At 43.0% G+C, this 72,089-nt stretch overlaps 1 protein-coding gene across 1 annotated transcript; it reads right to left on the bottom strand.

Annotated features, from left to right (window-relative positions):
- Nucleotides 1-20,591: 20,591 nt before the first annotated feature.
- Nucleotides 20,592-52,629, bottom strand: LOC147618044 (uncharacterized). Its single transcript, XM_086775280.1, has 8 exons — nucleotides 52,113-52,629; nucleotides 36,306-36,440; nucleotides 35,980-36,177; nucleotides 35,815-35,876; nucleotides 21,698-21,867; nucleotides 21,293-21,441; nucleotides 21,017-21,166; nucleotides 20,592-20,931 (listed from the first exon to the last, which is right to left on the bottom strand). Exons 1-8 carry the CDS (start codon nucleotides 52,512-52,514, stop codon nucleotides 20,737-20,739), a joined length of 1,461 nt encoding a protein of 486 aa, XP_086631406.1. The 5' UTR covers nucleotides 52,515-52,629; the 3' UTR covers nucleotides 20,592-20,736.
- Between the last annotated feature and the right edge of the window lie 19,460 nt (nucleotides 52,630-72,089).

Genomic DNA, 72,089 nt, shown 5'->3' with positions numbered 1-72,089 from the left:
CTCACAAAGTATGGGCCATGTGCAAACAAAATATGCTTCACATATAAAAAAAACATATTAATAATCATTTTATATCATATTAATTAGTCAATGTACGAATTACATGAAGTAAAAACTCTCACTAGGTAGAAGGTTATGTCCTTGTTCCCCCAGGCAACTACAATTGTTTCCACAAGCGTCTTGATTGCTATTTCAAACTGACTTGCGTAATCACCTTCAGTCGTTTTCTTACGTAAGAGTTTTATAAAATTATCAAGCTCTATCCATACCCTCATTCAAAGCTTTGTCATCCTTGGATCACTAGCTTGGTTAGTTGTGTGCTCACATATAGATTTCTAACATTCCCATGCTGCTGTAACTTGTTTGTTTTCATAGTTTGACAAGAACCTCCTAGCTTTGGCTCCTCCCATTGACACATCTACCAGAACATCACCAGTGATACCTGATTTCTTGTCATCCTTTTTAAGTTGCACATGTCCACCATGAAAGCCCATGTTAAAGAGTAAAATCTCACATTGCTCTAAACATGCATCCGATAACTCTGATAGCAAAATGGAATTAGCATAGTCAGGATGAAGCTTTAATAGCTTATCCAATATTTTAATTTCTGCATGTAAACTACAAATGTGAACTCTCTCTAGCTTTGTAGGAAGTATGGGATCGCAATTGAAATCCTCAGGCACAATACATGGTTCACTCTTGAATTTGGCTATTTTTGTTGAGTTTGCCTTGTTCTTAGTCTTTGATTTCCCTTTAGCCTTGATCTGGTCTTTATCACCAGTTACTTGCTTTTTGTCGTCTTTGGATGGAGGCTTTGCACAATCCATTATAGGGTTGTACCAATCCGAACTTTCAATCCCGCCATGCAATAGAGGCATGGGTTTGTACATCTAGGACCACCACACACCCCATACATGCACTTCAATGCTTTCTAATCGACACTCATGTGCCACTCAATTGTAAAGTTTCCTACCCCATTCACCACAAGCATCTCTTCTTTATTATGAGCATCAATGATGCTTGGAATTTCTATGTGCCAAAACAACCATTTGAGAGTATCATGACTCTTATCTGGCACTGCAAACTACCCCTATGTACCATAGTTCCATCTCTAACTGTGTGCTATGTAATGGTTGGTCTTCCTTACCTTGGGCATAATTTAAAGCTTTGTTCATCAACCCTATATTGATTCTTTCCATTTTTTTATATTTGAGAATTTGTGCCTCATCAAGCTTGATAACAAAAATAAGATTACCCTCACAGTGTTCTATTCTGCACTGATAGAACTTTACCATGGTTGATTGGACCCTTCTAACATCTGTAAATATGTTACTATACATGTCGTAGTTAAATATTGATTTCTTTTCTTTTCTTCTTCTTTATAGTCATTAAATCATCAATGTGTTTGTATTCACCTATGACCCTTGGAATAGCCAAATTTTGTTGGTGTCGTGTCATTGCTACGATATATGGTCGGTATAAGCCAAACACGCAAAGACGATGAGGAGTAGCTTTGATATGGCTCTGTATCCCTTTCTACTTATTGAAACCTTCACATGCCTCCACCACCTCATCAGGCTTGACCAAGTCACGAAAGTCATTGCAAACTTCCTTGACTACCTTCCTTCAAAGCCCTGCACACTGCGAGAGCTTGAGCATTTCAATCATGTCATTGTTTTTAATAGAAGATTTGATCATAGAAATTATATCTAGAGGATTATCCAAGAAAAAACCTCCCACACTATTCATGTAGCTTCGAGCAAGCCTCATCCATTTCTTCTTAGCACCCCCATGTGCGGCTAGGCATGTAACACTTTTAAACTATCTAGATCTCACTCTTAATCCGAAAGGAGTGCTTTTTAGTTCGGTTTTTTGGAGTGCATGTTCTTCTAATTTTTGGTTGGTTTTTCTAAGCTTTGTTACCTCTTCCTGAGATGACTAAAGTAGTCTTTCCAACTCATTTACACGTTGAGTTTGTGAGATCATGATATCTTCTAGTCCTTTAACAGATTGCTTGTACACACCAAGCATAGTTTGCTTGAAAATAGTAACTTGATTATTCAATTTTGAGTAATATCTAAATAAGCCTTTTTTATTACCATCCCCAATGAATCAAACAAGATCATGCAAGGTGCTAAATGATGGAGGCTTACCAGTTGATGGGTTAAGCGGGTATAGGTCTCCTTAAACCCACAAATCTACATGTTTCTTTCCTTCTACACATAGCCTTTGAGCTTCAGTCTCATCATGTAGAGCTTTGTGAGGATGAATACTTCTCCAGGTGCAATATTCTTTATGGAGTACTAAGTTGATATGGTGTCTTTTCTTTAAGTGTGGATCAACTCTTGGAGTCTCCATAGCAATAAAAATGATCCAAAGAGAAAACAAGAGATGGCGGAGAGAGAAAAAAGAGAGTAGAAAGAAAAGAGAGGAAAAAACTCACGTCATGCTCTATGGAAGTGAGAAGTATGTTATGTATTCAAATATTTGAAATTAGCTTATTTTAGAAAACGTGTCCTGGAATAGGTAAGAGGACCGCCAAAAGGATAGGTGAATTGAAGACAATAGATACGTGATGGATGGCATATTAAAGACACTCTCTTCTAAATATAGGTAAAAGAGGCGCATTAAATATAGCTATTTTCTAAATATACGTGATGGATGGCATATTAAAGACACTCTCTTCTAAATATAGGTAAAAGAGGCGCATTAAATATAGCTATTTTCTCTACTACTTTAGTTAAATCACTTTGATTAAGAAAATTAATCCAATTCTTACATGGCCCTTTTTTTTCATTTTTGGTCCTAATGCTCAGCACTTTCGGCCTCTTGGTGACAAAGTTTACAATACTAGAGGCTACAGAAAAAATGTTTCTCACCCAATCCAGCTTTCCCACATCTTCTATTATCAAATCAAGGCTATGTGCAGCAGCACAAGGTGTCCATACAATCTTGGGGAACTCTTCTTCAAGCATCCTTCCCATGGAAACACAATTCAACCCATTGTCTGTTATCATCTACACAATGTTTTCAGGATCAATCTCCTCTGTAGCCTGGCGTATATGCCTGAAGATGAACTCCCCTATCACCACTGTCCCCGCCACAGAGACATCAATGGCATGAATAAACATAGTGCCTTTGCATGAGGAGACCAGAATGTTATAAACACTCTTCTTCACATCAAACCAACCCTTACACATCAAGATTCAAAGTACACCCATACTTTACCCAAGTAGCCTTTGAGTTTCAGTCTCATCATGTAGAGCTTTGTGAGGATGAATACTTCTCCAGGTGCAATATTCTTTATGGAGTACTAAGTTGATATGGTGTCTTTTCTTTAAGTGTGGATCAACTCTTGGAGTCTCCATAGCAATAAAAATGATCCAAAGAGAAAACAAGAGATGGCGGAGAGAGAAAAAAGAGAGTAGAAAGAAAAGAGAGGAAAAAACTCACATCATGCTCTATGGAAGTGAGAAGTATGTTATGTATTCAAATATTTGAAATTAGCTTATTTTAGAAAACGTGTCCTGGAATAGGTAAGAGGACCGATTGAAGACAATAGATACGTGATGGATGGCATATTAAAGACACTCTCTTCTAAATATAGGTAAAAGAGGCGCATTAAATATTAAAAGAGGCGCATTAAAAGAGGCGCATTAAATATAGCTATTTTCTCTACTACTTTAGTTAAATCACTTTGATTAAGAAAATTAATCCAATTCTTACATGGCCCTTTTTTTTTCATTTTTGGTCCTAATGCTCAGCACTTTCGGCCTTTTGGTGATAAAGTTTACTATACTAGAGGCTGCAGAAAAAATGTTTCTCACCCAATCCAGCTTTCCCACATCTTCTATTATCAAATCAAGGCTGTGCAGCAGCACAAGGTGTCCATACAATCTTGGGGAACTCTTCTTCAAGCATCCTTCCCATGGAAACACAATTCAACCCATTGTCTGTTATCATCTACACGATGTTTTCAGGATCAATCTCCTCTATAGCTTGGCGTATATGCCTGAAGATGAACTCCCCTATCACCATTGTCCCCACCACAGAGACATCAATGGTACGAATAAACATAGTGCCTTTGCATGAGGAGACCAGAATGTTATAAACACTCTTCTTCACATCAAACCAACCCTTACACATCAAGATTCAAAGTACACCCATACTTTACCCAAGTAGCCTTAAGAGGCTCCATCTGTGTCTCAACTGCTAACTTCTCTCTCCGAAGCTCTGTAGTACACAAGGCCTTATATGAGGGACCATCCCACTCACAACCTATGCGTGAGATTGCTCTAATTGTTGTCCTCCATCAAGAAGTTCACAAAATATTGAAGGACAATGCACACTACACAAAAAGCTTGTTTATCTCCCTTGTTGTCTCCTTCATGGCAGCCTTTTGAGACCCTACCTTCACATGCCCTTTCTTCAACAAAGGTATACATGTTCTCTTTGCTCGAGGTTGTGAGCTAGAGCTAACCCCAACAGTAAAAGTCCCATGATGTTGACTTTGCATGTTACCTACTATAGAATCTTGCTCTTCCGCAATCATGGCAGGCTCTCTTAAATGCTCAGGATCCACAATCTTCTCAACAGGAGGGCCTAGTTCCTTAACCTTCCAAGCCTTAAGGCTTTCATAAATGTGGCCTTACAAGGTCCCACCCCATGTCCCTTTGTATGTGTGAAATGTGCCTTCAACCGTGTAATGCTGTCAAGATGCACTTTTGCACAAAAATTGCACCTCCATTTTCTTGAGCCTAAGCCTACATACTTGCTCTCCCATGTGACATTTGCTCCACAAGGGATCCTATGTTCGAGGCATCTTGCAAAGTTGCAAGCAATAAGAGAAATACCTTGTAACCTATTGCCTGCATAGGTTATGGGATAAATCCCCATTTTAGTTGTGGGAAAAAATCATGATATAGGCTACAGGCAGCAGACTAGAGCAGCCAGTATAGTTAATAGTATAGAAACATAAAACACCTAGGCTTACCTTGACTCTTGAGACTTGGCAACAGGCTTGGAGTCTGGACAGCAGTCATGACTCGTGAAGGTGGGTGGCAGACAGGTCACAGCAGTCGGCCACCAGTCGTGTGAAGGTGAACACATCACAATAGTCGGCCACAGGCTCTACAGCAGTCGTCCACGGGCTCCACAGTAGTCATGAACAATAAGGCGGACAGGTCACAGCAGTCGGGACTCGCCCAACAGTCGAGTGGAACCATACAGAGGCGATGGCAGCGGGAGTCGGGAGATATGAGATGTCATATCATGATATGGTCACCATCTTCATTGATGAGAATCATTATCTCAGAGAGCTTGTGGATGCCAGAGTTAAAGCAGACAAGGCCTTTATATCAAAAATGTAAGCCAAGGGAAAACCAAGCATAACGAAAAAATGCCATTATTGCAAAAAGCTTGGACACTCCAAAGATAGATTCTTTAAGTTGGCCAAGGAGCAAGCTAAAGATAACGCAACTCAAGTAGCAGAAGAAGAAGACAAAGATGAAGATGTAGCAGAGACATCCATGAACCAAAAAAATCCCTCATAGAGATGAAAAATCTCTCTTGATGAGAAAAATTACGATTGGACTTTCCAAGTATTTTTGTATGAGAAAGGTTCTCTACCCCCTAAAATCTGATAAATGATCTTGCGCATGTTTTTAACCCTTGTAAGCCTTGTTTTTCATAAAATGCTCCTTCTTTTTAACATATCCCTACTTAGGTTCAAGGGAGATTGCTTTGGGGAACTAATGTAGGCACATTCGTGAGTGCTTAAGCTCTTATATTAGGCGTGACAAGAGAGTCTCAAGTGTTGCCACACTATGATCTTTTGTATCACGTGTTACAGTTTAGAGTGCAAAAAATCGTCGTGGCTAATGAAGGTTATCTCATGCATCTTTACCTTCACTCTAAAGGAGTCTGCTGGATATTCATACTTGTATGTGTGAACACGTGTGGGTAGGTTAAGTGTGTGTAAACCCACTCTTAAGAGTAGTTATGGATATTATGCATGTCTGACATGAGCAATGATGTCGTTCAAATGAGCCTCTAAGGCCATAAAAGCATTATACTTGGTGAAGCTTTATATCAATCATATCAAATCATTGAGTCGTGCAATCTTTTGAGCATTATCATAACTCTCTCTGTCACTCTCACTCTCTTTCTCTCTAACCATGGACTTCTTACATCCTCTATACACTAGCCACCTCTCTGACCATAATCCTAAAGCAACAAAGATGTTATTTGTATGGCTCTACCTTTGTTGTCTATGTGGATAACTCGCCTCTAAAATACTTTTGCAACTCTCCAAAGTTGTATGTTTATGAACACTTACTTATGTGTGTGGGGTGAGTAAGTGCATGTGATTCCACTCTTACGAGTCGTTAGGATAATATCTAGATATTATACATGTCTCACATAAGTAGTGAGATGTCATTTAGATGAGCCTCTAAGGCTATAAAAGCATTGTACTTGGTGAAGCTTTGTATCAATCATATCAAATCATTGAATTATAAAATCATTGTCTTCTCTTTTGAGCATTATTCTCTCTCTCTCTCTCTCTCTAACCATGAACTTCTTACATCCTCCATAGACTAGTCTCCTCTCTCTAACCCTAACCCTAAACCAACAAAGACATTATTTATATGGCTCTAATTTTGTTGTCTGTGTGGATAACTCACATATAAAATACTTTTGCAACTCTCAAGAGTTAAGGGGGCGAGATAGGGTTATTCGGATTACGCACGAGTTTGAATTTGAGATCCGTTATCCGAAAGGATCTACTAATAAGGTGTCAGATGCTTTGAGCAATATTAGCCATGTGAATCAACTTTTGTTTATTAAGATTCAATTTGATCTATTTAACTCTCTTAAGGGCATCCAAGAGACACATTCTTTCGTAGAATCTAGCATTTGTCCAGGTTGGGACGACCCCCTATTTCTACTAGTTTAGAGAGCATTCTATTCAAAATGATTATGGACCTTATATGATCTTGAAAAAGATAAATGAGGTTGCTTACAGATTGTGTCTCCCGAATGGTACGTGTGCATCCTCTCTTTCATATGAGTAGATTGAAAGAGGTATTGGGTGTAGAAGATAACTTGGTTTTCAACCATGAGCTTGTGAGACTTGAGGATCTATCTGTCTATGTCTCCCATCAGAAAATGGCTATTGTGGATCATAAGAAAAGCACCTTAGAAGCATGTCACTTTTTGAGTGGTTGATTAGATGGAGAGATGTGTGCAAAAAATGTTGCTTCATACAGACACCACTATCTACATTTTGTCTCCCAATCTTCCTCCCATTAGTAAGGGGAGAATGTTACGTTCAGTACTCGGACATAACGAGGCTAGTGATTAGAGACTGATCGAGAATAGTGTGAGTTATTGGGCTATATAGTAGAGAATGTCCCTCATTTATGCGAGTACGAGAGTTCATACATGGAAATCTAACCCTCCTTGAAACACATCCAACAAGAGATTACCTGGTGAACCGCAACTGTCGTGAGGATCTTTCCAATAGCCGAGCTCGTAACCCTCAAGGTCTCCTAACTCTACAACTCCTTGAGAAACAATTCCACCACATCTCCCGCAAGCGTTGTCACACTATCGCATTGCACTACGTGTATCGTCTCTTCTCTCACCTCACATCACTCACACTCACTAGCATGCATTAGAGAAAGATTAGCAAGAAGATTAGCAAGAGCAAGACTCTATTGCACAATGAAAGAGTATCCTTGTATTACGAGAGATATTCACTTATATACATGGCCATAAGTGTTTACACTCACTAAAACTGTGGCCAATCGAACACTTGAGACTAATAAGAGACTAATGCTATTACAATGACTACTTGGGACTTCATCCTAACTTGCTACCACACGATCTTCAAGCGAGAATCACCTAAAGTATTCCATCGGACCATTACAAGCGTCCGTCCAAGTTGTAGATTTAGACACCATTACTTCATATCTTGAATGTATGACCTTTTGGTGTGTCTACCTTGACTCCTTGATGTAAGATTATAAAGGTAGCTCTTGTTAACCCTAGTAATGGATTAACAACCTCCGAAATAATCCATCCCAAAGGACCCGGCTTGTGATTAACCCACTCATTAATCATATAAGTGATAGTTAGGGATGTGCATAGTTACAAAAAAAACTCATTTTTTTAAATAAAAACATGTACATTTCAAAACGTCTCAATTTTATATATATGTTTTTTTATAACAATTTTTTAATTAAAAATTATAATAAATTTTGAAAAATATTTTTACCTTTTTTTACGAACGTAATTTTTTAAAAAAAAACAAGAATGCTGAATATTGAATGGTCATTGGTAAATCAATATTAAAGTTAACATTGCTGCCACCAGTTTCATGGAGACTTGGGACCATGTGAATGTATTATCATTATGATTTAATGAATTATGATAGCAATTGGCTTCCAATTGTTCACTCTAGTTTTTATGCACAAGTTTAACTTTTGTAAATGAAATTTGTGGTTCCTAGGATTAAAAACTATATATATATACCATAATTATAGCTAAAAATTTAATGAATATAAAGCTTTCCCAAAAATAAAAAAACATTTTTAAAAGTATAAAACTCATATAATACTTCCCGTGTTAAAAACATCTGGCAACTATGGGGGTGTGGTATGGGACGTGCATATCCTTGAGAGTACATGGTTGGCATGGTGTACTATCTAAACTGAGTATCAATCATAACCATCCTACAAAAAGTGAAGACGACAATAATAGACAATTGGATAGTACCCAACACCCAAATAACAGCCTTATCAAAGCCTCTGTGATTGCAAAATCCTCACAAGCATAGCTTGAAGTATCAATGATCTCTAAAATGCCTCACATGTGATAGTTTGAAGATACAACGAGACATGCCTCATACCTTGTAATAGAAACAGCATCAAAATAAGTAGTGCTCCCCGAGTTTCTGCACATCCATGCTTGTTAAGCCTTTGAGCCATGAATGTTGAGCCTCTGAGCCTTTTGACCTAAGCTCATTGGCCTGTGAACCACGCTTGCTAACCTCTAGGTCTGTAGCAAGGAACATGTCTTAGATGGAGCATTAGAGTGTAGTGTTAAGCCCAAATTACAATGGCTATTGAAGGCCTATCTCGTGACACCTCCACCTTCGCTCCGAAGGGAAGGGGAGTTTGTCGGGTATTCAGAACTTCACGCATATGTGACCGTCTCGCATGTGTAAATGTTTGTCTCCACCTGTTTACCCACTTGTGCCCGTGTGCATAACGCCCCCAAAGGGTCAGATGTTTGTGTATCTACTTTATGTGTGTAACATTATTCATCTATATGCATGTGAATCCTAGGTGTGAACACCCCTTATATCTAGACAAGATAAGTGTGCCATGTGTCCTGTGTATGTTTGTGTGTGACTTGATATGGTCAAAAGATAAGGCTTGTACTCATGAAGGTTTTCAACAACTAATACAATCGTTAATTGAGTCATGCAACTCTCTCTCTCTCTTTGGCTTGTACTCATGAAGGTTTTAAACAACTAATACAATCGTTAATTGAGTCATGCAACTCTCTCTCTCTCTTTGGCCTTTTAAAGACGTTAATATAACATTTCATTTCTCTCTTGCTCTCCATCATGATCTTGACCACATTTATGAGGACCACCTCTCCCGCCACATTTCAGCTCTCAACTTATCCATCCCTATGTCCACCATTACATCCCAACTTTCCTCCATCATCCATAACTCCGCCCACGCTAGCTTCCCCTACACATGCTCCACAGCAAGTTTGCTAGTGGGATCCCAACCCCGGAATGTATGGTATGATGAAGAGTGCAAAACCACCAAGCTTCACCTCTTATGCAAGAGGGAACATGGGCTGATTTCAACACACAAGATGCAACGCATCTTCCGTACATTCACTCGCCAAAAGAAACGAGCATTTCTCACCACACAAGAATAAGAGTTATACAAGCTCTTTTTGAGCGAGGACAACTAAAAGGCCTAGCGCATTCTTGAGCACTTACACCTATATCACAAATCCTAGCCTTTGGGATGCCTATGCACGACAGTTGTATGATGTGCCAAACCAACCTATACCACAAATGTCACACATCCCTCGGCCTACATCATCTTATCTCTTTGATTCCCCCAATGTCACTAGGGCTCTTAAAAAACTGCATAATGGGAGAGCAAAAGATCGAGGATCTACGCGCGGAACATTTTGCCCACGGGCACCACGTATTGGCTCCCATTCTTTGGAGTCTTTTTCACACAGCACTGTGAAGGCTTCCCACCCTTCTGAACTACCAATACCATTGTCCCCATCCACAAAGCAAGAGACCCCAAGAACCTAGGTAACTACAGGACTATCATGATTGGTCACACAATGGCCAAAATCTATGGGGCAATACTAGAGGACATGATGAGCTCTATGGTAGAGAGGATGGGAAACAGAGCATCAGGCCAAGCAAGCTTCAAGAGAAACTTCTCCACACTGGACCATATCTTTACTTTACGGGCTATCAAGGTCTTCAAAGAGACGTGTGTATTGCTACTTTGTGGATTTCCACAAAGCCTTTGACTCCGTCCCTCGATCACGTCTCATAGGACGCTTGCAGGAGCTCCACTTCTCACATGAGATGATATGGGGTGTGATGGCACTATATGAGACAGTACTCGGCCAAGTACGTGCACCTAGTGGGACCTCGGGAGATATATGTAGCACTACTGGGGTTAAGCAAGGTTGCCCACTCGCACGTGCACTGTTTGGCCTATACATTGATGAGATCGCAGTATTTGTGGATAGTTTCGGAGGGAGAGATTCACCATTGGCTCAGATAGTAGTGCCCATATTACTATATGCTGATGACATTATCTTGATCCCAGATTCAACTGAGGGTTTACAGAAACACTTAAATGCATTGGACAGATTTTGCAAGGGGAGAGACCTTACGGTCAATTTGAAAACCAAGGTTATGGTCTTCAACACATCTTATGCAGTCACCTCACGATTTTCTTTCATATATAGAGATGCCCCATTGGAGATTGTGCAGAAGTATGTGTATCTAGGAGTCACTTTTACAGGCCCTTTATTTTGCACGACCACAGTTGCCACTGACCGACTTACGAGGGGGCATGCCTCCCTAGCCCGTATGTAGAGACAGTGTTTCCAAGCACATTTCCAAGAACCTCGCACTAAGTGCTGGCTCTTCAATACTCTAGTACGACCAACGGCTATGTATGGTGCAGCCTTTTGGGGGCCAAGCCTAGGTAAGGATCACTGGAGGAGCATAGAGAGGCTTCAGGTGATGAAGTTGATACGCATGATCAGGAGTAAGCCATCTGTACCACGACATTCTACATGCTGAGTTTGGGGTGTCCCCACTGGTTACAGATGCCCTTTTTCATACTGTCACATATATTCAACATGTATACACACTTGACAAAGATTGCCTCCCATGCCTAGCACTAGATTCCTCTATGTAATTATATTGCGAGAGCAAGAGGGAGCGATTGAGACGAGCTGGACTGCCCTCCTCAGCGACACGGCCACCACCGTTACCGACACATGCATGGTACTCTAAGGTAGTCGAGTGGTGTTGGGGTAAAGGCGTTATGCCCACCCTTATAGTGTGTACAAGCCCATAAGTTATAGTACATAGTACACTTAGTACTTTTAATGTACTAAGTGCACTATGTGTACTAGTGCAATATACATGTGTGATAGGGGAGTCACACTCATGCTATTGATGAGTTGACTTATCCCCACAACTCTCTCTCTCTCTCTCTCTCCCCCTTGCTTCTCTGTGTATGTCTCCCACATGACCTAACCCTAATTCTTCCTTCTCCCACACAACTGGTATCAGAGCATAGGTTGCTGCTTTGATCCTCTTCCTTCTCCCTAGAGCCGTCAATTTTTTGCTGCCCTGCACTGGAGGTGTGTGAAGCGAAGGCTACAGAGGTGAAACCTGCTGTTGGCTAACATTGGGCGTTGCAGGCAGCAAGTCGACTAGGGGTTGACGGGCAGAGCTAAGCGTAGCAAACCACAAGGCAGCTGGGAGCGATGGCGTAGAAGGTCGCAGGCAGGCGTGTAACGAAGGGGTGTCAGCGCTGAATGTTAGACGGCGTAGAGCTACCGATCGGAGGCGCCGTCAACGAGCGAACACGTACGAAGGCAAAACGCGTTGGTCGTCGGCTGACGGGCGGACCTTTACGCGTGTGGGTTTCGCTCCTCATCAGCGCACGGGGTGTAGACTACGCAGGCGAAGGCGGTGGCAACCATTAGGCGTTGGAGTGTTGCGAGCGAACCATTAGGCGGAGGCTGTGCTGGCGTTTCTGCTGACTGCGCCCTACCCTGCCCCCCTTACGCCGACGCCTGGTAGCCCGCTTGTACTGCCACAAGGCGTAACAAAGGTGGTCGTCGCATTGCATAATCGCTGAAGTCACTACTTCTCCAACAGTCCGCTGCTCCGACTCTCTCTGTACGACTCCTCTCCAACAGCCACGCTGGTCTGCCCAACCTCCTACTCTGCACAACTAGCCACGGGCGCCTCCTCCGTTTCAATATGACTGTAGAAGCCTGACGAGCAGCAGCATCAGACGTGCCCCCCCCCTTTCTCCTGCAACAACTGAAATTCAGCCTGCAGATCAGAGAAATTCAAAAATTAAGAGGTATTTGCCTTCAATTTTGAGAATTTCTTATCAATTCAATCAATTGAGCAGGTACAAGTGCCGAATTGCTCAATTTCTGAGCAAAATTGGCAAAATTGGGTGACATTGGTCACAATCAGGATCAATTTGCAGGAAATTGGTCACAATCAGGATTAATTTGCAGAAAATTTCATGTCGAAATTTGGGGCTTTTGATGTAATTGTGCAATTAAGCACTCATACATGCTGTATGATGTGAGAAATCGCACATTTGGGCAAAATTGCAGCAAATTGCAGTGCAAATCAAGGGGCTTTTGTGCCGATTTGGTTGATTTGCATGCAGGCGATCGCATTTGATGCTGTGGATAATGTGTTGATGCCTTACAAGCACTCAATGTGCCTGTAAATCAAGGGGCTTTCATTATTTGGATGTATATGTGGCCAGGGGGAAGCATCGTGAACACTCTGGATGCCTTCATGTGCGTCAATGTACCATGTATGATCAAAAATTGATCTTAAATCAAGGGGCTTTTCAAGTTCGTATGCTTGTTGAGCTTGGCAAAGCAGCAGGCAAGACTTTTATGCCTTGAATCCTCAAAAATCAACTTGCAGTCAAGGGGCTTTTGCCCAATTTCTGTTCGGGACTGTTGTATGCAGTATACAGGACTGTAAAAGTCTGATTTTCACTCATTTGGACAGCCAGGAGAGCATTTATTGCTACTGTACCTGCTGGTACAGATTTGGCACAGCTTTGTGCAAGTTTTGGCATGGCTGTACACTGTTTTGAGTGACCAAAAGGTTCAATTTCAGCTGCTGTACTTGACGGTACAGGTTTGGTACATCACAGGTGAGCACTTGGTACTGCTGTACAGTACTTTGGAAGGGCAACAGAGCACATTTAAGGTGCTGTCCAAAATCTGCAGCAACCAGATTTTGGTGTTTTCATCACATAAAGTGGGAGAAAAGTTGCATTTGTGCTTCCGCAGTGGGAGATAAACTTTGGGAGAAAAACTGTGAGCACTTTGTGTGCTTTTGGTGCAGTGTTTGCACATTTTGCAGGGAGTCAGGCATTGACAGGTTGCACTTTGCTATGGCAACCACAGGTGAGAGCTCTTCATTGCTTCACATCAAGAAGCTTGAAGGCTCGCATAATTATGATACTTAGCAAACCCAGTGCTACAATGTGTTGCTCCAGAAAAAGCAGCACAAGCCTATCAAAGAAAGGGGTGTAATGCCCGCTTCTCTTACTGCTGAAGAGTGGGAAGATATGGATGAGCTGGCAAGATCTACTATCATGTTGTCTGTGTCAGACTCATTCCTTTTCAGCATTCGTGAAGAGAAGACAGCTTGGGGAATGTGGCAGAGATTGCAGGACTTGTATGCCCAACAAAGTGCCTCAAGCAAAGTGTATTGGTTGAAGAAACTCATAGGTCTTCAAATGAAGGAAGGGGCGTCTATGGCAGCCCATCTAAATGAGTTTAATGGTATTGTCAGCCAGGTTATCAATCAAAAGTTGGCAATGGACGATGAGTTCAAAGCCACCTTTCTCTTATGCACTTTGCCAGAGAGTTGGGACACATTCAAGACAGCCACTAGCAATTCAAATGCTATGCTGTCATATGCAGATGTGGAGGGTGCTCTTCTTCAAGAAGAGATGAACAGGAAGAACAATTCTGTTGGAAAGTCCAATGCAATGAATGCACGTGGGAGATCCCAGTAAAGGGGTTAAAAACAAGAACGGGGAAGAAGCAAGTCCCGCTCCAAAAAAGGACTTGGAAGGCCATTATTGTGGCAAGAAGGGACATATCAAAAAGCAATGCTACAAATGGAAAAATGATCAAAAAGAAAAGGGAAAAGGCAAAGACAAAGAGAAAGATGAAGCCAAAGATGTAAAGCCAAAGGACAAAAGTGGAGTCAAAATTGAAGAAATCAATGTGTCACATGCAGGTGGCAGTGAGGATGAGGTAATCTTTACGTCTTCACTTGATGCCCATTCACTTCTTACAGGTGGTCATGGTATACACTCATGGATCATTGATTCAGGTGCCTCCTTTCATGTCACAGGTTGCAGAGACTTGTTTGTCAGGTACACTGCTGGCAATGAAGGAGTGGTTTATTTGGGTCATAACCATGCATGCAAGATTCTTGGCAGAGGTGATGTGAGGCTTGTGTTTTCAGATGGCTCATAGCTTATGCTCCATGATGTCAGGCATGTGCCTGAGATCAAGAAGAACCTGCTTTCTACTGGACAGCTTGATGATGCTGATTATGTTACCACATTTGGTCGTGGAAAGTGGAAGATTAGTAAGGGCTCACTGGTTGTTGCCAGAGGCTCTAAGGTGGACACTCTTTACTTTATGCATGCAAGTGTTTGTCACCATGCTAATGTAAATGCAACCAAGCTGCCGGAAATCTCTCTGTGGCATAGCCGGTTGGGACACATGAGTGTCAAAGGAATGGAGCAATTGTCTCGTTTGGGTTACTTGCCTTCTCTAAAGTTTTCAAGTTTTCAGTTTTGTGAGCATTGTATATATGGTAGGCAACTACAGTGCCCCCACAAGAAAGCTCTTGGACAGAAAGATGCTCAGTTAGAGCTTGTGCATACAAAAGTATGTGAGATGCCTCAGCTTTCTTTGGGAGGGGCAAAATATTTTGTGTCTTTTATTGATGATGCCACACGCAAGGTGTGGGTCTATCCTCTTCGTTTGAAGAGTGATACATTCTCAGTGTTTCAGAAGTTTGTTGCTCATGTTGAGAATCAAACTAGCAAAACACTGAAGGCTTTGCGTTCCGACAATGGTGGAGAGTATATGTCCAACCAGTTTCAGGACTTTTGTGATGCTAAAGGCATCAAGAGGGAGCTCTCTACTCCTTATGATCCTCCACAAAACGGGACAGCAGAGAGGATGAACAGGACCATACAGGAGAAGGTCCGTTCTATGTTGTCACATGCTGCATTACCTCATGGTTTTTGGGCTGAAGCTGTTATGACAGCCGTTCACCTTATAAATAGGTCACCTAACACGAGGCTTGGTGGGAAAGTGCCAGAGGAAGTATGGACAGGGAAGCCTCCGTCATACAAGCACTTGAGAGTGTTTGGTTGCGTTGCGTACGTGCACATACGTAGGGAAATGCGCACCAAACTTGATCCTAAGTCTCACAAATGCATATTCCTAGGATATGGTGACAGAGGTGAAATGGGGTATAGACTTTGGGATCCCGTGAATAGAAAGATTATACGGAGCAATGATGTCATTTTTGATGAAACATGCATGTATAAGGAGCCTGCAAGGCAACAGGAGCCTGGCAGAGTCATCTTTGATGATGATGGACATCATGGACAACAACCAAGGGCTGTAAATCAGCCATTACAGCAGGAAAACCAGCCCTTAAATGGTGCTGAAAATGGTCCAAATGGACAGCCAGACATGGCAGAAGATATCCCTATGGATATACCACAGTTGGAGGAGATACCGGGCATGATTTTTCAGCCTTATGGCATGGAACAGGAGCCACCAATGGGTGATATGCAGGCTGGACAGCAACCTGCAAATGATGGTCATTGGGTACGGAGGTCCACGAGACCCTCCAGAGCCCCTGACAGGTTTGTTCCAGGTGTTGACTACTTGATGCTCACTGACTGTGGGGAGCCCTCATGTTATAAGGAGGCTTTACAGAGGACAGACAAAGCTCTATGGGAGCGTGCCATGAAGTCAGAGATGGATTCTCTGCATAAAAATGGAACTTGGAAGTTGGTGCCTTTGCCTGCAGGCAAGAAGGTTTTGCCATGCAAGTGGGTATACAGGCTCAAAGTTGCACCAGATGCAAAGCCAAGATACAAAGCCAGGTTAGTGGCTAAGGGCTTCAAGCAGGAATATGGTGTGGACTTTGATGAGATCTTCTCTCCAGTGGTCAAAATGACCACACTTAGAGCTGTGTTAGCTTTGGTTGCACATGATGATCTGGACTTGATTCAGATGGATGTGAAGACTGCTTTTCTTCACGGTGATCTCCATGAGGAGATATATATGCAGCAGCCAGAGGGTTATGTAGTGAGTGGAAAAGAGAAGCTTGTATGCAAGCTGAAAAAGAGTCTTTATGGGCTCAAACGGGCACCAAGAGAATGGTATCATAAATTTGATACATTCATGAAATCTCAGAAATTCAGGAGAAGTGACATAGATCACTGCTTGTACACCAAGAAAGCTTTGGATGGCAGTCTATTGATCCTCATCTTGTATGTTGATGATATGTTGATTGCCGGGAAATCTCGTAAGGAGATGGATACCTTGAAGCAGAGGCTGCATCAAACCTTTGATATGAAGGATTTGGGTGATGCAAATCACATTTTGGGTATGCGGATACTTCGGGACAAAAATCAGCATGTGTTGTATTTGTCTCAGAAGGAATACATTGGCAAAGTCTTGCAGAGGTTCAATATGGACGGGGGGAAGAAGACTAGTACTCCTTTGCCTCCATATGTGAAACTCAGTGCTATGGACAGCCCACAGTCAGATAGAGACAGGGCTGATATGGCCAAGATTCCGTATGCTTCAGCTTGTGGCAGTCTCATGTATGCCATGGTTGCTACTTGGCCGGACATTGCATTTGCAGTGGGAGTGGTTTCTAGATACATGGCCAACCTTGGCAAGAAGCATTGGGAAGCAGTGAAAGGTGTCATGAGATACCTGAAGGGCACACAGGATTTGTGCATTTGCTTTGGCAAACAGGATGCATTAGTGCATGGTTACACGGATTCGGATTATGCCGGTCATCCAGATAACCGGAAGTCTACTACCGGTTATGTGTTTACATTCACAGGAGGTGCAGTGTCATGGATATCCAGGATGCAGAAGTGCACAGTCTTATCTACTACAGAGGCCGAGTATATTGCAGCCAAAGGAGGCATTATGGCTATCTCGGTTAGTGGTTGATTTGGGCTATACAGGGGATATTCCATTGTTGCATTGTGATAGTCAGAGTGCCATCCAGTTGGCAAAGAACCCTGTCTTTCATGCAAAGACAAAGCATGTGGATGTGAAGTATCACTTCATCAGAGAGGTGACAGAGAACAAGCAAATTCAGCTTGTTAAGATTCATACGGATGACAACCCGGCTGATCTGTTGACGAAGAGTTTGCCTCCGGAGCGGTTTGCTCATTGCAGACACTTGATGGGCATTGGATGAGGCCAGTTTCAGCCTTGATATGGCCTTGTATATTATCATGTACATGCTGATTTTTTTTCTTTTCCTTTACTTAAGGACACTTTGCCTTTAAGTGGGAGGTTGTTGGGGTAAAGGCGTTATGCCCACCCTTATAGTGTGTACAAGCCCATAAGTTATAGTACATAGTACACTTAGTACTTTTAATGTACTAAGTGCACTATGTGTACTAGTGCAATATACATGTGTGATAGGGGAGTCACACACTCATGCTATTGATGAGTTGACTTATCCCCACAACTCTCTCTCTCTCTCTCTCTCTCCCTTGCTTCTCTGTGTATGTCTCCCACATGACCTAACCCTAATTCTTCCTTCTCCCACACAAGTGGTTTCATGCACATGGCATACAAATGGACCGTCTCCCCCCGTTTCAGTATAGCCTGGATTCCCCCTACCTTGATCTCTCACGACATGAGATCAACCGGATCATCCAGTTACATCTACTCAGGCTACACATACACTAGACATGGGTGTCTGTCAAAGATTGGTAAGAACTGTGAGTTCTACAGAGATCACTTCTTTAGACTCTCCAAGGATGGATTCTTTAAGATACCGCGATACATACAAATACACATGTCACATGCTATGCGTATCACAATCGGCCAACTCGAGGTATCCTCCCACCGCCTCAGTGTAGAGACTGGTAGACTGAGGATATCCCACATGAGGAGAGGACATGCACAGTATGCATCACAGGAGCAGTAGAGGATGAGGCCCATTATATGTTCAGTTGCCCGGCTTACTATGAGATACGAGGGGAGATTCCACTGCCTCTTCCGAGAGGGATTCGGACCACTCGCACGGGTGATACAGTTTGAGGATCACAAGTGCTTGGGCATGTACTTGATGGAGCTCAGACGACACAGGGATGTAGTGTTGAGGCAGTATGCTGAGAGAGCCCCAGCTCCAACAACACACCTCACAGAGAGCCATCACAGATTTCTATGGTACACACATCCACATCGGAACCCACTGCCCACAACAGTTCCTCTACTACGACATCAGAGCCCACAACCCATACCCACGCTCTAGCTCCACGCCCCAGAGGAGTTCTTAGGGAGAGCTTGATCCATTCTGCGAGCCAGACATCCCCGACCCAGAGCATCAGGACCCGCCACCACACAGATGGATTCATGAGGTCCTCCACCGACATGGCACGCTCCCATCACAGAGGCCTGACATTCACTCCACCATCAGATCGGTTTTGGCCGAGGCGGGTATCATCATTAGTTGATCACAACATATCTCACTCTACACAAGATTATCTGTGAGATGTTTTCATTTTACTTTTTCTTTCAGTTTTCCATGGCTCAGTATATCCATGGTACCATTGTATTACTTTTGGTCTCATAGACCCTTGGGGTCTTCCGTAGACGTTAATATAACTTTCTTTCTTTCTTTCTACATGATGGAACAGTTCCAACCTCCGCATGGGCTGCCTAACCCTAACCCTAGAAGGCCTATGCTGGACCTACAACAAGCTAGGCCTCTCAATGATCACATCCTCAATGGCACAAAAAATGCTCTATAGAATTGGTGTTTTGTGATAAGCTCTCTTAGAGACAACCATGTTCGATCCGTGTGGAGCCGAGTCAGGTCTAGGCGGGTAATGCAATTGATCACTTACCACGAGAAAGCCAAAAGGGGAGCATCCAAGCTATACTCAAAGGCAAAGGAGGCAATTCATATGAAGGCCATGTGAATCAAACCATCTAGTGATGAGGGAATATCATGATCTACTATGTCCCTCCTATGCCAACTGTTTGGATGACTCACATCAACCATAGGACATGGCATGTGCCTATTGTAAACACCTGATGTATGTTAACTGATGGTCTAAGATGAAGAAGTTGGAGACAGAAGAGAGAAGTTGACAATACATAAGGCATCCTGACCCATACAATACCATTCCCACATGGATAACTCATGATTGCATCCCATACCACACTTGGAATCCACACAAGGGCCGGCAGACTGCAACGCTAGACTATATCCAACCTCACACCAACTCCATATACTCAATTGTGCTAATAGCCAAATGCTGACCCAAGTTGCACCTTACACCCTCTTTAACACATTGGGTCAGTCTATGCTAAGGTTGTAACACTTGGCTTTACAAAACCCCTCCTCTACTAGCACGAGAAGCCAGATGGGTTGACTTCTTGAACCCTACACGGGTTGAATCCAATTACGATAGGGTTTTCAACTTCTGTCTCATTGATCAACATAGAAACCCATCAATAAGATGTCATGCAGTGTGTGGTCCTCACACACCAATGATGAACACTTTCTTGAACATCGAAATGCTTAGAGGGAGGGAAGGAAAGCCATGGTAAACTTTGGCACACTAGTGATGTATTGTAAATGATGATACATCAATGAATCGATGCATGTGCAGTTCAGTTTTTTGCTCAAATCTTACTGCAAACTTTTCATGGAAGGAATTTTACGCGTGTGTTTTAGTCCGGGATATATCCAACAATATACATACCTAGATGAATCCAGGAACATGCCCAAATTCACCTTTTAGGAACGTGCATGTTATATACTCATGGTAGTCAACCCACAAGACTATATAACTATCAACTCCATTATGCATAGTATGGACTAGATACTACGACATCCCCACTAATGTCATCACTGCCCAATAGTGGGTGTAGAACTCTATATCAAGATATGCTATCACACACGCACTCCACACACACACACACACACACACAATATATATCCAACAATATATATTGATTCAACACGTCTTTGTATAAAACACTATACATTTTAAGTGCAGTCTTACCAGGCAAGCAACCCAGTCCTTCCATCGAAGGAAAGCATCAAGCGTAGTGCGGCTTCTTATATGATCAGAATCAATATGGCCCTAGATGAGGGCTGACAACTGAAAGGTGTCCAGAATCACCATTAAGAATGTAGGCCTCTGCAGGAATGTACTCAGTCTGTATGTCATGTTCTGATCCTCTAAATTGACAGGCAGGTTGAATAACACGGGAACCACTTTCACATTTGATGATTGACACCCGTGGCCCATCCCGTAGCTTCCAGACCTGTGGTGATGAGAAGTCAAGAAGGATACTGTCAATTAGTGCCACGACATCACAAGTCAACAAAAAGCACAATCAGAATTCCCACCTCCACTACTCCTCGCCGAGGAGCATGTATAGCAAGGCACAAGAGCAATTCTTGCTTGCTCTTGCTCTGGTAAGACCACCGACTTGATGTAGAGGCTGCACTGCTATCAACAGGTACTTCCAAAAAGAAGCAATGTGCATCACGGTAGCCCTATATCCATGCAATTGACCAGGATTTAGCAGTCTTCTCTGGAGTCCATCAAACCTCAATGACACCTTAATGAGATGAAAGCCCATAGCAAAAATAGAGTGCAGCTCTTAGCTCCATGATGCACACCTTCCATAACCTTATCACAACCAAAGCCTGTGTGTCGACTAAAAGGATCCGGCCAAGAGAATCTGTTATCGCTGCCATTGCACCGCTTGGAGACAAAGCAATCCTCTCCCCTTTCCTTGGGCGATCCTTCAACATAGTTATAAGGGATGCTACATGGATGACAAGGTGAGACCTTCAAAACACATCATCTCACAGGTCTAATGAAAAAGCTGGCTAAAAAGACATCTGTCTTCATGATCTTGCATATGCAAAAAGGTAACAGTCGCCTGCAAGTAACCATAACAGCATGATGCCCATATAGAAATTTGTGGGTACCACTCCACGAGTTCACGGGCCATGCCCTTTGGCATTCAAAAACAACAGTATCACCAATAGCCTTATGTGAAAGGTAGCTTCAACACTAACCTCTTCCAAAGTCTTGCGGTTTCACTTCCGGTGGTCTATAGTCAGTTGTTTTTTGATCATCAGTATTCCGCCATAGAATTTTTGCTAAAGCTGTGACTGTGGACACTGTGGCTGGCATGATCCTCTTCATGATGATGTTCGTGAAAGAGCTACTCCGGTCTTCAGACAACCTGGTAGAGGCAACTGCTTATGAAAAAAAAAAATAAGAGACAACCAAATACAGCATAAGTACACAACACTCCAGGTCAAACCTGTTGAGTGCATATAATTATACAAATACACACATGCATGTTTCTAAGGAGACGAGGGGCATTTTGAACGCCATTCAAGGTGGTTAGGTACATTAGGTACATGTTAGAAATTATAGTAATAGACAACAGGGAGAGCATGAGTGTAATTGGATGCACATGTGCAGGTCTGAAGTATGGTGTGTGACCGATGTCCAAAGGTTGGTTAGTTGGTGACATTGTAAAAGGTTAAGAAGAATGAAAAGGTAGAGGAAATCATGTGATCGAAAGAATTAATGGAAGATAGGAGTGATTAGATGGGCATAATCATGCACAGGAAAGTGGATCTAGACATGCTCCTTGAGAGCCATAAGTTGATGCATCCTCAAGCTCATTTGTGAGTGAACTTATGATAAGAATTAGACTCTTGTTTATGCTCATTGTTGTGTTCATCTAATTGTGATCAAAGTGTGGTTATGACAACTTCGCCAACAAGATCGTCATTTATGTGGCACTTGCTAGCTAAATCTCTTAACTGGAGTCAACATTGGTGCATCAGCAATCGCTTTGTGGCTGTTCCTACCTATAATTACAACGTATATTAGAAGAAGAGTGATCAACCAACCTTAGTGCTAGAATCACCTATACCTTAGTGGAAGCACATTATGCAAGAGATAAATTAACCTATGGTGAGTCCTTGGGATAGAGGGAGTGACTAGAGGCTTGCCACATCATGGGTGAAGTGCAATAAGCATGTGAAGCCATCTAGGTGTCATCTCAAATGGGGATAGCACATGGAGGAGGGTGTATGTGACATACCTACGAGTATGCAGGACAAAGCCAAACATCAGATAGCAACCGACGGGAAGAGTTGGACAGCGCAAGTGCCACATGGCAATGATGACGTGGAGATGGTGATGTGGCACTGATGACATCGCAGTCACGTTCAGCTAGCCAATAGCAATATACTAGCCAAATAGGAGCATGGGCACATACATACATATATACGTGGAGTAGCCACATTGTCATATTCATCTACTTTCCTCAATGATGTACATCACAGAGCCTTTCTCTAATAGGCAAAGTGCTAGCCAAGAGTGTACAGTAGGTCATAGGACTGTGATTTGACATCTTCATTCTCAGCCACATCTTGTACTTCTTTCTTGTACATAATACAGAGCAGTAATTTAGGACTCTTGTGTGTGTTGTATGTGTGATTCAGTTGCACTTGTACCATGTATGATCAGAAATTGATCTTGAATCAAGGGACTTTTCAAGATTTTATGCTTGTTGAGCTTGGCAAAGCAGCATGCAAGACTTTTATGCCTTGAATCCTCAGAAATCCACTTGCAGTCAAGGGGCTTTTGCCAAATTTCTGTTTGAGACTGTTGTATGCAGTGGCGGGGACTGTAAAAGTCTGATTTTCACTCATTTGGACAGCCAGGAGAGCATTTATTGCTACTATACTTGCTGGTACAGATTTGGTACAACTTTGTACAAGTTTTGGCATGGCTGTACATTGATTTGAGTGAGGAAAAGGCTCTTTTCCAGCTACTGTACTTGCCGGTACAGGTTTGGTACATCATTGGTGAGCACTTAGTACTGTTGTACAGTACTTTGGAAGGGGAACAGAGCACATTTAAGGTGCTGTCTTAAATCTGCAGCAACCAGATTTTGGTGATTTTATCACATACAGTGGGAGTAGAGTTGCATTCGTGCAACTTTGGGAGAACAACTGTGAGCACTTTGTGTGCTTTGGTGCAGTGTTTGCACATCTTGCAGGGAGTCAAGCATTGACAAAGGTTGCATATTGCTATGGCAACCACAGGTGAGAGCTCTTCATTGCTTCACATCAAGAAGCTTGAAGGCTCACATAATTATGACATTTGGCAAACCCAGTGCTATAATGTGTTGCTCCAGAAAAAGCAGCACAAGCCTATCAAAGAAAGGGGTGTAATGCCCGCTTCTCTTACCGCTGAAGAGTGGGAAGATATGGATGAGCTGGCAAGATCTACTATCATGTTGTCTGTGTCAGACTCTTTACTTTTCAGCATTCGTGAAGAGAAGACAGCTTGGGAAATGTGGCAAAGATTGCAGGACTTGTATGCCCAGCAAAGTGCCTCAAGCAAAGTGTATTGGTTGAAGAAACTCATAGGTCTTCAAATGAAGGAAGGGGCGTCTATGGCAGCCCATCTAAATGAGTTTAATGGTATTGTCAGCCAGGTTATCAATCAAAAGTTGGCAATGGACGATGAGTTCAAAGCCACCTTTCTCTTATGCACTTTGCCAGAGAGTTGGGACACATTCAAGACAGCCACTAGCAATTCAAATGCTATGCTGTCATATGCAGATGTGGAGGGTGCTCTTCTTCAAGAAGAGATGAACAGGAAGAACAATTCTGTTGGAAAGTCCAATGCAATGAATGCACGTGGGAGATCCCAGCAAAGGGGTAAAAGCCAAGAACGGGGAAGAAGCAAGTCCCGCTCCAAAAAAGGACTTGGAAGGCCATTATTGTGGCAAGAAGGGACATATCAAAAAGCAATGCTACAAATGGAAGAATGATCAAAAGGAGAAGGGCAAAGGAAAAGACAAAGACAAAGATGAAGCCAAAGATGCAAAGCCTAAGGACAAAAGTGGAGTCAAGAATGAAGAAGTCAATGTGTCACATGCAGGTGACAGTGAGGATGAAGTCCTATTCACGTCTTCACTTGATGCCCATTCACTTCTTGCAAGAGATGGTCATGGTATGCACTCATGGATCATTGATTCAGGTGCCTCCTTTCATGTCACAGGTTGCAGAGACTTGTTTGTCAGGTATACTGCTGGCAATGAAGGAGTAGTTTATTTGGGTGATAACCATGCATGCAAGATTCTTGGCAGAGGTGATGTGAGGCTTGTGTTTTCAGATGGCTCACAGCTTATGCTCCATGATGTCAGGCATGTGCCTGAGATCAAGAAGAACCTGCTTTCTACTGGACAGCTTGATGATGCTGATTATGTTACTACATTTGGTCGTGGAAAGTGGAAGATTAGTAAGGGCTCACTGGTTGTTGCCAGAGGCTCTAAGGTGGACACTCTTTACTTCATGCATGCAGGTGTTTGTCACCATGCTAATGTAAATGCAACCGAGCTGCCGGAAATCTCTCTGTGGCATAGCCGGTTGGGACACATGAGTGTCAAAGGAATGGAGCAATTGTCTCGTTTTGGTTACTTGCCTTCTCTAAAGTTTTCAAGTTTTCAGTTTTGTGAGCATTGTATATATGGCAGGCAACTCCAGTGCCCCCACAAGAAAGCTCTTGGACAGAAAGATGCTCAGTTAGAGCTTGTGCATACAGATGTATGTGAGATGCCTCAGCTTTCTTTGGGAGGGGCAAAATATTTTGTGTCCTTTATTGATGATGCCACACGCAAGGTGTGGGTTTATCCTCTTCGTTTGAAGAGTGATACATTCTCAGTGTTTGAGAAGTTTGTTGCTCTTGTTGAGAATCAAACTGGCAAAACACTGAAGGCTTTGCGTTCCGACAATGGTGGAGAGTATATGTCCAAACAGTTTCAGGACTTTTGTGATGCTAAAGGCATCAAGAGGGAGCTCTCTACTCCTTATGATCCTCCACAAAACGGGAGAGCAGAGAGGATGAACAGGACCATTCAGGAGAAGGTCCGTTCTATGTTGTCACATGCTGCATTACCTCATGGTTTTTGGGCTGAAGCTGTTATGACAGCCGTTCACCTTATAAATAGGTCACCTAACACGAGGCTTGGTGGGAAAGTGCCAGAGGAAGTATGGACAGGGAAGCCTCCGTCCTACAAGCACTTGAGAGTGTTTGGTTGCATTGCGTACGTGCACATACGCAGGGAAATGCGCACCAAACTTGATCCTAGGTCTCACAAATGCATATTCCTAGGATATGGTGACAGAGGTGAAATGGGATATAGACTTTGGGATCCAGTGAATAGAAAGATTATACGCAGCAATGATGTCATTTTTGATGAAACATGCATGTATAAGGAGCCTGCAAGGCAACAGGAGCCTGGCAGAGTCATCTTTGATGATGATGGACATCATGGACAACAACCAAGGGCTGTAAATCAGCCATTACAGCAACAAAACCAGCCCTTAAATGGTGCTGAAAATGGTCCAAATGGACAGCCAGAATTGGCAAAAGATATCCCTATGGATATACCACAGTTAGAGGAGATACCGGGCATGATCTTTCAACCATATGGCATGGAACAGGAGCCACCAATGGGTGATATGCAGGCTGGACAGCAACCTGCAAATGATGGTCATTGGGTACGGAGGTCCACAAGACCCTCCAGAGCCCCTGACAGGTTTGTTCCAGGGGTTGACTACTTGATGCTCACTGACTGTGGGGAGCCCTCATGTTATATGGAGGCTTTACAGAGGGCAGACAAGGCTCTTTGGGAGCGTGCTATGAAGTCAGAGATGGATTCTCTGTACAAAAATGGAACATGGAAGTTGGTGCATTTGCCTACAGGCAAGAAGGTTTTGCCTTGCAAGTGGGTTTACAGGCTCAAAGTTGCACCACATGCAAAGCCAAGATACAAAGCTAGGTTAGTGGCTCAGGGCTTCAAGGAGGAATATGGTGTGGACTTTGATGAGATCTTCTCTCCAGTGGTCAAAATGACCACACTTAGAGCTGTATTAGCTTTGGTTGCTCATGATGATCTGGACTTGATTCAGATGGATGTGAAGACTGCTTTTCTTCACGGTGATCTCCATGAGGAGATATATATGCAACAGCCAGAGGGTTATGCCTCGAATGGAAAGGAGAAGCTTGTATGCAAGCTGAAAAAGAGTCTTTATGGGCTCAAACAGGCACCAAGGGAATGGTATCATAAATTTGATACATTCATGAAATCCCAGGATTTCAGAAGAAGTGACATAGATCACTGCTTATACACCAAGAAAGCTTTGGATGGCAGTCTATTGATCCTCATCTTGTATGTTGATGATATGTTGATTGCCGGGAAATCTCGTAAAGAGATGGATGCCTTGAAAAAGAGGCTGCATCAAACCTTTGATATGAAGGATTTGGGTGATGCAAATCACATTTTGGGTATGCGGATACTTCGGGACAAAAATCAGCATGTGTTGTATTTGTCTCAGAAGGAATACATTGGCAAAGTTTTGCAGAGGTTCAATATGGATGGGGGGAAGAAGACTAGTACTCCTTTGCCTCCATATGTGAAACTCAGTGCTATGGACAGCCCACAGTCGGATAGTGACAGGGCTGATATGGCCAAGATTCCGTATGCTTCAGCTTGTGGCAGTCTCATGTATGCCATGGTTGCTACTAGGCCGGACATTGCATTTGCAGTGGGAGTGGTTTCTAGATACATGGCCAAACCTGGCAAGAAGAATTGGGAAGCAGTGAAAGGTGTCATGAGATACCTGAAGGGCACACAGGATATGTGCATTTGTTTTGGCAAACAGGATGCATTAGTGCATGGTTACACGGATTCGGATTATGCCAGTCATCCAGATAACCGGAAGTCTACTACCGGTTATGTGTTTACATTCACAGGAGGTGCTGTGTCATGGATATCCAGGATGCAAAAGTGCACAGCCTTATCTACTACAGAGGCCGAGTATATTGCAGCCACAGAGGCTTGCAAGGAGGCATGATGGCTATCTCGGTTAGTGGTTGATTTGGGTTATACAGGGGATATTCCATTGTTGCATTGTGACAGTCAGAGTGCCATCCAGTTAGCAAAGAACCCTGTCTTTCATGCAAAGACGAAGCATGTGGATGTGAAGTATCACTTCATCAGAGAGGTGATAGAGAACAAGCAAATTCAGCTTGTCAAGATTCATACGGATGACAACCCGGCTGATCTGTTGACAAAGAGTTTGCCTCCAGAGCGGTTTGCTCATTGCAGACACTTGATGGGCATTGGATGAAGCCAGTTTCAGCCTTGATATGGCCTTGTATATTATCATGTACATGCTGATTTTTTCTTTTCCTTCATTTAAGGGCACTTTGCCTTTAAGTGGGAGGTTGTTGGGGTAAAGGCATTATGCCCACCCTTATAGTGTGTACAAGCCCATAAGTTATAGTACATAGTACACTTAGTACTTTTAATGTACTAAGTGCACTATGTGTACTAGTGCAAATATACATGTGTGATAGGGGAGTCACACACTCATACATTGAGTTGACTTATCCCCACATATGTCTCTCTCTCTCTCTCTCCCTTCTTCTCTGTGTATGTCTCCCACATGAAACCCTAATTATTCTCCCTTCATCGAGAAAACTAGAACCTGTTCACATGAATCCAGAGACATGCTTTCCACACAAAACCAAAGACCTGTATCCGATAAACCAAAGACCTGTATCCATAAACCATACGCCTATATCCTCGATACCAAAGTCCTATTTCTTCTCGAAAACCAATGTCCTGTTTCCATGACAGATATACCATCCAAGCACGATGCCAAAAACCCAGAGACAGAAAGATAGAGGACGTGTCAAGCAATCCCTGAATACACATAGGTCCAAGGCGAAGAGCAACACACATCTCTTCCAAGAACATCATCCTGTGCATCTTAACTTGATCCTCTTCATCCCAATCTCGTAAACAAAGCCTGCTTGCGAAGAGAGAGAGAGAAAGAAAGAAAGAAAGAAAGAAAGATTTTATTAACGTCTTCCAAAAGACCAAACTCGGCCTATGAGACAAATCGGAGTACCTGTATGGGGTATCCTCTGTCATCCCAACAAAATGAAAAAGTAATGAACTAAAAAGCCGAATCTGGGTGTGCAATAAGTACAATGAGTGGTGAAGGGGATGGAGCTCTACTACTAGGAGAATGCAAAGCTATATGCATGGAGTATACAATCATGATATGCAACCTAGCTAGCTCCATCCTGTACCATACTGGGGGTATAAAATGGTATACATCAATGAAGGGGTTGTCCACAGCTCCGTGAAGAACATGCCTGGGTGTGCTCTGAAGCGAGCCAGTCGCTCCACACCCTCTCTATGAAACTGAGCTCTGATCTCTGTCATCTCTCTTTGGTATAGGCGTGGTGTCCGAAAGCCAGGTGTCCTCTGTATCCTGCGGGCTCTAAGTGTCTCTGCTCTCTGGAGAGTAATTCCCTGCCGTGTAGGGGCTGGGAGGGGGGTGGATCTCTGAAAAAATGTAGTAATGTGTCTGTCGTCCCCCCTCTGGAGCTGTCTGAGCCTGTAATGATGTCTCTCTGTGGCGCTGTATGTCTAGAATGAATCTCCCCAGTATGCGCTGGTCTGCTGCCTCAAAGATCTGGCGTAGGGAATGTGGCTCTCTGAATAAAATGGGATATCTCTCTCTAATGGCTGTATATGCTCTGCATCTGCATACATAATGCTCCTCACTCTCCACCTCCTCTCTGCACAATTTGCATACCCTCTCCTCTCGGGGGATCCGTGCTGCTCTGCCAGTCTCAATCTCCAATCGGTGTGATGAAACTCTAAGCTGACCAATAGCCACTCGAGAGCCGTGTGGTAAAAAACCCTCCATGTATCTAGGCCTCTCTATAAATCCATCATCAGTGATACTCATGAAGTGATCTCTATAGTATAGCATCTTCGGTGGAAGAGGCTGTGTAGGCGATATCCATGTCTCTCGTGTATAGAGCTGCCATAGATCCTGTCTCAGTACTCTGTTCCTCTCACTATGAGAGAGACGGATATGTGGTGCATCCCTGTCATACTGGAATGGTGGTAGATGATCCATGTCTAGGCCATGCTGTGAGAACCAATGTGTGACCTGTGCATACCATGATCCTCTGTCTCCTGCCTCAGCCAGCTGTCTAGATGCCTCAAAAGCTCTGTATGACAATCTGTCCTGTGGCATCTCTCTAAATCTGTCTAGCAGGCATATAGTCTGAAATATGGCCTCTACCATCATAGGAGGCGCAGCAAACTCTGCTCGGATAATCTCATGAGGTACTGACGCAGGACGCCAGGTGGAGGTGGTGACATCATACGTGTACCTAGGGGTTACCTTCTCTGCAGCAGCCACACGCTTCACCATGGGTTCAGCAGCCAGAGCAGGCCCATATGGTCGACGGCCCGTCCATGCTGTAGGCGGCGGATAGCTTCCTGTACCATCGAGTGGGTAAAGAAACTAGCTGTGGTAGGTTGAGGCTCCTGTGGCTGAGGTATAGGTGGCTGCTGTGGGGCGTGGTATAGGCCCTCTGCATATGTGTGCCATGTCTGTGGGTCTGCAATAGGTGTCGGTGTCCGGGGCTCTCTGAAGTGCCGCCATGAGACAGGGCTATCTCTACTCATGAAGAAATGAAAGATCTCTAGCTCCTGTATCTCTGCGAAGGCCCGCCTTTTGCAGCGAGTAAGTCTCCTCATCTCTCTCCTCGACTCCTGCTATGTGATGGCTCCCAAGGCACGATGTGGGAAGCTCTGTAATGCAGCCGTGTGTAGGAGTGATGCCAGCTGAGTAGGAGCCCATCCTCTACTTTGCCAGTGTGTATGTCTGCCATGTCATGTGTGAAGTAGATGGTAGTGTGTGGCGTCGGTATGTGGGGGGCTGGTGATACTGGTGATCCGGCTAGTGAAAATGCCAAGTATGTATGATCTGCCCCAATAGGACGAGGTGGAATGGAGAATGAGGTGACAAGCTGTGATGCCTCCAAAGACCCCATAATGTAGTCTACCACCGTGCCTCCGGTCCGTGTATGACCCCCATGTGGGAAGCATGTCAGCCCTCCTGATCCCGGCCACTGTAGCATCCCGTTATAAATAACGAGACGATGCCTGGCTCCCAACTCTAGTAAGTGGTCCCCATAACGTCCTCTGTCTGGTCCAGTGTCCTCTGATGCCCGACTATGAATAAATACCAAGACAAGTCCCTAGATGGCGGTGAGGCACTTGTTTCAGGTGTGGCAGATAAATGGGCGGTAGCCAGGTGTATGCCGGCCTTCAATGGTTGGCGCTGGCGGCACTGTTGGCTGCAAGCAGCGCTGGCAACACTACTGACTGGAACTACCGACAATGCAAGTCGCGCTACCGGCTAAGCAAGCAAAGCACACTGCACAAGCAGTTGAGATGTGCAGCGTAGTTAGCACAGCACTAGCTGAGCAGGCAACGTAGACTCGCCAAGCAATGGTGGCGCAGGAGCTGAGATGGGCACGGGCCGATAGCAAGTGGCAGACCAACGGCGACGCAAGCGGCAAAGGCTAGCGTAGGCCGACGCAGGCAGAGCCACAGCCTAGCAAACTTGGCGGGTGGAGAGGGAATGAGAATGAAGTCAATAATGAGGGGCTTCTTGCTCTTGAAGGTCTCCACACGCTTAATGATCTTCAAGAGGAACTCAAGGCCCTGCTTTTTGCCAAAAGCGGGCCAATCTTTTGCTTTTCACTTTTTTTACTTTGCTTTTGTCTTACTGACTTTTAATAATAAAAATATTACTCATCTTTAATCAAAGTTCTCGAGTTTTGCTTTTCTAACTTCAGGACCTTGCTTTTTCGCCCTAGAGCTGCTTTTTGGAAATGCGGCTTTTAGCTTTTAGATCCGGTTCAGTCTCCTCTTGCCAATGGTGCCTTGGCTCGCGGTCAACTCAATTTGACTTTTTTCCCTGCTTTTTAACCAAAACTGGTGTTTTTCCATGAACCAACTTCATGGTCCTTATTCCCATGCCTTCATCTACCTATCCAATGTCGGAGCACGGATTCCATCATGTGAAAAGAGCTAGGAGCGCCAAATAGTTACATCTGTTATGTGTATCTACAACCAGAGCTACTTGATGCTTTAAAAGACTCATGAATGAATGCAAAGAAATCATCTAAGCTTTGCTACTATATCAGCCATATCAACCCATAGTGTTGGGACACTTATGGAAAAGTAGCACCCATCCCAATAGTGTGCACGCCACTGCGCACTTAACCTCCACCACTCTAATTCCTCCCAAGCCACAAGAATTGGTGGAGGAGGGATGATAATGGCCCTAATCTTCTATTACTTATAGATGATCTCATTGGTTGGGACTCTATGCATGTGGGATGTAGGCAGCCAGGTCACGACCTTCCAACACCCTCCCTCGATAGACAAGACGTAGGGTACACAAGTGCTCTAATGATGCAAGCCTCAAAGGCTTCTCGCACTGTCAATGATGTCATAATTGGTACCCTTAGGATTTACCGCACAGCCTTTTTTTTGGCCTGTGATTACACCGGACATGTCAGCAAGCTTGTCCATCCGCTCATACACGCATTCGGCCTTCGTTCAACTCCACCGAGAAGAATTGGCAAGTCAACCAGCTCCACTAACAACATACCAACATGCCCTCCCTTGCTCTAATACCATGTTGGAAATTGGGGGCCACTTCCCGGGAGGTCAACCATCCCAGTAGTGTTCACGCCACTGCGCATTGAACCTCCTCCACTTCCAAGCCATGAAAATTCGCGGAGGAGAGATGATAATGACCCTAGTCTTCTATTACTTATAGATGATCCCATTGCTTGGGATTCTATGCATGTGGGATGTGGCGGCCAAGACACGACCTTCCAACAGCACGCATGATTTGGGTATTGAGAGCAATATGGAGACGTGAAGCAATTGAGAGTTGCATTTGTACTTTACTCGACAGAGCTTCTCCCATCTCTAAGAGGGTTGTACTAGACTTCCACAAATCATTCATGCTCATCCTCGAAAGATTGGGAAGTATGCTCGTGCACTTTTTGAGCATCGCCACCACTTACTTGACCATCCTAATGAGTCTACCCATGCTACCCTCCCTCTCTAGGATGGAGACTTTTGTATGACCTTAAAGGTCTCATAGATCAATATTTGGCCTCTTGTAGAGGATAAATCATCATCATCTCTCTCTCTCTCTCTCTCTCTCTCTCTCTCTCTCTCTCCCCCCCACGATCACCTCATCAGCTCTAGATCCAAGACATGCTCCACCGCCATCAAGCTACCTTTCCACGTGACATAGCTGAGGGAAACCTCTCGACCATACTCATTAGCCCCATGCTTGATATTTTGGAGAGTGGTATACCATCTACTCGGAGCTGATGTTGCTCTCATGTTTCTATGTTCTTAGTATTCCATGATGAATTTCCATGTACAGTTTTGTATCACCCCAGTGAGATAGCTATGTTTATGTTTTCTTTTTGTTTTATTTTCCATTCCATGATGAGATATGCCATGGACATTATTGTATCACTTTGGTCTCATAGGCCCATTGGGTCTTTAGTAGACGCTTAATATATCTTTCTTTATTTCTCTCTCATCTCCACTACATTATGCAATCGTCTCAAGAACCAAGGTGCTGAATATATGTAATCTTCTGCATGTTACAGATCATGGACATGGCTTGGGCATCCTTGGAGCCCCACCTAAGTTCTTCTTCAGTAGGAGTAGTAACCTCTGAAACTTCAACTACTAGCTGAGAAACAGATATTGATGTACAGATATTGACATCTTGCAATCAAGACAAATTCAAGAGGGAGGGATTGTATTTCTAGCCCCTTTCGTTGTGTGTGTGTGTGTGTGTGTGTGTGTGTGTGTGTGTGTGTGTGTGTGTATATTCTGGAATGGGATTGATCATTATTTTACTTATATAATGATTATTTGGAACATGCTCTAGTTTACGTGGCAACGATGCCAGATAGCCAACAAGATTTATATTTGGATGGCAACAATGCTGACCCATTGGACAAGCCTTTGTGCCAGATATCTTGGACTTCACAGTCCGGCGGTCATTGCAACCAGATAGCCCAGATGACTATTGATGAACAGTCGGGCGGTCATTGTAACCAGATAGCCCAAATGATTGTATTGGATTTCATAGTCGGGCGGTCATTGTGACCAGATAGCCCAAATGACTGTATTGGATTTTATAGTCAGGCAGTCAATGCGACCAAATGGCCCACATGACTATTGATGAACTCTCGAGCGGTTCTAGTGACAAGATGGCCTTGAGGATAGACTAAGCGGTTTACCTCGGGAGCCAGATCACTCAACACCATTTCTGATGAAACCAGACAGGACAATCCATGAACAGGAGGATCATTACTTGTGCATTGCATAATGATGCATGTTTGAATTCTTTCGACTTTGTGTGCTGTTTTTGATGTGTGGACAATGCTTGAATTTATGGCATGTGATAGTCCACTGGGCTCCAAACTACTTGGCCACTACCTAGAATACCTAATAGACACAAATGATGCGTACATGTTTGTTGACTAGCTTCAGTCTAGTTTTTGCAGGAGGAAAGTATGCATTAATTTTATCTAACACATGTGACAAGCCCTAAAGAAGTACCATCAAGAACAAAGCCATTGGTCAAAGATAAGGCATAGAGATTTTGCCAGATGAGCAGATGACACCACAGATATGGGAAAAAACCAGATGCACAAGCTCACCAGACAGGGCTAGTACTTGCAACATATGGATGTACTTGAAACATACTGATGTACTTGGAACATATACATAATGCTTGGAACACCTCTATTCCACAGTTGAGGACAACTGCGATATAAAAGGAAGGGAATGTAACGTAGTTAATTGCACTCATGCAAGAGTGCCTAGATTTGCACTGAGTTTTGGAGTAACCTATGGATGCCTAATCGAAAAAATATCTATGAGAGAAAGCCCAAACGAAAATCCCGAAGTATTTCTTTGACGTGAATTCCCTGACCTCTGAATACAAGATGTTGAGCCAAGTGCCAGTGTGAAATGCCCCTTTTTGACGGCCATGCTTTGCGAAGGAGAACCCTAAAAAAGGACAGACCGCTACTGATAGTGGCGTTGAGTCGTTGAGCACGGGCAGAAATGCTGATGGCCAGGGTTCTCTATGCAGTAGTGCAGTTTCCAGCAGCATCCAGGACAAGGCAGCTGTTTTTTTAATCGAATTTTTTGGGCAGCATCCTTGGGCCCCTTTGTAGCCGTTCCCTGACCAACGAAGTGCCACAGCTAGCCCCAAATGGACAGCCAACCTGCACGCCCACCCTAGGGCCATCAGAAGCCCTTACTCATGTGCAGCCCTCTGCTCCCTGCATGCCTCCCACTGTTGCCTGCTACTACATCCCCAATTGCCAAGGAAGGGTTCCTCTATGGTGCCAGAACCAGTGCTCAAGTAACCACGGATCCTCATCTAGCATGAAACCTACAGCATGTCAGTTGCTCCACCTTGGCACTCCTCATAAATGGGACCTTACAAATGCAAGTGTTATGGCACGAAATAACTTGATCAAGCACCTGGCAGCATCCTTTCCTATATGACATTTACACTTCTTTTAATGCCTTCAGCCTCTCCCTTGGCATATCTCTACGCATTGGCCGCCTCAGCCACAGGCTAAGCCCTCGCATATCCACCCACCTCAGCCACAGGCTAAGCCCTCACTAGTGATCCTATAATACTACACACGTAACTTAGCCTCACTTTGATAGGCAAGCAGCAAAGAAAGCAACTCCTCATTAACTTGCTCTCATCAAACCAACCCCCTTGGTTCACAAAAAACTAGGGGTGCAAAATGCTCTCATCAAAATCCTGTGGAGACAGCAAATCTAGGCCATGATACTCCACAATGCCAGCCCTTGCCCAGTCTGGTTATGGGCTGGCTGCCACTCAGATGCATCCCTCCAGGAGCCGTCTCCCACATAAATGCCGCCCATTTGAAGACCTGCTGGACTTGCTGCCTGGCTGGCACCACACCTGCCCACCCAGCTCTCTGCCATATGCTCCTGCTGTGCCTGGCCCATGCACCTGAACTGTATCGTTAAACTGGCTAGTGGCAACGTGTGACGCAAGCAAAGAGTGCCCAGTCCCATGTGGAACAGTAGCATAACACCCATAGAGTACCAGTGTGCACATTTTCCCACACTATCCTCGACTCAAGGAAAAATACATAACACAAAAACAGATACCTGTGTGCGGCAAGTGCACAATCCGGCCCAACTGTGATGGCACAGAAATACCTTTGTGTAGACTGCAAAACAGAAGCATTTTAGAAGCATTTAAGGGAATAACATAGTTCATGGTGGTGTAAACCCAGAAAACAATATAGCCTAAATTTCTTTGCAAACGATTACCTGATGCTCAAATAGCGGTGGGGCCATAACACCTGCTATTACCCCATCGATGCAAGTAGAGGTCCCTCCAATATTTCGACTCACATTCCAGACTTGATGTGGCAGCCTGTATGCACTAAAATCCACGTCATTGACCACATCATTTTTCCCCTTCCATGCCCGATCCTCGGCATCCTGCAGACACCTGTGCAAGAATGGCTATGCCCCAAACATCATGAGAGTCTGATCAATTCACACATCCATGCATCTAGCAATACTTCTTACAGAATATGAATGACCACAAAAACAGCATAATTGATAAAAATAAGTAGATTATGATATTGAACCTGCAAATCCAATGTGTCGATGCGCACTATGGCTTTAGCATACACCACGCAGAGTTCCTCCACAGAACTATGCTGTGATGATTTGCTATGGCTTCCTCGAACTCGCAGCTGTAAAACTGGACCGCCCTGAAATGTCTGTGCCAAAAGAACCAGGACAATTTGTTTTCAACACGTACCCCACACTCAAAATCAAAAATGACGTTTTGTGTTTTCCACATTAGAGATGTGTTGAAGCCCTCTTGGCACACTTGTGGCCAGGCTCTTTTACCTAGGGATTTTATAAAGACACTACGGACAGTTTTCTTTTCGTTGTAATTTTCAGCCTCCACTCGTGGATTATAGGCTGCCTTTTCAGTTTGTGGTTCTCTTGCTCGGCTTACAGCCATTTCTTTCGACTCCCTATAGGTTTTTGTAACTATCTCTAGTTGTTGATACATAAGAAAAGATCCCCTACGCTTTCAAAGGATTTAAAAACTCTTAAGGTTGCTCCTTCGCGTACACTGGATTTCAGATTTTATCTCTCTTTAAAGAGTGCTTTGCCCAGCAAAGTCGTCTGAGAAGATTAATACCATATAGTGTCATAATCAACACCATACCAAAGTTGACTCCTTTTGTTAATCCATACAAGATCCATACCGTAAGGCTCTTCCACATGGTGATTAAACTTGATAGAAATGCCACTTCAAACAGAGATCCTCCTGTCAGAATACGCAACGGAGATGATGACCAGATCTGGGAACACAAGAGCAAAACGCAATGCAGAAAAATAACAGCACAAGAGATAAGAGTGGTAGAGGTGTGTAACTCTGCTCAATATACACAAGAAGATCCCGGGAATGATACAAAAATGACAAGGGGGCTGGGGGCCATTTTATATGGCCCCCCATCAGCAATCGGCCTGCTGTAGGGCAGCCGACAGGACACATAAAATCCCCACGACTGAAAATACTCAGTCGGCCAGCAGCAGAGGGGGTCGGCCAGCATCAGGGAAGTCCACGACCCATGCAAATCAGTCAGTCACCTCAAGAGACTCCACAGATGCAGTCGGCCAGGTTCAAGGTCCTCCTGCCACTACAAGACTGCCTCCCATGCCACATAAAAATAGGGAAAAATACAGAGAGTGGGTAAAAATGAGAAAACACCTCATAAGGGCGGGCACACCCACAACAAAGGCCCTGGTGTATAAAAACAGACAGGAGATGACTTCTAACACCCCCTCTCAACTCCTGGCTATGAAACCAAGCACAGGGAGCTGGGGTGCCGCCTGAGCAAATCCTAATCCGGAACCACAAAGCCTGGAGTATGCACCTCCTTCTGCAAGTAATCAACTGCCACCTGCCTGGCTTTCCGAAAGGTCCCCGTGGAAAGAACATCCTCATCTACAAGAGGTTCTTTGTCCCGAATACTATGAGACATCAGAGCATAAGTTACCTGTTCAGTTTCCTCTGACTGACGAACACAAGAATTACCAACATCAGTACTGGAAAGTTCCTGCCAACTGTTGCCATCTACTGGCAAGCTATCCACCATCTGGTCCCGGAAAGCCTGCACCTTCAGCGTATCCACACTTGAGTGGCCATTACCAGACTGCCACTCATCACAAACCTGAGGACCTGGGAGAGAGAGTGCTGAAAGCTTGTAAACTCCATTCTCCACTCCGCCTTCCCAAACTACCTGGCCTGTTGCTTTGTCCCGGAGAGCAACAAAGTGCTCATCAAACTCCACCCGTACGCCAGTCTTGCAAACCTGATGCACTGACAACAGATGAAAACCAAGTGACGGAACATACAACACCTGGGAGGATTGCTTCCCCCCTTTGCCATCGAGAACTATCTCCAACCTGCCCTCACTGTGAACTGGGATAGTGGATGTATCCCCAATAAAAATGTGACCAGAAAACCTGGAAAGATCCTGTAAACCGGAACGGGAAGGAGTCATGTGCCTGGAAGCACCACTATCTAGAATCCACTCCCAAGTATCCGTTGCGGAGAGTCCTCCAATCTCCTCCCTGCCTGGACAAAATGAAACATCGGTGTCCAGCACCTCCAAGTGCACAGAAGCCGGAGTCTTCATGATTGCTGCCGAGGAATCTTCACCCTTCTCGGTCTTCCGCTTGGGACACTACCTCCAATAGTGGCCTTTCTCACCACAATCATTACAGGTCCTCTCTGCCTTTAGTTTCTCGCGGTCAGTAACGGACTTCTTCTCAGAAGACTTCCCTTTGCCCGTGTTACGGCCTTTCGACCGTTGGCCAGTTAAGGCCTCCGAACCTCCACCCTGAGGAGGGTTCGTGAATCGTTCCTCTTCGTCCAAGACCATGGGCACAAGCTCCTCCCACGTGATGGTGCTGAGCCTGCCACCACTGGTAATCAAAGACGAGTAAAATGCTGAGTACTGAGAGGGCAAGTGTGACAGCAACGTTATGGCCATGTCCTCTGATGATATCTCCTTCCCAGCTTGAAGAACTTCCTGCTGAAGAGCCTGCAGCTTGTTAATATGCTCCCGCATCATCAATGCCCGCATCTATACTTCCAAGAAAATCCTCTTCATGGGCGATACCCTGTTGTACCTCTGGCCAAAGTCATATGCTTTACATGATTGATTACCTGCGGTGTGCAGTTGAGAGAGATAAAAGAACGGACCCTGGCGTTGACACGATCCCACATCTGTGCCTGTGCCTCCCGGTCCTTTCGGATCGACGGTAACTCCCCTTCCTCTACTTCCGGCCGTGGAACCCCAACAACGACGAAATCAGCGAGGTCGTAAGACTCCAGAACAGATTCCATCATAACCTTCCATATGCCGTAGTTGTTCCCGTCCAACAGACGGTCCACAGGGAACGTGGGGAGTGTCGGGATCTTCACATGCCTCTCGGCCATCTCAAACATATCTGCCATTGAGGGGATGTACTCTGAAAAGGGTGGGTGGGTGGAGACAAAGAAGAACTAACACTTGCAAGTGGCTGTCCAGCAAATCAGCCCGCCGTCCTCTTGCTTCTCCTCTTCCCAAACAATCCACCAATCAACAACACAACAGTCCCCCTCTTGCTCACACAAATCCCAAGAACTATCTAGAGCCTAGGCTATGATACCATGTCAGAATACGCAGCGGAGATGATGACCAGATCTGGGAACACAAGAGCAAAACGCAATGCAGAAAAATAACAGCACAAGAGATAGAGTGGTAGAGGCCTGTAACTCTGCTCTACATACACAAGAAGATCCCGGGTGTCATGACCCTGTGTTTTTCTCTGGACAGTATGCAGGTGTGCACGGGGACATGGTGGACAGTGTGAATGGCATCAGATTGGAGTTAAAAAGGAAGCCCATGTGTGGACAACCCCAAGTGTGAAGGGGGCAAAAAGATTTTAACTTAAAAGGTTTCAAAAACCTTTAAAAATCATTATAATGCCCTTCATGAAAGAAAACGTGGCCCTTATGCTATTTTGGGGCCACGTGTGTGCTTTTCTGAAGAAGAGGGGCTGGCGGGCAGAAAAGAGGCGCCTATCTCTTGATGAAGGTGTGCTTTCCGCAGGAGGAGGACTACTCTTACACGCCGGTTTCCTCCTTTGCACAGAGGCGGCTGCTGGACAGAGGAGTACTTGTGGGATGGTTCTCCTTTGCAAGGACAGCAGGCTCTACAGCCTTCTGACAGGTTGCAGAGGGTAAGGCGTTAGTGGCTGTGGGACTGGCTGTAGGCGGACTGAACAGCCGCGTTGCAGGTACAGGTGTCAGTATGCCACACTCTCTCTCTCTCTCTCTTGGCAAACGGGTGGCTGCAGGCAGCGCTGGACAGAGCAGCGCATGTTTTTCTCCACGCACAAGGGGCCGGACTGTAGGTGCAGGACTTTTCTTTATATCCCTTTCTCCCACCCATAGAAGGCGGCCAGGACTGCAGGCCGTTTTCAGGAGGGGAGGTGTTGGGCTGAACACAAGCAGGCTGAGCAGGTCTCTCTCTATTTTTCTCTCTCTTGGAAGGAGCGGGTTGAAGGAGGCGCTGAGCCAGGACTGTTTTGAGACTGTGTACATGGGTTATTGGCTGCAAGTACAAGGTCACTTGGTTATGTTTCTTGGCATGGGAGTGATACAAGCTCGCATGGCTGCGTGCTCATGGAGCAGATTGTTCTCTTCCTGCTAGAATGGAACAGAGGGACCTACAGCTATGGGCATCTCTATGTTGCCAGATGTTTCATGAGGGAACAGGTAACTAGATATATGCCGTTGTTGGCACTGTTGTTGAATGGTGCTATGAATGGTTCTGTATAGAAACAGGACAGAAGTTTCAAAGGGAAACAGGCCTAAGGGTTTCATGTGGAAACAGGTCGTAGGTTTCTCGAGGAAACATGTTTTTGGGTTTCTCCAGGAGATAGGTCACATGCAGGCAGAAGGTACAGGAATGGACACATGTTTGGTACAGCCTTGCTACTGATTGGACAGGGGACAGGGAATCCATGACAGAGATGGATAGTACCCTTGGAAGGTAGAGAGGGTTGGTACAGGTGTGTCGACTGTATGGTATGCCGTGCTGTGATATGAGTTCTCTTTGAGAGACAGTTTGGGAGTCTGTGTTGTGATGCAGAAGCACTGGATGTGTCAGGGTGTGATGCTGTTCATAGTGTGAGAGGCAATGGATGGTTGTGGCAGCCTTGATTCATAGGAGAAAACTTCTGTATGCAGATTCAATGTGAGAGAGTCTTTCGACATGAACAATGGCTAGACTTGTTTGTGGATGCCGTGTGGATTGGAAGCCATGATGCAGGTTCTTTGCAGGCTTCAGGAGTTCTACTGTGACGGCTGAGTTCCCAGCCTTATATTGTAATCAAAGCTCTTATAATCAATTAAAGAAATACCGCAAGGGGCACCACTGCGTTTTGGGGCCAATCAGTGTCCGTGTACTGTTTGCAGGAGCACTCTAGCTCCCCTTGTTTGTTTTCCTTTTCTAGGTCCTCAATGGCGTTGAAGTGTTTTATGTGCGAGTGTTTGTTTCACCGCCCGTCAGGCCGGTTTCACCGAGAATGATACAAAAATGACAAGGGGACTGGGGGCCATTTTATATGGCCCCCCATCAGCAATCGACCTGCTGTAGGGCAACCGACAGGACACATAAAATCCCCACGACTGAAAATACTCAGTCGGCCAGCACCATCGGGGGTCGGCCAGCATCAAGGAAGTCAACGACCCATGCAAATCAGTCGGCCACCTCCAGAGACTCCACAGATGCAGTCGACCAGGTTCAAGGTCCTCCTGCCACTATAAGATTGCCTCCCATGCCACAGAAAAATAGGGAAAAATACGGAGAGTGGGGAAAAATGAGAAAACACCTCATAAGGGCGGGCACACCCACAACAAAGGCCCTGGTGTATAAAAATAGACAGGAGATGACTTCTAACACCTCCAGCATCAAATGGTACGCACACCCGCTAAGGGTTTTCAAAAATTAGAGCTCACCACATGATATGAATAATGATACTTAAGCAAACCTTCTTAATTCAGGCCCATCACCATCATCAATGAGGTCTTGGATCTCTGCACATAGGTTAACTCAATGTCACAATTCTACATAACTTGATTGTTTCACATCAACTATCACCATTTGGTCACCTAATTGGTCCACCCATGCTTTCTCATCATGTATGTACATTGGATGGGTGTCCATGGCAGTTGTATATGCCGGGAATTGATGCCATTCATGTGATATTGTGGACCTGGCTTTCCGTTGGGACTTTAGCCTCTATGTACATGCTCGGAAATGCCTGGTGGATTGGTGTTCCATTGGGTCTGGTACCTCGTGAATGGGGATTGTCCATACTAATGCTGCATTGCATAGCATCTTTATGTGCTTTGCTTGCAATTGAAATTGCATGTTGTTTTCATGCTTGCTTAACCAATGTGTAGTTCGGGGTAAGGGGACGCCCGCTCGTGAACAGTGCGTGTGAAACTGTCTACTAACATGGTAATGTGGCATGTGACAGGTGGTAAGTAGTGTCATATACCTAGCCTTAGGAGTTAGCACTAATTTATAAGTGAGTGTGTACACACTTCATTAAGTTTTGGGTGACCAAAACTCACTTATAAATTATGACCAGCCCGGTGTTTACACACACTGATGTCCGGAGGTGGACAAAACCCAATGTCCACTGCCCAGACCTTATCCCCTTTGTACAAAGGGAGTAACCAGCCATGTGTCCTTTCTAGCTTGCTCCACAAAGCACCTGCCTACCACCTAGAGTGGACAACTCACCACCTCACTCTTTCCTCTCTCTAGAAGAAGGCGCCTCCTTCATCAGGGCTTTTGAGCTGTATTTTCTGCACTTTCTCCTTCTTCCCAACTCCATATCCAAGCTTGCTAAGGTGTTTCCCAAGCTTCCAAGAGTGTTTCTGGGTGCTATTCACTCTCCTACACACTGCCAATGACTGAAATTCAGCAAAACAGCTCTCGTTCTTGCTGTAATTTCTGGTTTTTTTTGCTGAAAACCCTAATTTTAACCTTCCTTTCTCAAGTTGAACCATAGGGGAAGCTTTCCCAGGGTTCCCTTTATGCTCTGGAAGACTTTTGTCGTGAAGAATTGCGACAAATTGAAGATTTCAACACTCCAAGCACATCCATCGTGAAGACTTCCGTTGTCATCGACTCTACTTGCAATTGGTAAGCTTTTATACTTAAATATGGAAGCAAGTAGCAGGAAGGAGAAACCGGATTACAAGATCACATACCCTGTGTAGTGTTCTCTTGTCCTACGTGCTCTCTTCCATATTGTTGCTACCATGTGTTGGTGGAACAATAGAGAGTAGATGGTAGGGAACATGGGCACTTGCAGGGTAGTGTGAGTTGAAAGTCTACACCGACAACCACTTGTTTACAATACTGTATTCATATGCATTGGTATGGAAATCTGGTCAGAAATGCCCATGACACTATGTACTTGATTATCCCAAGATCAATATACCTTATTTAAGGGAGAGGCCGGCCGTTCCGGCTCATTGTGTGTCTCTTGTCAATTCAACAAATTACTTCTTGTATTAAGCATGTTGTCCATCAAATCTTGGTGTATTTAAGTGTATTGATTAGCATTGTGTTCAACCAAGTTAGATTGGTATCAGAGTATACGGTTCTCTTTCACTTCTATCGTGAGAGACGATCACTGTGAACACTAGCTATCTCTACACTTAGAACACTATGGACAGCCATACAGGGAAGGTTGCAGATGTTAACACAAGAGACGGGGACAATGAAATGCATGTCTCCAATGCTTTACAGGATGAGCAAACTCATGTGGTGCACAACAAGGAACATGAATATGTGGGACAGCCGTCCCGTGGCAAAGAGAAAATGCAGGAAGAAGAGTCCATAGTCTTGAGGGCTGAACTTACTCGTATGCAGACTCTTCTCCATGCACAACAAGAAGAATTGAAGCTCTACCGCCGTGAGGATCCATTGGTACACAACCATTTGAAAGCCAAAAAAGCTAATGTAACATTCGGAAGCTTCTGGGGAGATCGGTAACTTCAATGCTCAGAAATTAGCACACTTGTCGTGACGAAATTAACGCACAAAACTGAATGTAGATATGCAGAAAAATAGAGAGAGAGAGAGAGAGAGAGAAGAGGACACATTATTGGGTCGGTTGAAAATGTGCATGCACAACACATGCAACATGGGCTACAATTTTCTATTGGTGCAGGTATTCCGCGTATCTCTCATGCCACTCGTGCCTTCGAGTGTGCTCGTGAGGGAGAAGCTATGGCTGAAAATGCACCAATGCATGTTGAGGAGCCAGCCATGCCTCATGTTTACAGGACACATGTATCAATGCCTTATGCATCACCTTTTGCTCCTAAAATGATGCCAGTCCCAGGGGCTGTCCCAATGGACAAACATGGGGAAAAACATGTTGAGATGCAAACACATGCATCAAAGTCTCATGACTTCAAAGCCGGAGACAAATCTGTGAAATTTGACGCATATGATGGGGAATATGATGCATCAAAGGCACTTACTTCTATTGCCCAGTTTGATATTGCTTAGGCACTTACTTCTATTGCCTAGTTTGATATTGCTTTCAGTGATGAGAATTTCACTCAAAAATCCATGATTCGGCATGTAAGCATGTTCATGAAAGACACTGCTGCCCATTGGTGGCTCACGGAGAAGCTCTCACCGAATCCTGTTAGATCATGGGAAGAGCTCAAGTTGAGGTGCTATGTCCAATTCTTGTCTCCCAATGCATTGAATGAGATAACAATGAAGTGGGATTGGGTGAAGCAAAATGAGGGAAACAGTGAATGCATATGTACAAAAGTTTTGGAAAGTGCTTTTGGAGATTTCTCCATTTATGCATGTCACCGAGGCGGAAAGGAAGAGAAGGTTTCAATCGGGAATGCAACCCGTTTACAAATCGGGACTACAAATGTATCCTGGTCACACCTTACACTAACTAATCGTAGCCGCCACTGCCATCGAGTAATTGGAACTCAAATTGAGTCAATCCAACAAGGCTAAACCCTCATTTCAAGGCAAAGAGAGAGCTGTCTAAAACCTGCAAAATAATGGACAGCCACCTAAAAAGGACTAAAACCAAGATAAAAATGGTCCAAAGGCTGAAAATAACACTACCAAGAAGCTTCCCTTCAAAGTGAGAGACTATGGTCTCACTCCGGAATAGAAAAAGTAATATATGAGCGAGGAGAAATGCTTTACTTGTGGTAGCACCGAGCATATTGCAAATGCATGCCCAAACAAGAAAAAGCGTGATAATGCAAATGCATCAAAGCCCAATGTACATATGGTTCCAGATGTGCAGGGCAACACTTCACATGATAGCAAAGACAGGGTTGTATGTAAAGCTTGGGGACAGCTTAAGGATCAGCCTGCTTTGTTCATGTTTGATGATTGTGCAACAGAGAACTTCATATCTACGCAGATGGCAGTTGCTTTGGGTATGGAAGTGGAGGACATGGGTCCTCAAATTGAAGTAGGGTAAATGAGCTTCTTGAGAAGAGTTTGGTTCAGCTAAGCTTTTTCCCATATTGTTCACCCGTCCTCTTGGTTTAAAAGAAGGATGGATCCTTTCGTATGTGTGTGGATTATAGAGCTTTAAATAAGCTTACCATCAAGAATCGGTTTCCGATTCCACGCATAGACGACATCCTTGGCAAATTGGATGGATCGGCATGCTTTAGCCGAATTGATCTCAAGAGTGGGTATCATCAAGTGCGTGTAGTGCCTGAGAATGTACACAAAACTGCTTTCACGACAGCATTTAGGCTTTATGAGTATCTTGTTATGCCTTTTGGTCTTCCGGCTACATTCAATAGAATAATGGATCGCATATTCCGTGGGTACAGAAAATTTACAGGTGTCTTCTTTGATGACATCCTAGTCTTCTCGAAGACCGAAGAAGAGCATAGAGCTTATTTGGCTATTGTTTTTTAAGAACTCCGTAAGCATAAACTCTTTATAAATGCAAAGAAGAGTGAGTTCTTCTTGTCAGAGATACATTATCTTGGACATATTGTATCCAAAGATTGAGTGTGGATGGATCCTGCAAAGATTGATACAATTCGGAATCAGCCCGAATTGAGTTCGGTGTATGACATCCGTAGTTTTCTTGGATTATGCTCTTACTACCATAGGTTCCTTCGACACTTTGCATGGATAGCTTCTCCTTTGCATGATTTAACAAAGGAGGCCACATTCATATGGACTAATGTAGAGAGGGATGCGTTTCTCAAATTGAAAGATGCAACTGCTCATGGTCCAGTGTTGATTGTTCCGGATTTGCAAAAGCCTTTTAGTGTGGAATGTGATGCATCTAGAAATTGCATAGCAGCTATCCTAAATCAAGAGAGACATGCCATGGCTTATGAGAGTCGTAGATTGCATGATGCATAGCTATTTGGCATTTATGAGAAAGAGCTCTTGGTTGTAATTCATGCACTTACAATATTGAAACATTACCTTCTTGGGACTGATTTCACTGTGAAAACAGATTGCCAGAGTTTGAGCTATTTTCTTACCCAAACTAAGTTGTGAGAGAAGCATATGAGGATGGCCAATTTCCTCTCTATGTTTCATTTTCAGATCTTACACACCCCAGGAAAGAAGAACGTAGTGGCAGATGCATTGTCACGAAAGCTGTATGTAGCAGCTATCTCGGTTGCCTCTCCTGGGGACTTGTCTGCCATGCGTGATTTGTATCATACGCATGCTGATTTTGCCACTATTTGGACTAATTTGATGGCTGGACATGCACATGTCTCTTATGTGATCAAAGAGGGTTATCATGAAAGATAATTGCCTATGTGTGGTGTCTGACATGAGGCAAAAGGTTTTGGATGAGTGCCATGCTCCTCCATCTGCTGGTCATAGAGACATAATGCCTACTAAGCACATGATTGAGCGGTATTTCTTTTGGCCAGGTATGCAGAAGAACATAGAGGCACATATATGTGCATGTATCACCTGTCAAAATATAAAATTTGATAGGCAAAAGACACCAAGTTTGCTTCAGCCATTGCCTATTCCCACGCATCCATGGGAAAGTATTGGCACAGGGCTGTAGGCGGCTGCAGGAAGTGTACAGCTGTGTGGGTTTCTCTCTCTCCCCTACATACTTCTGGGGCATCAGCTTGGTGTTTGTTGGTTCCGAACACATAAACACAGACATCCTGTTGATGGCGCTCAACTGATGGAACTTTCAGCCTCTCTTTGCTTTGGTTCGGGTCTGTTTTGGAAAGGGTTTATGGACTGTTTCGTGGCAGTGCATGTGGCTACGAGAATGAGCAATTCCAGGACTGTTTTGAGATCAGTTCGAGGACTGTTTATGGGCTGTTTTTGGTTGGCTGCAAATTCAGCTCCGGGCTTGGGTTTCCGGCTGCAAGTAGAGGTCACTTGGATGTGTTTCTTGGCATGGGAGTGATGCAAGCTCGCATGGCTGCATACTCATGGAGCAAATTGTTTTCTTCCTACTGGAAAGGAACAGAGGGACCTACAATTATGGGCATCTCTAAGTTTCCAGATGTTTCATGAGGGAATAGGTAACTAGATGTATGCCGTTGTTGGCACTGTTGTTGAATGGTTCTATATGGGCATCTCTAAGTTTCCAGATGTTTCATGAGGGAATAGGTAACTAGATGTATGCCGTTGTTGGCACTGTTGTTGAATGGTTCTATATGGAAATGGGTCAAAGTTTCAAAGGGGAAACAGACCTAAGGGTTTCACGTGGAAGCAAGTCGTAGGTTTCTCAAGGAAACATGTTTATATGGTTCTCCAAGAGAAAGGTCACATGCAGGCAGAAGGTACAGGAATGGACACATGTTTGGTACAGCCTTACTACTGATTGGACAGAGGACAGGGAATCCATGACAGAGATGGATAGTACCCTTGGAAGGTAGAGAGGGTTGGTACAGGTGTGTCGACTGTATGGTATGCTGTGCTGTGATGCGAGTTCTCTTTTGGGAAACAGTTTGGGAGTCTATGTAGTGATGCAGAAGCACTGGATGTGTCAAGGTGTGATGCTGTTCATAGGGTAAGAGGCTATGGATGGTTGTGGCAGCCCTAATCATGGGAGAAAGTTTCTGTATGCAGGACTCAATGTGTGAGTGTCTTTTGATGTGAATAATGGCTGGACTTGTTTGTGGATGCCGAGTGGATATGAAGCCATGATGCAGGGTCTTTGCAGGCTTCAGGAGTTCTACTGTGACGACTAAGTTTCCAACCTTATTGTAATCAAAGCTCTCTTATAATCAATTAAAGAAATACCGCAAGGTGCGCCACTGCGTTTTGGGGCCAATCGGTGTCCGTGTACTGTTTGCAGGAGCACTCTAGCTCCCCCTGTTTGTTTTCCTTTTCTTGGTCCTCAAAGGTGTTGAAGTGTTTTGTGTGCCAGTGTTTGTTTCACACCACCCTTTTCTTTGGTCTGAAGACCGAGGCCGGTTCACAGACCCTGTCCCCATGTCTTCTTCCACATGTCTGGTGTCCGAGCATGGATTTCATTATGTGAAACTAGGAGGGCTTAAGCCACGGTCTCTGCGAGGGCGTGAGCCAAGCTCTAGTATGAGGGCACATGTTTGTGCGTGATCTCGGAACGACAGTTTCTTGTTCACTTCCCTCCAGGTGTATGAGACTGGTGGCCAGGTTATTTAGACTCTTTCGATGAGTCCGGCATCGGCTACTCCCCCTCTCTTGGAAGGAGGCACAGGGCTGTAGGCGGCTGCAGGAAGTGTACAGCTGTGTGGGTTTCTCTCTCTCCCCTACATACTTCTGGGGCATCAGCTTGGTGTTTGTTGGTTCCGAACACATGAACACAGACATCCTGTTGATGGCGCTCAACTGATGGAACTTTCAGCCTCTCTTTGCTTTGGTTCGGGTCTGTTTTGGAAAGGGTTTATGGACTGTTTCGTGGCAGTGCATGTGGCTACGAGCATGAGCAATTCCAAAACTGTTTTGAGATCACTTCGAGGACTGTTTATGGGCTGTTTTTGGTTGGCTGCAAATTCAGCTCCGTGCTTGGGTTTCCAGCTGCAAGTAGAGGTCACTTGGATGTGTTTCTTGGCATGGGAGTGATGCAAGCTCGCATGGCTGCATGCTCATGGAGCAAATTGTTTTCTTCCTACTGGAAAGGAACAGAGGGACCTACAATTATGGGCATCTCTAAGTTTCCAGATGTTTCATGAGGGAATAGGTAACTAGATGTATGCCGTTGTTGGCACTGTTGTTGAATGGTTCTATATGGGCATCTCTAAGTTTCCAGATGTTTCATGAGGGAATAGGTAACTAGATGTATGCCGTTGTTGGCACTGTTGTTGAATGGTTCTATATGGAAACGGGACAAAGTTTCAAAGGGGAAACAGACCTAAGGGTTTCACGTGGAAGCAAGTCGTAGGTTTCTCGAGGAAACATGTTTATATGGTTCTCCAGGAGAAAGGTCACATGCAGGCAGAAGGTACAGGAATGGACACATGTTTGGTACAACCTTGCTACTGATTGGACAGAGGACAGGGAATCCATGACAGAGATGGATAGTACCCTTGGAAGGTAGAGAGGGTTGGTACAGGTGTGTCGACTGTATGGTATGCTATGCTGTGATGCGAGTTCTCTTTTGGGAAACAGTTTGGGAGTCTGTGTAGTGATGCAGAAGCACTGGATGTGTCAAGGTGTGATGCTGTTCATAGGGTAAGAGGCTATGGATGGTTGTGGCAGCCCTAATCATGGGAGAAAGTTTCTGTATGCAGGACTCAATGTGTGAGAGTCTTTTGATGTGAATAATGGCTGGACTTGTTTGTGGATGCCGAGTGGATATGAAGCCATGATGCAGGGTCTTTGCAGGCTTCAGGAGTTCTACTGTGATGACTGAGTTTCCAGCCTTATTGTAATCAAAGCTCTCTTATAATCAATTAAAGAAATACCGCAAGGGGCGCCACTGCGTTTTGGGGCCAATCGGTGTCCGTGTACTGTTTGCAGGAGCACTCTAGCTCCCCCTGTTTGTTTTCCTTTTCTTGGTCCTCAAAGGTGTTGAAGTGTTTTGTGTGCCAGTGTTTGTTTCACACCGCCCTTTCCTTTGGTCTGAAGACCGAGGCCGGTTCACAGACCCTGTCCCCATGTCTTCTTCCACATGTTTGGTGTCCGGGCATGGATTTCATTATGTGAAACTAGGAGGGCTTGAGCCACGGTCTCTGCGAGGGCGTGAGCCAAGCTCTAGTACGAGGGTGCATGTTTGTGCGTGATCTCGGAACGACAGTTTCTTGTTCACTTCCCTCCAGGTGTATGAGACTGGTGGCCAGGTTATTTAGACTCTTTCGATGAGTTCGGCATCGGCTACTCCAACAAATACTTTGTTTAGGTAATATGCATTCATTCTACACATGCATGGAATTATCTGGCTTGAGGCCCTTGGAACTTTGTACAAACTAAAATACTCCAATAATATACTCAGTATTAAGGGGGGGTCGGCCCGTTCATGGCCCCAATGGTGGTGTCATTGTGCAATTCTACTTTCAGCTTGGTTATTTCGTTTGCTGCAGTGTCCATTTGCTTAAGTGTTGACGTGCTATCTATTTCACAAGGCAGTATCCAAGAACGTTCACACCTAGCCAGGTGTATTATAGTTACTCTGAACCATAGCCAACTTTCTCTCCTTCAGCTCCAACCCATTGAAATTGATTGGAAATTATCCTGAGCTTTTCAATCAACATTTCTTCTCCGATTTTGACCTCTTGTAAACAGATCAAATCTAATGGATCTTGCTGATCTTTTAGCCAATTATGCAACCACCAAGCTTTTTTGGGGTCTTCAGACCTCTAATATTTCATGAGCCTATCATCATTTAGCCTTTAAACGCTTTCTTCCTCTTCTTGGTTCTCACCTATCTCTTGTTTTGGTTTTTGATAATCCATGATTTCTTATGTCCTCCAGTAGTTCCACGCCCTCCTGTTGTTCCTCCAAAGCTGCAAAGCTGCAAAGCTAATGGAATATTTAATAGGAGTTGTCTACTCATTCACAGTAGTTTTCATGTCTTTGTTCCTCCCTACTTCTTTTCATGGCTGCGGCTTATTTTGGTTCGAGTTATCCTCTTCTTGGGCTTGATTTTGATGCCTTTCTCTGTGGTCAGGGGGTTCTTTGCTGGGCAGGTTCTCCTGTGAAGGCAATCTCTGGCTAGGTGTTCTAAGCCTTCACAGTGGAAACAGGATTCTGGCAAAGAACTTTGGCTAGAACACTTTGGTCAGACTCTCAGATCAGTGATCCTTTCTTCCTGCAGATTCACTATCACACAGGCTCTATCGACTGGTTTTAAATCTTCCAGGCTCTGGTCCTCTCCTACCTTCTTTAGAATTGGGCCTATTGCAGGGAAGAGTTCCTCCTCTGCAATTTCCAATAGTTCCACTACCCAGCAAGGAATCTCCTTCAATAGTGCTTGTTGCACATCAAAGTTGGGTTGCCAAGGAAAGACTACTACCGGGCTTCCTTTGCAGAATTGAGCTTCTCTATTACTGAGAACCCAGTTGACAGAAGTAACTTTCCTAGAAATTTCTACCCAGGTAGCGCATTTCCTCTATCCCATGCCCTTTCTCTACCCAATTTTCTGTTATCCAAGGTGCTAGGTCTAGGTCTTTGGATTCCGTCTTTTGCAATAAGCCATAACACTCTTGGTGGAAAATCTATTTTTAGTACAGGACCGAGCAAGCTCAGAAACACAGTTTTTTCCTACCTGCTACTTTTTGGTGATTACCTTGAAATAAATCCGCTTTTGTTTCAGGACCAATCAGAGTGTCAGCTTCGGGACGCACCAACTCCATAGGTATAACTGTGTTACCTTAGTCAGTGTCTCCTATTGCATGCTCTGTTGATTTCATGCACCTTCCCTCATTTACTTCTATTCGACTTTCTTTGAGGATGTTTTTCGGCCCCCTGACTTGAAGTCCCTGGTTTTTTCCCATCGAATCTAAATACCTTTCTGACAGGACGCCTGGTCCCAGTCCTGGTGGGGGGATCTTCTAGATACGCTCACTGCCAGTGAAATTGTTGCTGGTTCCATTAGTTCTTGTGTACCCAATCTATCATTCCCTTGACATCCTCGGATGCTCCCGTGATCTCTTCCTATCAAGACGAAAGTCAGATGGAGCATTTGGCAAAGCAGTACCCAATGACGGAGCTCAGCTGGCAGCTCTGAAGATAGGTCTAAAATCCCATGATTCACTAAATATTATAGATCAAAGAACCCAACAATGCAGTTCTCATGAAAAATGTAGGACAGGTAAATTTAAAGAGCCAAAAGAATAATTTACTGAGAATTAATTATTGATGATTTACCTGTCTATGCAGCAGGGAGCCTTTGCTGGAATAGAAGAGGACGGATCCTTGTGACGTTCCGAGGGCGACGACGGACCATTTGCGGAAGGCCAACCACTGGATGGCATTGATGTGTACATGGTGATGCTCTTCCTGTGCAGCTTTGTTGCTGTTGACGGTGGGCAGGCGGAGATGGGCGGGCGGGGGCGCATCGCCCTCGTTTTCTTCTGAAGGGCCCTCCCAGCCTACGATGAGGGCGTGGGAGCCCTTGGCCAAGGCCAGGAGGTGCCCAGACATGGCCAATAAGAGGGCGGGGTCTTGGATCCATCCCTCTGAGGACCCCGCCCCCACGCTGCTCAGATCCGACACGATGAAGCCGCAGTGCCGCGTCCCCTGCGGCCTCTTCTTGCCGCCCAAGTTCATCTTGGGTCCTGCAGGAGCAGATCATCAGACTCTTAGTCGTCTAACAGGAGGTGTCCGGCCAGAAGTACTGCCAACGAAATGCTCCAAAGGCTTTTGTATAGCTAAGGTTATAACCTAAGGTTGGCTTAACTCTCTCTCTCAACTTTTTAAAAAAAACAAAGCCTCTTTTGTGTGGAGGAGTTAATATGTGATCTCCTTAATAGGACTGGGAGTAGATGTGATATGAAAACTTTCTGTAAATGACTTTTTTGTTCTGTAAATATAAATATATAATTATTGTTCCCAATATGGACACCAAATTTCGTTTTGCATTAATTAATTAGTTGAGAGACTAGAACCTTAGGAGCATAGCATTGCATATACGATGTAACGTTTGGAGAAAAAAATGAGATTATGTGGGGCGTGGAAAAAAAATTCAAAAAAATAAAATTTGAAGACGTCGCCCGATTCTTCCTAACCGCCTCAAAATCTGAATAAAAGGCAAGGCTACGACATGGCCATTTGAGGCTATGGCCTCCAGCATCTACCTTGAACATAAAGCCCCACCTAGATATATATCCTAATCTAACTCTTCTTACATTAATGGAAAAGACAAACTTAAATTAAACATAAGTGAAAAATATAAGTACCTTGAACATAAAGCCCCACCTAGATATATATCCTAATCTAACTCTTAACTACCATGTTTTTATGGCATTCACATCAGATATGATTAGGTTTTACAACCTTTAAAGCTTTCCCATGAACTTACATGTTGAATCAGATATTCCACTTGATCTACTAATATGGCATATTTTAGATTAAGGTTCAACACCTGTGGCACAACCCGGTGGGTTGGATTCAAAGAATCTTGACCTGAGCCCACTAATTCCCTTGATTTTTGATAACTCAGAGTGCATTCCATTCCCAAAACCCTTTTTAAGCTTTCAAAGCTTGAGCAACCACAGGTTCTTGAACATTGTTTTCCCCCTACAACTTCTCAACCACACCTTCAATGTGCGTGGGTTGTGGTACTAGTACTTCATCCATCTCTTGGTCCACAACCTAGTCATCAGGGACCACCAGCTCTACAATGTTCACCTGCACATCATTATAACTTGCTTTCTCCTCTTGAAACTGTTGTGCATCAGCTTTTAGTACATTTAAACTGCAACATATCCACTTCACTGCTAAACTCTCCAGCATCCTTCGGTTCCTCCTGTGGATTTTTCACCTAATGATTAGTTTGCAGATACTGCTCCCCTTTTTGCATGTCAATCTTCAAAGACTTGCTTTCCTCATCTATACCCTCCTTAAGGCCACATATCTGACACATGAGTTCCTCATTCTACTTTTGCAACTCTGAAAACCTGCTCAACCAGTTGTGCTTCATACTCAAACATAAACACTAACTGCAAAGAATGATATGGCTTGATAACCCATTGTTCAACTCTTTCTCTAATCTCCTTCCTTATTTTGTTGCCAACCTGAGTTAAAGTTTACTTCAAAACTCCCTAATCTACTCTAGTGATAAGAACTCCTTGAATATCCACTTCCTCCTACTCTAGAAGTAATCTTTTCTCCACTGTAAAGGCTCTATCCTCTGGATAAGTATTTGATTCTCAACCTGTAAGCCTACATTCTTTTCACATAAAACACTAAGCTTTGTGTGCATCCTGTCCTGCAATTCTGTAGTCCACTCTTTAAACAACTTTAGGGACATTTGATCTTTTAGTACCTGCTTTCAGAAAATCCTCCACTTGCAGCTTCCTACTTGCTTGTTCCTAAGCCATCTGGTCATGAAGCTAGACCAACTCTTCTTCCTTCTACTTCAGCAAAGTCCTGTATTGATACCTGCCCTTGTGACTAAAAACCTTGATTTTCCATAGTCAAATAGGCTATCTTCTTGTCTTGCTCCACTAAGAAATCATGAAGCCCTTTTCAAAGCTTTCAAAGAATTATGGAAATCACTCACTACAAATTCCTTCATGCTACCTGGTACAGGGGTACTACCAAAACTGCTACCTGCTCCACCCCTTGCACCTAATTCACCTGCCATGTTCATGTCTACATTGTAACTTCCTTGGCTATATCTAATACTGCCTGTCTTAGATATTCCAAAGTCTGGTTGTTTACCCACAGCAATAGAACTCTCCTACAAAACACCCTTCTTCCCATTGATCTTTAGTTGTTTTACCAAACTTCCCTAGAAATTTAAGCTCAACCCCTTCTTTAGGTCTTACTTCCAACAAATCATCCTTTACCACCACAACTTTCTCTGGTGTCAACAACACTTCCCTAGCTTTCTATCTAGTATACCCTGTTGCCAACAAGTCTTGAAAACTTGTCATCTTTTCATCATCTTACTCAAACCCCAGCTCTAGACCCTTTGATTCTAGACCCAACTTTCTCTTCTTACCTTTGCCATCACCGGCTAGAATCAATTGCTTCTTCCTATCCTCTTGAATTGGTGAATCAACTTCACCTTGCCCGACACTCAGTATCTGTTGCCCTTTTGAAAATAACATAGCCAAAAATGCTCCTAGTTTGGAATTAGTCTGGGTTTTTCTTTTGTCCTTCACCTCAACTTCCTGCATAATATGATAAAAAATGATAGTAGTCTAATTGACAAATCCGCCTTTCTCTGCATAGTGTAAAGGAGCATAGTTCTATTTACTCATTTAAACAAACTTCATAAGCTGAAACACCCTCTCCAAATACCATTTCATCTACGACTTACGGGGCTTCTCAACATTCCTTTACATATAGTAACCCTTGGTACCCCCTGGAGCACCAAACTCTTTCTTCTCATGATAGCATTACTACATATAGTAACCCCTAGTACCCCTTGGAGCACCAAACTCTTTCTTCTCATGATAGCATCTGAGCACTTGGTTACTGCCACATCCTCCGAAACGTGCAGCTTAAACACCTCCCCTATAAATTATGGAGTAAACTTTATGTCGGTCAACAGATGTCCCTCTGTTTTCCTCAACATCTCCAATTGCACCTTGGCATAGAAATTACATCTCCAACTATCACACGGCAAGTTAGCAAAATCCTATAAGCCTATTTTCCTCAACCATGCTTCATTCTCTTGAGCATCTAAATCTAGGTGCACTTTGAAATCAACAAAGGATCCATTAACGCAGCTAAAGAATTTGACAGATCGGCCTGACTGCGCATACCTGGCTCGCCTTCTGCTCCCATAGCCTCTTGCATGAAAGGGTATCATTTGGCTCCTTGTATAACAATAATGTCACTTGTTGAGGAGATCATCTTGGCGGCATTCCCTCAATCTGCTCCTCTAGCATAGCAAACTCTCTTCCCCTTACCTGCTCCATGCTCACCGTAGAGCATTAAGCTTTTCCAAATCACTAAACCACTTCATGCTTGCCACCATAGTCACAGGCTACTCCAGATGCTCCTTAAATACTAGCACCGGATTCAAAAGCTAGTGCAATGTCAATTGAATTGGAGCATGCATTAATGCTTCAAAACAGTTCATCATCAGACCCTCTTAAAGGTTCTTATTACATGACCAAAGTACATGGAGATTTGAATATTCCACAAATTGATTAATAAAGAAAATAAACCATAAACACCATAGCATAACTCAAGAGCATAAAAATCAAAGAACACAAGATTAGGTGAAATCTTGCCCCTTGACGTGTGTGGCTCTCTCCCACATGCGGTTTTTAAATCATAATTCATAAATTTATCCCTTGAAACCATAAATAGCATAGCTTTTCCAAAATTGGGCTTTTACAAAATTGAACCATAGTCCAATGCTTTTAAAGTATTTCGTCGAAAATAAACTTTGCCCAACATATGTATAATGGGCCAAACCATACAAAATGAAATATTTTGCACACATGTGCATGGCTAGATAATTCCATCCAATGTCCACCTTGGTTGTCCCGAGCTTATGATCTATACTCAAAAACAGTCCATAGTGTTGGATCATAATTACTTTGGATTCACTCATAAAAATAATAACAACAAGAGGTAAACATTATCTAGATTCACTCTTGATTATTCACTGCTATGTGAAACATAATTATTTGGATTCATTCTCACATTGGATTCACTCACAATGTCTTCACACCTGTCACAGAGTTGATTAGATTCACTCACAATTAACTCGCACATTAACACCACACGTCTCACACATGTTACCATTGATTGAGTTCACTCACAATCAACTTAGTTTGGGCATGTCTCACACGTGTTACCGTTGATTGGATTCACTCACAATCAACTTAGCTTGGATACCCAAGATATTCTTTTCACTTATTGGGTCACCCAACAATATAATCAATTAATTATTATAGCATCCCAATTGCTTGAACTGTCCTTAGTTGCATATTTAATTTTAGTAAGTGAAAAGAGTCAGGATAGAGTATCCGTTCATAGATAGAATCCCTCTCGACACTTAATTGTGATAAGTTATCCATTCATAAGTAAATATCACTAAAAGTGTCAATTGTGTGGACATTAAAAGAGTATCCTTCACGAAAACCAACACGAGTATCCTTCACAGATAACCCGTTAATTTTTCTTGGTATCAAGATGAAGATGATTGTAACAAATTGAAGTAATTTTGTGCATAATAAAATCTATGAGCTCAATGTGAAATGACAATAAGTGGCATATATCCTTCGGTGGATCAATCGAAAAACATATGTGCATCATTATTAATTCACTAAGATCTCAATAGTGAATGGTCTAATATGTATTTTTCTTTCACGTTTAGAAAGTACATTTCATACATATGTGCCTCATTATTAATTCACTAAGATCTCAATAGTGAATGGTCTAATATGTATTTTTCTTTCACGTTTAGAAAGTACATTTCAGTCATTGAAACTATTATGACGAATAATTTGAATTTAACTAAGCACTATTCTTTGATGATTTAGGAAATCAATAAACATACCCTAGAAAAAAATTATCCCCTCAATTCACATATGGACTTTGAGTTTCTTTTCATATTGAACAATGTTTAAGAATGAGTTTTAGGCTTACCTTGCTAGTTGTAGAAGTCATGATTTGGAGTACCCCCTTGATTTGGTCTTTTTATCTTCAATCACATTCAGGGCCGCAACTCGATTTTTTGTCTTCTCTAGGCCTTCTTTGTCACATCTATAGCATGTAATTACACAAGGCATTTGGTCTCCATTGTTACTCTTCTTTGCTGGTTTAGTTTACCTTCCATTCACTCGTGAACCATTGTCTGTTTGCTGCTTCACTTTTATGTTGAAATTTCTCTAAGGTTTGGAAAGAGGGCTAAATCAAGGAATGTGAGAATATGTCAATGTAGTTTCTCTCGAAAATCCATTCTTCTTCTCATAGTTTGTTGCTACTAGAGAAATGGTGTTGTTATGCGAATGAGGATGGAACATGTTGTTGAGATATCGAGCTCAACTAGTGCTACGGTACACATTGATGACCCGCCTGGGTGATAGCTTCCGCATCTATATCACTGGCATGGCTGGTGAGATTATGGGTGATATTGGCTAGTGGGATGATAGGCTGTGTGACAGCCATTTTGGATTACTAGAGACTGGCATAGTTATATCACCAGCTCATTTAGTCGAGTTCACATTATGGACTGACCCTTGTATGTTATAGTAGTTGAGTACTAACCCATATAGTGTGTACTCTTATCTTTATGTTATGTTGGTTGAATAGAGAAGAAGAAGATAGAAAAAAATTTGGCTATCCATCTCTCTCTTGCGTCTTGCTCTCTCTTGTGTATGTGTGTTTTCTTGCTAGGGTTTGAAGCTCCCCCACATTCTCTGTATGGTATTAGAGCCTGGTTTGTGTGAGAGCTAAGGAGGCAAGAACAAGCAAGGAAGGAAACAATACTACACGAGTAAGAGCACCATCATCTTTTTCCCCTTCTTGGTTTAGGTACATCACTCCCTCAGTAGCTCTGGGAGCTACACATCTCCGATTGAGGAGCTGTCTTTGCAGGAGCAGAGTTACAAGGTAGGTATACAGTCTTGTTGGACAAAGTTTTTTCAGGCAGATTTGCATTTCGGGTGCGTTACGGGCCCCGTTTCGTTACTGCTGCTGTAGGGTATTATCGGCAGTTTTCTGGAAGTTCTGGTAGAGAATTGTTTCTGGTTGAAATCTGGTTATTGCAGTGCAGCAGTGCATTTTGGAAGTGCAGATAGGGTTTGCACATGTATTGTTACTGGGTGTATGTACATGTACTCTAGTCACATTTGGTGACACATAGGTTGTGTTGAAGTACCGCGTGCTGCAGTAGTTATACAGGAGATACTGTAATATTATAGGTTGCACACAGAAGTTATTTGTTTGCTGGTTATTTGATTGCTGCAAGAAAACATGTCTGATAGAATTAATCAGATTGTTAGTTACAAGCTAGATAAGAATAACTTCCATTCCTGGAAGTTCAGAATGACCAATTTCCTAATGTGGGTAAAGGATTTTGGGATTATGTAGAAGGAGACAATGAGAAGCCTCCAGAGACATCTAAGTAGAATGCCACTCCTGCAGATATAAAGGCATTCAAGGATTGGAATCAGGGTGCAAGAAAAGTCATGTACTGGCTTTGAATTAGTGTCACATACATTATGATAGGACACATATAGGATGCAAACACTCTAATAGTTGCAAGGCAAAATCTGGTTCAAATGTTCCAAACTAACACAAAGACATGAAGTTGCATTTAAAGAAAGAGTTGCATACTGTGGAAAAGAAAAGCATGTCCATCAATGAATATGCTTTAAAGATCAAGGGCATTGTTGAATCCCTTGGGTATATCAATGTAATAGTGGAGGATGATGATTTGGTGAGTGTCTATCTCTGAATGGGCTTGGCAAAGAGTATAAGCCATTCAAGACCTCCATTGCAGTTAGGGAGAATATTCTCAACTTTCGGGACTTGATATCTATGCTAATCAAAGAAGAAAAGGCTTTAGGTGAGGATTCTTATTCACAAAGCAAGAACACATCGAAACAGGCCTTCTACTCTAAAACAGGTAGAGGCAGAGGTAGAGGCCGTGGTCGAGGCCAAGGTGGCGGCTGACAAGGAAATCAGAATTCTGGACAATAACAGTCCAATGATTCACAACAACAATCATACACATGTGGAAGAGGCTAGTCTAGAGGAAGGGGGACCCAAAGAGGCCGAGGTGGTTAGCAAAGAAATCAAAATGCAAATAGCATAGAGTGCTATTACTATGGCAAACCAGGACACATGGCAAAGGACTGCTACGAAAAGCAGGACATTAAAAGTGGGAAGTTGCAGTAAGGCAACTATGCATCATCTAACAAACATGGAGGTGATGACAGAAGTGAGCAGCTGTTTGTGATGCAACACATGCTTAGTTCCATAAAAACAGGGGATGTGTCAGGATCTCAAGATTTATGGTATGTGGATTCTGGCACCTCTAACCACATGGCCAGTCATGCTGAGTGGTTTAGAGATATGCAAAAAATGGAAAAACCAGGTTACGTAGAAATAGGTGATGATACTGCGCATCCCATTGTGCATGTTGGTAAAGTGCCATTGTCTATGCAGGATGGCAAAATGAAGTACTTGGTCGATGTACTTCATGTTCCGAATATTACAAAGAACCTGGTTTCTGCTGGGTAAATGGTTGAGAAGGGTCAACAAGTAAGGTTTAATCCTCAAGGATGTGTTGTGGAAGACTTCAAAAATAAGTGTCGCTTGGTTGCAAAGGGTAACAGAAATGGCAGGATGTTTACTTTGGATGTGAACATGCCTAAGATAAAGGCAGCCATGTTTGCGCATGGAATAGGTGTCATTACAGATATTGACATATGGCACAAGCACATTGGTCATGTGAATGTACAATGACTGAAGTCTATGTAGGCCCAATAAATATTATTGTAGGTTTGCAAAAGTTTAAGGTTGACGGTATGCATAAGGTATGTGAAGCATGCCAACTTGGTAAGCATGCCAAACATGCTTTCCCACATGAAAAGCATGTCAGTGCAAGGCCATTGGATGTCGTACATTCAGATGTATGGGGACCGATCGACCAAGACTGCAACAATTGCAGGTTGCAGGTACTATATTACATTCATTGATGACCACACTAGGAAAGTGTGGGTTTATTTCATGAAGGAGAAAAGTAAGGTGTTTGCTCAATTTCAGAGATTTAAAGCCTTGGTCGAGAAGAAAAAAGGCATGTAAATAAAATGCCTAAGATCAGATGGTGGGGAGGAAGAATATTTCTCCAGTGAGTTCAGCGATTTTCTGAGAAAGTAGGGAATCAAGAGGCAGTTTACGTGCAGGTACACTCCACAACATAATGGTGTTACAGAAAGGAAAAATAGGCACATTGCAGAAGTGGCACGTGCCTTGATGGTTGAAAAGAATATGCCACATTACTTTTGGGCAGAAGTGGTAGTAATTGCTGTGTACATTAGGAACACGACACTCACTGCAACTATTCATGGTATGACTCCTGAACAGAAGATTACAGGCATAAGACCGGATGTGTCTCACTTGAAAGTGTTTGGGTGTATTGCATATGTACATGTTTTTGATAAAATGAGAACAAAGTTGGATCCAAAGGCAGAGAAATGCATCTTCATTGGTTATGCTATGGAGCAAAAAGGTTATAAATGCTATAACCCTACTACTCATGAGATGCGAGTAAGCAGAGATATCTTCGATGAGATGAGTAGCTGGTATGCACTAGTAGTGAAGGCAACAGAAGATGCAGATGTAAGAAGTGCGGATGTTGCACCACATGTAGAGCAGCAATCACATAGGTGCTGAGTGGAGCTGTGGAGTCTTCGAGTAGTGGATCCAAAGTTAGCCCATGGTCAGGCAGGTTGAGGAATGATGCAAGTACACATGTATCACAGAAAGGGAAGGAAAAGGTAGATCAACCTTTTGTGCCTGATCTATCAATAGGTCACTCATATGTGGATGGTGACTCTAGTGGCTCTAAGTAGAGCCTTGATGAGGAGCTTGGCATTCTATATGTGGTTACTCCTGGTGTAAGGAGAACCAAGGCTGTTTTGAGGACACCCAGCAATGATCTAGGTGTACGCAGGTCTATGAGGGTTAGATACCCTGTTGACAGGTTGAGATATGATGGATATACAGCCCATCATTATGCTTACATGGTAAAAGCAATACAAGAGGTTGAGCCCACTTGCTTTGAGTAGGCAATTGGAAATAAGAAATGGGAAGATGCCATGGATGAGGAGATGGCAGCATTGGATGTAAATGCAACATGGGAGTTAGTGCCTTTGCCAAAGGAAAAGAAGGCAATTGGATGTAAGTGGGTGTATAAAGTCAAGCACAATGCTGATGGTTCAGTGAGCAGGTACAAGGCAAGATTGGTTGCCAAGGGCTATGCGCAGACTTATGGCATAGATTATGAGGAGACATTCAGCCCGGTTGCAAGAATGGCAACCATGAGAGCTGTCATTGTTGCTCTATGGCTGCAGCGAAAGGTTGGTCTTTACATCAAATGGATGTAAAGAATCCTTTCTTACATGGTAATTTGTAAGAAGAAGTGTACATGATGCAGCCACCAGGTTATGAGAGTGATGCTCATCCAAATTTTGTGTGCAGGTTATGCAAAGCCTTGTATGGCTTAAAGCAGGTACCCAGAGCATGGTCAAAAAAGATCGGGGAGTATCTTGTTACCATTGGATTTCAGATATCCAATGTAGATTTTTCACTATATGTGAAAAAGGTAGATAGAGAGATCGTGTGCTATTAGTCATCTATATGGATGACTTGATTATCACTGGTGATAGTGATGTAGACATACATGATGTCAGGATGCTTTTAAAGTAGAAGTTTGAGATGAAGGATTTGGGTGAGCTGCGGTATTTCTTGGGCATAGAGGTGGTGAGATCACCTCATGGCATTTTGCTATTGCAGAGGCAGTATGGCTTGGACATGTTGTCCAAGTATGGTATGATAGGTTATAAGCCTATTTTAGTGCCGTTGAGCAGAACACAAAGCTTTCCACATATACAGGTGAGCTTTTGGAGGACCCCACTACATACATGTGCATAGTGGGTAGTTTGATCTACATGACCGTTTTTACAAGGCCATACTTGAGCTATGATGTTGGACTTGTGAGTCAATTTATGCAGGCCCCTAGGAAGCCACACTTGGATGTGGCTAGACGGAGCCTAATCAACATCTGTATACCCATGCAACTGTATCTCTGTACTAGCCTTATAGAAAAGTCTATAATCAACTGTGGACTTTATGTACCTGAGATACAGTTGCATGGGTATACAGATGCTGATTGGGCTGGTAGTATTGCAGACAGGAGATCTACTAGTGATTTTATGTTCTCATTTGGGAGTGCTACTATGAGTTGGAGCAGTAAGAAGCAGCCAACAATTGCCTTGTCGAGTATAAAGGCACAGTACAGGGGTGCTGCTATGGCAGCTTATGAGGTAGCTTGGTTTTAGAAGCTACTTGTTGGTGACATGGGAGAGCCCATGGATAGGGCAATTGTCATATATTGTGACAACATGAGTAGCATATAGTTGGCCACCCAGTAACCCAGTATATCATGCTAGAACGAAGCACATTGAGGTGCATTATCACTTTGTGATGAGGGAGAAGGTTCTAGCAGGAGATGTAGATATGGTATATGTCAGCACATAGGATTAGGTGACTGATATCATGAAGGCATTGGGCAAAGAGAAGCTCCACAAGTTTAAGAGCTTACTTGGAGTGCAGTGTGTGGAGTTGAGCTCGAGGGAGAGTGTTGAGATATCGACCTTAACTAGTGCTACGGTGGACATTGATGACCTGCCTAGGTGATAGCTTCCGCATCTACACCACTGGCATGGTTGGTGAGATTATGGTGGGTGATATGCAGCCAGTGGGATGACAGGCTATGTGACAGCCATTTTGGATTACTAGAGACTGGCATAGTTATAGCACCAGCTCATTTAGTTGGGTTCACATTATGGACCAACCCTTGTATGTTGTAGTAGTTGTGAGTACTAACCCATATAGTGTGTACTCTTATCTTTATGTTATGTTGGTTGAATAGAGAAGAAGAAGATAGAAGAAAATTCAGCTATCCATCTCTCTCTTGTGTCTTGCTCTCTCTTGTGTGTGTGTGTGTGTTTGCGTACTAGGGTTTGAAGCTCTCCCTCTCCCCCAGATTCTCTTTACATGTTCACTTCTGCTCTAATGATCGGCTTCAGTGGGATGACAGGCTATGTGACAGCCATTTTGGATTACTAGAGACTGGCATAGTTATAGCACCAGCTCATTTAGTTGGGTTCACATTATGGACCAACCCTTGTATGTTGTAGTAGTTGTGAGTACTAACCCATATAGTGTGTACTCTTATCTTTATGTTATGTTGGTTGAATAGAGAAGAAGAAGATAGAAGAAAATTCAGCTATCCATCTCTCTCTTGTGTCTTGCTCTCTCTTGTGTGTGTGTGTGTTTGCGTACTAGGGTTTGAAGCTCTCCCTCTCCCCCAGATTCTCTTTACATGTTCACTTCTGCTCTAATGATCGGCTTCAATCTAGCTATAAACTTCCTCCTTTACTTTTTTTCATGCACTTTCTCTATAGCTTGAAGTTGTAATAAAGTTTGCCAAAATATGTCTAGATAAGATGACATGTTCTCCTTTTCCAACTGTCTAAAAACATCCCATTGTGCTATCTGGCTTTACTCTTGTATGACAGAGGTAAGAAATCCTTCTTGATTAACTTATGGAATTCTTTCCATGACTTTGTTTTGCGTTTGCCTTGTTTAATAACATTCCACAAAAGAGCCACACTACCTACATAATGATTAGTTGCACATTTAACCTTATCCTTCTCATAAACTTTCTCTCCAGAGAAAAGTTATCATCAAGTTGGCTTAACCATGTGAGTATGACGTGTGCATCCTTTTTGCCATCATAGTCCTAAAAAGTAAAAGCCTTCCTACTGATCTTACTTCCCTTCTTTGTTTCCTATGCTTAAAGAGTAGCATGTATTATCTTGCGTATGTGATCCCCCTCAAAATCTGAAGAATCGGATCCAGAAGATGACCTTCTTCTTTTCTTGTGTGAAATTCTTCTCTTTAATTATGCTCAATGGCGAGTTGAGCTTGAAGTGCACTTAATTGATCTTGGATAGTTGGTGGTAAAGGATAGGTTGCCATTGTAGAAGAACCAAGAAAAATAATACGGAAGTGCGAAAATAAAATAGAAAAAAAAAACAAGCTATCTGACTCCCGTGTATTCAAAAGAAGGCTTGTTGAAGTGCTTGAAGTCGATGGCGTCCAACGAACAATAAAAATAATAATCAAATAACGCCTTAAGGTTGATAATTCGAAAAGAAGCCCGAAATCCTTGTTTTTGTACCAGAATTTAAAAATTAGAGAGTTGAGAACAGAAAAAATTATGGCATGGAAACTCCCTTTATCTCCATCTTGAATTTGTAGAAAAACCTTTAAATTTGCTCCAAGCTAATAACCTTTGAGAAAAAATCAATTTCTTGATTTTTCTTCTTCAAGTCTCCATGACCCGAATTCAATACTTGAATTTGTCATGCTCTAATACGACTGTTTTACTGGACCAAGGTACATGGAGATTTGAATATTCCACAAATTGATTAATAAAGAAAATAAACTATAGACACCATAGCATAACTCAAGAGCAAAAAAATCAAAGAACATAAGATTGGGTGCAATCTTCCCCCCCAATGTGTGTGGCTCACGTGCAATATTTAAATCATATTTCATAAATTTAGCCCATTCAAGCCATAAATAGCATAGCTTTTTCAAAATTGGGCTTTTACAAAATTGAACCATAGTCCAATGTTTTTAAAGTATCTAATTGAAAATAAACTTTGCCCAACATATGTACAGTGGGCCAAACCATAAAAATTAATTATTTTGCACATATGTGCATGACTAGATAATTCTGTCTACCATCCACCTTCGTTGTTCCGAACTTATGATCTATACTCAAAGATAGTCCACAATGTTAGATCATGATTACTTTGGGTTCACTCACAAAAATAATAATGACAAGAGGTAAATATTATTTAGATTCACTCTCGATTATTCACTGCCATGTGAAACATAATTATTTGGATTCACACCCACATTGGATTCACTCACAATGTCTTCACACACATTGCACGTGTCATAGAGTTTATCGGATTTACTCACAATCAAACTCACACATTAACACCACACGTGTTACCGTTGATCAGATTCACTCACAATGGGCACGTCTCACATGTGTTACCATTGATTTGATTCACTCACAATCAACTTAGCTTGGACACCCAAGATATTATTTTCACTTGTTGGGTCACCCAACAATTTAATAAATAAATTACCCTAACATCCCTCTTGCTTGGGTTGCAACTGTCCTTAGTTGCATGTTTAATTTTAGCCAAGTGAAAAGAGTCATGATAGAGTATCTGTCTCACATATAGAATCCCTCTCAACACTTAATTGTTATAAGTTATCTGCTCAGATAAATATCACTAAAAGTACCCATCATAGGTATTAAAAGAGTATCCTTAATGAAAACCAACACAAGTATCCTTCATAGACAACCCATTAATTTTTCTTGGTATTGAGATGAAGATAATTGTAATAAATTGAAGTAATTTTGTGCATAATAAAATCTATGGGCTCAATGTGAAATGACAATAAGTGACATCATTGTTAGTTCATTGAGGTCTTAATAGTGAATGGTCTAATATGTATTTTTTCCATGTTTAGAAAGTACTTATCAATCATTGAAACTAGTATGACAAATAATTTGGATTTAACTAAGCACTATTCTTTGACTATTTAGGAAATCAATAAACATACCCTAGGAAAAATGTATCCTCAACTATGGACTCTAAATTTCTTTTCATATTGAACAATTTACAAGAATGAGTTTTAGACTTACCTTGCTAGTCGTAGAAGTCATGATTTGGAGTACCCCCTTAGTTTGGTTGGTCGATGTTATCTTTGTCTTCAATCACATTTAGGGCCGCAACTCGATTCTTTGTCTTCTATGGACACTCGTATGCATAATATCTTTCTTTGTCACATTTGTATCATGTAATCACAAGAGGCTTTTGGTCTCCATTGTTATTTTTCTTTGCTAGTTTGGTCTTCTTTCCATTCTCTTGTGAACCATTGTCCTTTTCGTTGCTTCACTTTTACGTTGAAATTTCTCTAAAGGTTTGGAAAGAGGGCTATATCGAGGAAACTGAGGAATGTGAGAATCTGCCGCCATTGTAGTTTCCCTCAAAAATCCATTCTTCTTCTCACAGTTTGTCACTAGAGAAATAGGGTTGCTAAGAGAATGAGGATGGAACATGTTCAGTTCCGCTTTAATGACCGGCTTCAATCCAGCTATAAATTTCCTCCTTTGCTCTTTTTTCACGCACTTTCTCTATATCTTAAAGTTGTAATAAAGGTTGCCAAAATCTATCAAGATAAGATGACATGTTTTGCAACTGTCTAAAAATATCCCATTGTTGTCTGGATTTACTCTTGTATAACGGAGGTAAGAAATCCTTCTTAATCAGCTATTGCTGGATTTGTTTCCATGACTTTGGTTTGCGTTTGCCCTATCTAATAACATTCCATCAAAGAGCTGCACTACCTCAATGATTAGTAGCACATTTAACCTTATCCTTGTCAGAAAATTTATCTCCAGAAATGTAATCATCAAGTTGGCTCAACCATGCGAGTATGATGTGTGCATCCTTTTTGCCATCATAATCTTGAAAAGTAAAAGCCTTTTTATTGATCTTGCTTCCCTTTTCGTTTGATGTGCTTGAAGAGTAGCATGTATTGTCTTGCATATGCGATCCCCCTTAGAATCAGATCTGGAAGACGACCTTCTTCTGTTCTTGCGTGAAATTCTTCTCTCAAGTTCTTCTCTTTGATTACATGCAGTGGCAAGTTGAGGTTGAAGTGCATTTAATTGATCTTGGATAGTTGGCAGTAGAGGATAAGTTGCCATTGTAGAAGAATCAAGTAAAATAATATGAAAGTGCATAAATAAAATAGAAAAAAAAACAAGCTATCTGACTCATGTGTATTCAAAAGAAGGATTGTTGAAGCGCTCGAAGTCGATGGCATCTAACAAACAATAAGAAGGATTGTTGAAGCGCTCGAAGTCGATGGCATCTAACAAACAATAAGAATAATAATCCAATAATGCCTTGATGCCGACAATTCGGAAAGAAGCCCGGAATACTTGTTTTTGTACCAAAATTAAAAAATTGTGGAGAGTCGAGAATGAAGAAAAATTTATGGCATGGAAACTCCCTCTATCTCCAGCTTTGACTAGAAAAAAAAATTGAATTTTTGAAGCTCTCTAGAATCTTTGCTGTGTAGGCTTTTTATAGATTCTCCACTTCTCGTGCGTGCAAGGTATTTTAAATTTGTAGAAAAACCTTTAAATTTGATCCAAGCCAATAACCTTTGAGAAAAAATCAATTTCTTGATTTTTCTTCTTCAAGTTCAAGTCTCCATGACCCAAATTCAATACTTGAATTTATCGTGCTCTAAGACCACTATTATAGGACCAAGGTACGTGGAGATTTGAATATCTCACAAATTGATTAATAAAGAAAATAAACCATAGACACCATAGCAAAACTCAAGGGCATAAAAATCTAAGAACACAAGATTGGGTATAATCTTCCCCCCCGACATGTGTGGCTCTTCTCCCACACATGGTATTTAAATCATATTTCATAAATTTAGCACTTGGAGCCATAAATAGCATAGCTTTTCCAAAATTGGCTTTTACAAAATTGAACCATAGTCCAATGCTTTTAAAGTATCTCATCAAAAAACAACTTTGCCTAACATATGTACAATGGGCCAAACCATAAAAAATTAATTATTTTACACACATGTGCACGGCTAGATAATTCCATCCAATGTCCACCTTCGTTGTCCTGAACTTATGATCTATACTCAAAGACAGTCCACAATGTTAGATCACAATTACTTTAGATTCACTCACAAAAACAATAATGACAAGAGGTAAACATTATCTAGATTCACTCTCAATTATTCATTGTTATGTGAAACATCATTAAATGGATTCACTCACAATGTCTTCACACGCGTCGTATGTGTCACATAGTTGATTGGATCAAATTTGCACATTAACACCACACATCTTACACGTGTTACTGTTGATCGGATTCACCACCACAATCAACTTAGTTTGGGCACGTCTCACACGTGTTATCATTGATTGGATTCACTCACAATCAACTTAGCTTGGATACCTAAGATATTCTTTTCACTTGTTGAGTCACCCAACAATTTAATAAATTAATTACCGTAACGATTCCTCTGTATCCAAATCTGTTCGCCTTTCCCTATATTCTTTGACAACCCAATACTAGTCTGCCCTAGTTCCTGAACATAATTTTCCTGATTATTAGGTATTAAGTGTTTCTACACCCGACCTATTTATTTGGTTACATGCCTTCTGATGTCTTCCTGCTCATCCCATTTAATGGTCCCTTTACCTTTTTCCTTTACCCTGGTAATTGCCAACGCTTGCACTTCTTCTTCACTTCCATCACAATCCTCAATCTGAATGCAAAATCAGATTCCACTTCCAATTCATTAGAAATTTGGTAGACCTAATTGACTTGGGGATGCACCTGCTACTCTCCTATGGGTTCTTGTACTTCCACCTCTGTTGGCAGCCTTTGTATCCCCTTGCTTTACTGCTAACTCCACCAAAATTGCATTGGCTTGTGTTGGTGGTTGCCTTATCTTTGGCATGGTGATGTTTTCGGAGAAAGTACTGCAAATAGGTGCGAGAGTTGTGCACACGAGGGTAGATTGTGAATATGAATTTTTAGAATCCTTGTGTCCTTTGTTGCGATGTTTTCTCCTTTTTGCTTCCTTTTTTGGGGCGTTTTCATTTTGAGCTTCTTGCTTTTTGATGTGATGTGACCCTTGATTCATATCATGGTTGTCATCTCGGCTTAATGGAATTAAAGCATTCTCACTGTCTTCCTATCTTACCATTGTGAGTAGGGTTTTAATGATGTTGTGACACCTATCCTCCATGCAGTTGCTTGTGCCGTCATCGTGGCCTTTTGAGTTTTTGACATGGATTGGTCCCACTTGTGAATTGTGGTGTAAGCATAGACAAAGGAGAGGTAGACTTGTAGTCAGATACCCAAAAACTGATCCTGTCTTCTTTTGCCCATGTGCTTTTTATGTTTTTATGTATATTTAAGTGCTCTTAGTAGCAGATTTTCATGAAGTACAAGAATTGAGTCATATAGACTCTTATTAAACTGCTATGTGTTGAAGTAGCCACTTGTTGGTGAGGATTGAAAGAATTATGCGTTGACTTGCGAGGCTAATATAGATATCTTCACTAAGGATTGAAGATCATTGATTTGTGAAGATGGTGGCATCATTTGGAGAGGTGTGTAATTTGAAGAAAAATTCCAGGTGATGGGTTGTACCATTGGCCAGGCTGCAAGCATACAACCAGGGAAGCAAGCTCAAACAGAATGCAAAAGGCTACCACTAGTACCAACTGGGAACAGGAATAGAAGGTATGGCGTTGCCATTTGTTGACAACACACATGCTGCATGATAGGAACGCTAGCCTATGGAAGCAGCTCTAGAAGAGGCCAATGCACGAACACAAAGTGTGAAAGATACTTTGGCGGGCAGCAGAGGAAACTCATAAAGAAGTAATCATAAAGAGTTTACAGGCTGCAGACGAACAGGAAACAAGATACAGCACATTGGAGAGCAATAACTTAGTTTTGAGTCAAACCATTGTACAAAAAATAAATGAGAATGATTGACTTGAATGTAAGAAGGTTGGAGCAAGCAAAGGAGCAAATACAAAAGGACTCGATAGCTCACACACAGAGCCTAACAACTAGGCATGCCAAGGAAATGCAAGAGTATCAGGAGAGCGCAAAGCGTAATGAGGATATGCTTCGACAACAAATAGAGCTCCTCACAACCAACCTCAAAGAAGAACAAGAAAGAGTACAAGGATTGCAACAAGAACGAGAGTAGGTTAACAAAGCGCATGCGAAAAAACTCAACGCTCTCAATGAAATAATCAATCCAACAAACCGAGACGCAAAGAAGCCAAGAGACAATATCACAACTAGAAAACCAATTACAGGATGCACAAAGATTGGCAACACAATAGGTAACCCAAATTACTGAAGCCAATCAAAGAGAAGCTACTGCCAGAAGAGCACAAGAAGTGGCAACAAGAAGATTCAAAGCGCTGGATGCTGAACGGATGATAAGAGAAATAGCCATTTCTATAGAGCTCAGCAATGCTGATATCCGCGTGCAAGAACTGGCCTGCCAACTGGCTACACAAGAAAGGAGTCAAAGAAGGCCAGAGCCCATAGATGACTTACGTACCCTCCTTGAGCACGCCTCGGAATTGGGACAATTACTGCCAGTAACTCCTCGGGCCCCTTCTCAAACTCTTACCTTGTTTTTGTCTACACTAACACTCTCATTACTTCAATATGACATTAACTTAGCTGAAGATATAGGTTTAGGAGAATTAACCCTTATTAAATAAAATACCGAGCGAGATGCTGACCCAACCATCATTATCGGCATTTTGAGGGGGGATTTGATATTAACTAACCCACAAGATATCTTCTTTTATCCTTTGCATCCAATAGTCCTCAACCTCCATAGTTGGTGTCGTGTCTTACAAAATTTAGAAATTCTAGACAACAGGGTCGACAAACTTGACCTATTTGTTCTAGATGACATACCAACAATACCAGCCAACTATAAGGTTGTGGCTAATACTTATCAATGGGTAATCACGGGTGGTTAGAAGTATATAATGCTCACCAACGTTTAAATTTTTGTGAGCCTACCTTATATTACCCAGTGGGCATCCTTAAGCTATATACTAATATCCATAAGCATTTAGAAGCTATGCTAACAACGTAAGCAATAATTTTGATGCAACTCACATAAATTACCCAGATGTGGATAACGAAGAAATCCCTGAAATTCAAACCTTTTTCCAAGCTCATAAACCTAGCAACCCACCCCCTAGTTCGGGTCACCCCATGAGGATGAGGGTCCATCTTCTTTTTTCAAAAACACCTACCCTGTGTATATTAATATCGCCAGTAGGCTTCTTGATCCCTATCCAAGCACGCCTCCTACTACATCTTCACAAGCTAGATGTATCTACTCTTCCTTCTTGCCACCAGAATTAGAATTTCCCACTAACACTCTCGCCCCCGAGGAGATATTGGCACCTGTTCTATCTCCACCAAGGCAACCTCAAGAGGTACGTAATCTGCCTCCAGTTGATAATGTTACACCTTACACACTGACAATAATGTTTTGGATTTTGTGACAGTTGCAGAATATGAAGAGTTCATACAACAAGGCAATCCAATGTTAAAGCCAGAGCTTATGTTTAAGGCGCTGATGTAGATTACCTCGTTCGATCCTACCAGCAAGATTCTTCCAGAGGCATATTCTGCAGTCACCCCCACAAATTCAAATCTCAGCTTTTTTCATCCAGTGGTGGTCAGGCCACAACAAGTAAAAAGAAAGTCACCGAGTTTCACTATTTTG

This window comes from Cibotium barometz, chromosome 35 (genome assembly GCF_041138505.1).
Source record: "Cibotium barometz isolate CiBa-2024 chromosome 35, ASM4113850v1, whole genome shotgun sequence".
Classification (NCBI taxonomy): domain Eukaryota; kingdom Viridiplantae; phylum Streptophyta; class Polypodiopsida; order Cyatheales; family Cibotiaceae; genus Cibotium; species Cibotium barometz.
Note: the sequence above shows the minus strand (reverse complement) of the source record. Positions and strands in the feature narration are given on the sequence as shown.

Coding starts and splice junctions, on each gene's coding strand:
- LOC147618044 (XM_086775280.1), bottom strand. CDS start 52,514: ATGAACTTGGGCGGCAAGAAGAGGCCGCAGGGGACGCGGCACTGCGGC. Junction 36,178..36,305: donor TCGACACATTGGATTTGCAG/GTTCAATATCAT, acceptor TTTGGGGCATAG/CCATTCTTGCACAGGTGTCT. Junction 21,442..21,697: donor ACCGCAAGACTTTGGAAGAG/GTTAGTGTTGAA, acceptor TCATCCATGTAG/CATCCCTTATAACTATGTTG.